This window comes from Amphibalanus amphitrite, unplaced genomic scaffold (genome assembly GCF_019059575.1).
Source record: "Amphibalanus amphitrite isolate SeventyFive unplaced genomic scaffold, NRLGWU_Aamphi_draft 000054F_arrow, whole genome shotgun sequence".
In the NCBI taxonomy this organism is placed as follows: domain Eukaryota; kingdom Metazoa; phylum Arthropoda; class Thecostraca; order Balanomorpha; family Balanidae; genus Amphibalanus; species Amphibalanus amphitrite.
Genome location: NW_024881550.1, coordinates 1,419,580 through 1,485,011, shown reverse-complemented (window position 1 = coordinate 1,485,011; position 65,432 = coordinate 1,419,580). Strand labels below are relative to the sequence as shown.

At 61.1% G+C, this 65,432-nt stretch overlaps 3 non-coding genes and 14 pseudogenes across 3 annotated transcripts; all 17 read left to right on the top strand.

Annotated features, from left to right (window-relative positions):
* The first annotated feature begins 9,221 nt into the window (after positions 1-9,221).
* LOC122378061 lies at positions 9,222-9,397 on the top strand (annotated as a pseudogene).
* A 1,517-nt stretch (positions 9,398-10,914) lies between these two features.
* Positions 10,915-11,058, top strand: LOC122378081 (annotated as a pseudogene).
* Positions 11,059-21,505: 10,447 nt separating this feature from the next.
* LOC122378090 lies at positions 21,506-21,689 on the top strand. Its single transcript, XR_006255979.1, has one exon. It is a non-coding gene; the product is annotated as a U2 spliceosomal RNA (small nuclear RNA).
* Positions 21,690-23,208: 1,519 nt separating this feature from the next.
* On the top strand, positions 23,209-23,401 carry LOC122378068. Its single transcript, XR_006255976.1, has one exon. It is a non-coding gene; the product is annotated as a U2 spliceosomal RNA (small nuclear RNA).
* Positions 23,402-24,914: 1,513 nt separating this feature from the next.
* On the top strand, positions 24,915-25,058 carry LOC122378083 (annotated as a pseudogene).
* Positions 25,059-26,227: 1,169 nt separating this feature from the next.
* LOC122378058 lies at positions 26,228-26,412 on the top strand. The gene has a single exon (XR_006255974.1). It is a non-coding gene; the product is annotated as a U2 spliceosomal RNA (small nuclear RNA).
* Positions 26,413-27,937: 1,525 nt separating this feature from the next.
* Positions 27,938-28,057, top strand: LOC122378095 (annotated as a pseudogene).
* Positions 28,058-28,077: 20 nt separating this feature from the next.
* On the top strand, positions 28,078-28,255 carry LOC122378075 (annotated as a pseudogene).
* Positions 28,256-29,764: 1,509 nt separating this feature from the next.
* LOC122378087 lies at positions 29,765-29,934 on the top strand (annotated as a pseudogene).
* Positions 29,935-40,188: 10,254 nt separating this feature from the next.
* On the top strand, positions 40,189-40,362 carry LOC122378062 (annotated as a pseudogene).
* Positions 40,363-41,872: 1,510 nt separating this feature from the next.
* Positions 41,873-41,992, top strand: LOC122378094 (annotated as a pseudogene).
* Positions 41,993-42,012: 20 nt separating this feature from the next.
* Positions 42,013-42,190, top strand: LOC122378074 (annotated as a pseudogene).
* A 1,508-nt stretch (positions 42,191-43,698) lies between these two features.
* LOC122378093 lies at positions 43,699-43,818 on the top strand (annotated as a pseudogene).
* Positions 43,819-43,838: 20 nt separating this feature from the next.
* Positions 43,839-44,016, top strand: LOC122378073 (annotated as a pseudogene).
* Positions 44,017-45,541: 1,525 nt separating this feature from the next.
* LOC122378100 lies at positions 45,542-45,661 on the top strand (annotated as a pseudogene).
* A 27-nt stretch (positions 45,662-45,688) lies between these two features.
* On the top strand, positions 45,689-45,859 carry LOC122378066 (annotated as a pseudogene).
* Positions 45,860-47,366: 1,507 nt separating this feature from the next.
* On the top strand, positions 47,367-47,510 carry LOC122378082 (annotated as a pseudogene).
* The last annotated feature ends 17,922 nt before the right edge of the window (positions 47,511-65,432 follow it).

The following is a 65,432-nucleotide window of genomic DNA, read 5'->3' as shown; positions in this document are numbered from 1 at the left end:
CCCCGGCCCCGGCTCGCCCCGCTCGAGTGTGTCGCCCGCTGGCCGACCGGCGCGGCTCCGGTGCCCCCGCCGATGACGTCACCGACGGTGGGAGGCTCCCCCGCGCCGTCTGACGTCCTGCAGTGACGTCACCGTGGTGTCCCACTCGCCGTCTGTTGACCATGGCCCCGTGACGCCCCCCGGCCCGCCCCGTGACGCCCCGCCCGGCCCCGTACGCCCCGCCCGGCCCTGGCGCCCCGGCCCTTCCCGTGAGGGTTACTGTGGTGCTGCCCCCCGGTCTGTGCCCCAGTCGCCCGTCCCGTCACCGGGAGTGATGTCGGACGTGTCCGATGTGACGTCAGTCATGCCTAGTGTGTCCTCCATTGATGGGTCGGCCACCCCGACCTCTGACTCGTCTGGGTCGTCCACCCCGCTCGGCACCCCGTGTGCCCTGACGCCCCGCGTCCGCCGGTCCCTGGCATCCCTGCGGACCAGCCCGGCCCGACCCGACCCTCCCGGTGACCCCGTGTCGCCCCCCGCCGACCGGGACCGTCCCAGCCCCCTCCAGCGGCTCGCCCGGCGATTCATGGCGGCGATCGGCCGTGGCGGCCGGCGGCCGGCGGCCCCGGCCCGGCGGGACCCCGCCCCGCCCCGTCCAGACTCACCCCTCCTGCCCCCGTTCCCGCCCTCCCTGGAGGCTTGTCGGCGGTCGGAGAGTGGGAGTGAGCTGGACATCACCCTGGAGACCCCACCGCGGGCCCCCTCCCCCTCTGACTGGACCCTGCTGGAGGACCTGGCCGTCTCCTCCGACTCCGAGGCGGCCGTGACGGAGGACAGCCTGCCGCTGTCGCTGCGGCTGGCCGGCACCGACTCCCCTCCCCTCCCGGTGGCCGCTGACGCTCCGTCCCCCGACAGAGCCCCGACGCCGCCGCTGGATCCGGCTCCGTCCTCCCCGCTCTCCCCAGCTGACTGCCCGCCGCCCGACAGAGCCGAGACGCCGCCGCCGGACGCTGCTCCGCGCTCTGTCCCTGCTCCGGCCTCTGCCTCGTCAGCTGACGGCTCGCCGCCGGCCGCCGCCGGCCGGCCTCCCCCCGCCCCCTCCCCGCCGACTGACTCGGGTAGCGGTGGGGGTGATGAGCGGAGGGGAAGGAGGCGCCGCCGGCGCCGCCGTGACCGGCGTGGACCGGTCCCGAGTGACCCGGCCCGTGACATGCCCGGCCACCCGGCCCCTGGCAGTGACCCGACCCCGAGCGGCGCCAGCGATGATGAGGACGGTCCGCTCCCGACCATGGTCTTTACAGGTCCGACGCCGTGCTGGCCCCGTCCAGTGTCCCTCCCCGCCGTGTGCGGACCCCTCCCGGCTTCCCTTCCCGGGGAGGACGGCCCCCGCCCGGGTTCCCGGCCCTGGGTGACCGTAGCGCCGCGCCGGCCACTACCGAGGCCCGCTGTGACCGCCCTGGCACTGAGCCAGCCCGCGACGGTCGTGCCCTCACTGATGACGTGTCACGCGACACTCCCGGTCCCCGTGCTGTGCATGCCCCGCCCTGCACAGGTGCCCGTGACGACGGCCCGCGCCGTGTCCCTGACGCGCCCGCTGCCGCTGTACGCACCTACAGTGAAGTAGTGCGGACCCCCGTCACCCACACCGTGCCGCCCGTGACCCGCCCTGTGCCACCCGTGACCCGTGTCACTCGTGTCCGTGACGGCGACCGTGATAACCGCTCTAACCGTGGCGGAGGTGGCCGTGCTCGCCGCGGTGCTGGTGGCCCGTCCCGTGACCGACCCGGCCCTTCCCGTGACCGACCCGACCCCGGCCCGTCCCGTGGCGCGCCCGGCCCGTCCCGTGGCCGTGCTGGTGGCCGTGCCGGTGGTGTGTCGGACCCGCCCCGTGACCCCGCCGGCCCCCGCCCCACCCGTGGCCGCGGTCCGCCCGGTGACCCCGCTCACCGTGACCGTCCCAGCGTCGCCCGTGACCCTGCCGTGACCCGGCCCGGCAGTGGCCGCTCCGGCGGTGAGCCTGCCGGCGCCGGCCGTGGTGCTCGCGGCAGAGGTGGCCGTGGTGGTCGCCCACCCGCTGACCCGCCCCGCGCCGTGCCCCGTGTCCCGCCTGACCCGCCCCGCGGCTCGCCCGGTGCTGCAGCCCGTGTCCCGCCCTGTGCTGACTCGCCCCGCGGCTCGCCCGGCACTGCTACTCGTGTGACGCCCGGTGACCCGCCGCGCGCCCCACCCGGTGACCCCGCCGGCGCTGTGGCTGGTGGACCGCCCCGTGCTCCGCCCCGTGACCCGCCCCGTGACCCGCCCGGTGACCTGCCCACTGACCCGCCCACTGACCGTGACCCCGCCCCTGGCCGACCTGCCAGCGGTGCCCGTAGTGGCGGCCGCGGTCGTGGTCGTGGCCGTGGTGCCTCCCGCGGTCGTGGCCGAGGTGGTGCCTCCCGTGGCCGGGGTGGTGCTGCTGGTGCCCCCGCTGGTGACCCCGCTGGTGACCCTGACGGTGGTGCCGGTGGCGGTGGCCGCGGTGGCGGTCGTGGCCGTGGCCGCGGCGGCCCTGGCCGTGGTCGGGGCCGTGGTGCCGGCCGTGGTGGTGGTGCTGGAGGTGCTGGTGACCCCGCCGGCGCCCCTGACCCCGCCGGCGCCCCTGACCCCACCCAGCAGGGCCCGGAGCCGACCGAGCTGCAGCAGCAGTTCCTCCCGGTCCTAACCGCCCTGCAGGAGACCCGCGCCCCGTGGGAGGAGGTGGAGCGCCAGCTCACCCGGCTGTGCGCCGAGGCGGCCCGGCGTAACGCCGACTACCATGAGCGGCGCCGGCGCCCCGCCCCCTGGCGCCCCCCTAACGAGCGGCCGCCAGCTGACCGTCCCCCCGCCGCCCCTCCCGCCGGCGAGCCCCGCCCCCAGCCAGCGGAGCAGGAGCCGGAGCCGGCCGAGGACCACCGGCGGCCCTGGCAGCCGCCGGCCTACGCGGCCGAGGAGGCCAGCCGGCTGCAGCGGCTGTACCGCTCCAACAGGGAGAAGGCGGTGCGGCAGGTGCTGCGGGAGGAGACGCCCCCGTGCCCCGTGCCCGGCGAGCAGCTGGCGGCCCACTTCGCCCCTCCTCCCTGCCCCCCTGTGGAGTGGGACCGGCGGCCGCAGGAGGTCCCTGACCTGACCCCCGCCGCCCCCTCCCCGGCCCTGACCGCCCCGTTTCGGGCTGATGAGGTGTGGGGCCGTCTCCGGCGGGCGGCCAACACCGCCCCCGGCCCTGACGGGATGCGCTATGCGGCCTGGCGCGCCCTCGACCCCGACGCCCTGCTACTGACCCGTGCTTTTGAGCTGTGTCGGCTGGCGCGCCGCGTCCCGCCCACCTGGCTGGTGTCAGAGACGGCCCTCCTCCACAAGGGGGGTGACCCGACCCGGCCCGACAGCTGGCGGCCCATCGCCCTCGGCGCCACGGTCGCCAAGCTGTACGCTGGTGTGTGGGCCGACCGTCTGTCCGGGTGGGTGGAGGCCGCTGACCTCCTCTCCACAGGCCAGAAAGGGTTCCGGCCGTACGATGGTGTGCTGGAGCACAACTTTGTGCTCCAGTGCGCCGTCAACAGCGCACGGGAGGACGGGACGGAGGCCCACGTGGCCTTTATCGACCTGGCCAACGCGTTTGGCTCGGTCCCCCACAGCCTCCTTTGGCAGGTCTTGCAGCGGATCGGCGTGCCGGAGGACGTCGTGGCCGTCCTGCAGGGCCTGTACGAGGGGAGCGCCACCCGGTACCGGGCCGGGGACGGCCTGACCGCACCGGTGGCGTGCCAGCGCGGCGTGCGGCAGGGGTGCCCCCTCAGCGGCCTCCTCTTTTCGCTCGCCCTGGAGCCGCTGCTGCGGGCCCTCGCCGCCGCGCAGGTGCGCTGCCTCGCCTACGCTGACGACCTGGCTCTGATTTTCAGCCGGCGCAGCGAGGTCCAGGACGGCCTGGCACTGCTGGAGCGCGTGTGCGCCTGGGCCGGGCTGACCCCCAACCCGGGGAAGTCGGCCCTGCTCTCCGTCGGCGCCCCCTCCCCGCCCGCCGCCCTGTGCGGTGCCCCCCTGCCCCTCATTGACCGGGACGGGGCCTACAGGTACCTGGGCCGGCCTGTGGGGCACACCCGCCTGACCCAGCCTCCCCTGCAGGTGGTGGCCGAGGCGCGCCGGGACGCCGCTCGCCTGCTGGGGTCGCCCCTGGCCCCGTGGCAGAAGTTGGACGCGGTGAGGACGTTCATCGCCCCACGGCTGACCCACTGCCTGCGGCTGGGGGTGATCCCCAAGGGCGCCCTGGCCGCTTTTGACCGTTCCCTCAGGTGGCGGGTCAAAGGTGTGCTGAACCTGCCGGTGAACGCCACCAACCGTTATCTGTATAGCCCGACCACTGCCGGTGGCGTGGGTCTGACCCACTTTTCACAGGAGGCGGACATCCTGCTGGCGGCGGCCACCCAGCGCCTCCTCCACTCCCGTGACCCGGCGGTGGCCGAGCTGGCGGCCGCCGAGCTGACCGGTGCCGCCCGGCGCCGTGTCCGCCGTGACCCGACCCCAGCCGACCTGGCGGAGTATTTGAACGGCGCTCCGATGCGGGACGACGGCGGCGGCGTGTCCTGCCGCTCGACCCGCACCCGTGTCGCCACCACCGCCCTCGCCCGCCGCGCCGCCGTCCGCTGGCGCGCCGCTGACCCCCCTGTCCTGCAGGTGGGGGAGGCGGACGTGGAGCCGCGGCGCGAGTCGCGCGCGCTCCGGGAGGCGGTCCGCCAGACCGAGCTGCGTGAACTGACCCAGATGCCGCAGCAGGGCAAGGTGCTGGCTTGCGTGGCCGACCAGCCGGTGAGCTCCCATTATATGTATAATGGGAGCTTCACCCGCTTCGCCGACTGGCGCTTCGTCCACAGGGCCCGTCTCTCGCTCGTGCCCCTCAACGCCTATTCCCGCCGAGCAGGAGCCGACCGCCGGTGCCGGAGGTGTGGGTACGCGGCGGAGACCTTGCCCCATGTGACAAACCACTGTCTGCAGGCGCACGCGGAGGCGTACCAGCTGCGGCACGACGCCATCCTGGCCCGGCTGGAGCGCGCCACGCCCGTGTTTGCAGGAGATGACGTGCGGGTGAACCGTCGCGTCCCCGGCATCGACTCTGCCCTCCGCCCTGACCTGGTGGTGACCCGGGGTGATCATGTGTCCCTGGTGGACGTCACCGTGGCGTTCGAGAACCGCCCCGAGGCCCTCCGCGCTGCCGCCGCAGACAAGGAGCGCAAGTACGCGCCCCTCGTCCAGGAGCTGCGGCGGCAGGGGAAGACGGCCTCCGTGCACGCCCTCGTGTTGGGGTCCCTGGGGACGTGGGTGCGGTCCAACGAGAGGACGCTGCGTCAGCTGCGCGTGTCCCGCGTGTACGCCCGTCTAATGCGTAAACTCATGGTGAGTGATACGCTGCGGTGGTCACGCGACATTTATATTGAACATATTACCGGGACACGCCAGTATTAGGCACGTGTCGCTGTCGGGCCGACCCCAGGGCCGAGTGAATGTAGTTTGTTGTGGTTTTGTTAATTGTTATGTCTCTAGTGTCGCATGTTTGTGGCCGTCAGTGTGTTTCGTGGTCACTTGGTGTTAATTGTTATTATTTGTCACTGTCTCACTTGTGTACTGGTGTGTATGTGTGTGCCTGTGCCCTGGGTGTTCACCTAACAGCAGCAGTCGGTGCTGGTCGGCGGCCGCCGCACGGTGGCCCCCTCACCGACCTGCCCGCGTGACCTGAACTACCCTGCGCTGACCCCGCTGACCTGGACCGGACCGTCCCTGATGACCGAGACCGAGCAGCCTGCCTGTGTCTTCGTTTGGCAACCGCCAACCCGGTCGTCGTGTCTTACCGAGTCTCAGCTGACCGGCCGCTGACCCCGTGGCCGCTGAGCTGACCGCTGACCGCCGCCCGTGGCCCTCTGACCGAGGTGTCCGCTCCCTGGTGTCCGCCGCCCGGTGTCCGCCCCCCCCCCGTGACCCCTGTGTCACTGTGTGTGTGTGGGTGTGAGGTGGGTGTACCGGTGTGTGCCGGTGACCCTTGGCCGTGACCGGTGGCCGTGGCCGCCCTGCCGGCGGCTGTAGGCTGCCCGTCTGGCGGCCGGCTGCCCCCCGGTGGCTGGAGCCGCCTCACCCGGTGGCTGTGGCTGCCCCCGGTGGCTGGGCCGCTCACCTGGTGGCTGTGGCTGCCCCCGGTGGCCGTGGCTGCCCCCGGTAGCTGTGGCTGCCCTCCGGTGGCCGTGGCTGCCCCCGGTGGCCGTGGCTGCCCCCGGTGGCTGGAGCCGCCTCACCTGGCGGCTGTGGCTGCCCCGTGGTGGCTGTGGCTGCCCCCGGTGGCCGTGGCTGCCCCTCGTCTGGTGGCCGCTGCCGTGGTCGCCTGCCGGTGACCTGGGGTCGCCTCCGGTGACCGCCGGGCCGCTCCTGGCGTCCGTCGGCCGCCCTGCGGCGCTCTCCGCCCGGTCACGCTGGACCGGTGACCGGGGCTCGGCGGCCGCCACCCGTGGCCGCCGTCTGCCGCTGGTGCCGCTGGTGCCGGCCCGTCGGCTGGTGCCGTCTGGTGCCGGCCCCGTCTACTGCTGGTGTCTGGCGCACTGTCAAGTGGCTGGTGGCTGCCCTCTTGGTGGCCGCCGTCAAGTGGCCGGTGATCGCTCTGCTGATGGCCGGTGGCCGCCCTCCCGGCGGCTGCCTTCAAGCGGCCGGTGCCCGTGGCCGGTGGCCACCCTCCCGGTGGCCGCTGTCAAGTGGCTGGTGGCCGCTCTGCTGATGGCCGGTGGCCGCCCTCCCGGCGGCTGCCTTCAAGCGGCCGAAGCCGGTGGCCGCCCTCTCGGTGGTCGCCATCAAGTGGCCGCTGCCTGTGGCCGGTGGCCGCCCTCCCGGCGGCTGCCTTCAAGCGGCCGAAGCCGGTGACCGCCCTCTCGGTGGCCACCTCCGTGACCGCCGCCCGGCTCGTGACCGCGGCTGTCCGTGCGCCGCGCTGCGCCCCGCCGCCCGGCGCCGACCGTTCTCCCCGAGACTGTCGGTCGGTCGGGGCTGTCGGTGCGCCGGGCCGCATCCCGTGCCGGCGCCCGCCGCTGCGGGCTGGAGACTGTTCCGGCCCGTCGGCCGGCGCTCGTTGGTGCCCGCGGCACCCGTCGCTCGGCGCTGGCTGGCGCCGTCTGGTGACCGCGTCGCGAACTAGTGCGCGTGGTGTCCTGACCGCCGCGTCGGTCTGGGCTCGTCGGTGCCCGCTGGTGCCCCGTCGGCTCGCTGCCGTCTCAGTGATGGACAGCACAGTGACGTCACCGCTCGGTGATGTGCGCGCCGCGGTGACGTGGGGTGGGGAGTGTTGGGGTGGGAGTGATGGGACGGGGTGGGACGGGAGTGTTGTGGCGGACAGTGGCCACTCACTGGCCGTGACCGCCCGTAGACGGTACGCCCCCGCCGTAGCCGCCGTAGACGGTCCGCCGTGGCCGCCCGGCCGGCCGGCACTCGCCTGTGCCTACTCTGGCTCGCTGGCGCCCGTACGCAGCTTGTGATTGGTGCGTGACTTCTCACCTCGCCGCCCTGAGCCTATGATCGGCGTCAGGCCTCCCTGGTGACCGGTGAGCGTAGTCACTGAGTACGGGTGACGTGAGAGCTGTGTGAGATGGCAGCTCTAGACAGTGTTAGTGTCTACAACAGTGACAGCCACTGCTGTGCCGCGGGGCGAGGAGTGTTGGATGGGATAGGGGCGATGGGGTGGGACGGGATTGTCGTGTGTATACATGATGTAAATGTGCTGCTATGTGCTCACTATTATGGCTGTCACCGCCCGACGCGGCGTGACCGTGGACCCCTAAGGTCCCCGGTTGGACCCCTCAGGTCCCCAGTCGGACCTTCCGGTCCCCAGTAGGACCCCTCCGGTCCCCAGTTGGACCCACCCGTCCACCCGCTGTACCGACCGTCTCACTGGACAGGGCGTGGTACCGTTGACGGGTCGGGACGACTCAGTGTGTGAATCAGTGTATGTGGGTATGTTGGATGGGGTGGGAAGGGACGGGTGGGGGTGGGGATACTGTGTATGTGTTTTAACCATGTGTCATTGCTCAATGCCATGTATTGCACACTGGATTCCAACATACTGCCCATGCTAATCGAAGCCTGTGTCGGCCCAATAATCTGTTAGTGGCTGTAGGCTGTTGGCTTAGGAGCGCGACATGCATGTTAACGCGATGTGTCTGATCGGCCATCCCGGTGCCTTTCGTGGCCATACTGAAGTTGGCCTGCACTGACCGACCCCCGCGGTCCTCCGGCGCCTAACGCCTTTGTCCGCTGCGCTAGGAGCGCCCTTTGTATGTATGTGTGTACTGTATAGTGCGTTTCGTTCGGTCGGCCTACCCTGTACCCTCCGTGACCTGCCGATGCTGGCTGGCCCCATGTATTTTATTCGTGGCCCAATAGTGCCCACTACCGTTGTCCGTGGCCCACGCTGCCACCGACCTGCCATTCTGTAAATATGTGTACCTACGGTGACCTCACTGATGGACCTGTTTGGTCCCCAGGCGCCTCCCGCCTCTTTATCATTCGCTGATGTGTGCGCTGATGTGCTACCCGTCTCGGTCGGCCCGCACTCCGAGCTCGTCTGGCACCCCTCTACCCTCCCTGCTCCGAGGCGGTGGTGTGGGGTCGGCGCCCCGGTGGGTCTCGGCCGGTGTGGGTCGGGGGGACCCCTGTACCCCCCTCGCTTGGTGCCGTATAGTAGAGTGGTGCCACGGGTTGCCATGGTGATGGCGTTGTGCAGCTCACCACACGATGGTGAGGCACGGCTGAGACTGCTTAGCTGGTAGAGCTAATGCTGGTGAGCGCTGACCTGGTGATGGTCTGAGTCGCTACAGCGACGGGCACGGTGGGCCCTGGTGGCCGCCCCGACCGACGAGTCGGTCCTGACTGGTGCCGGTGTGCACAGCAGGTGCCCTGCTTTGGTGATGGAGGCTGGTGCCTATATATGTAGACTACACGGCTAATCCTCCCGACCCGCCCTCCCCCCCCCCTGGCCCGCCCCGCCGCCCCGCCCGGGTCCCTCCCCCGCTGCCGCCTCCCTCCCCTCCCCCGCCTCCCTCGCCAGCCTTGCCCGGGGTGTGTGGCCGACCGCCATGGTGACCCTGCGGGGTCTATTGCTATCACCTTGTAATCCCATATGTGCATGGACTGTACACGGACGTGGCATGACTGTTGCCACCCGTATCGAATTGTCTGTACCTTCACCAAATGCCTGTTATCACCATGTACTTTTCTGAATAAAAAAAATCTGTTCTTATCAGCTTAATATCTGATACGTCCCCTACATGGGGACCAGAATATTAAACTGATTTTTGGACTTTGGCGGGGTTTTTGGAGCTTGCTCCAGCCCTGCCGCGGGTTGGCCTGGCATTGCACTACAGCCAGGATCGGCCCACTTTTGTTATCATGCGTTGTGATATGTGGTGAAAATAAAAGGATAAAGATACTTTTAAGATATATGACAATAAAAATTGACAAAACATGAAAATACGCCTCTTTTTGATCATGGTCATAGACAAACGCTCATACTAAATGGAATAAAAATGCGGGTATCGGCAAATTGTACCTGTGACCCCTCAATGTCCCTGAGGTCATCTCAGGTCATGAAGAAAAATGACCCAATCAATATCATTATGATTATAGACGTTTTTTTTTTCTCGAATTCCACTACTACGTGCCGCCCCCGACCCGAGCCACGATAACCGCTACAATAGGCGAATTAATTCACGCATTTATTTTGTTCCCAGACAATCGACATCTTTCAAGTACACGGTGCATCGGCGTCCTAAAATGTGACTGGAAAGGCCGCTCTATCTGGTGAAACTCAGTAAAGACGGTGCATCATCATCTAACTGAGGTACCTGTAAAGCTGACATCTTTATCACTATTCATTCGGTATCAGTGATGGACAGTGGGGGGCGTGTGGGAAGTTGTGGGTGACGACAGCTTTGCCTTACGTAAAGCATCATATGCTTTTAAAACTTTTCTCTTTTTATTAGTTTTGCTATAGCGTGAGGCGTGCAATCGTATATCGAAATGAAAAAAGTAACTGGAAAAATAGCAGTATCTATCGACATTCCTTACATCTGTGCTTTGGTAAGGTCCTGACAAATGCTTTATTTATTCATATTAGCCGTTTTCACGACGGCCATCTGGTACACATTTGATGCACAGGTGGTACAGATAAAGTGCAGAATTGGTCAAATCAGGTTCAGTGTGTCCTCTTAGCAGCTATCAGCTAGCACTTATATGCACTAATTTCTTATATGCCTGATTTGTCATATTTTCAGAGAGCATCATCGATTAAAACACTAATAAATTCATAAAATGAAGCTATTTGCTGTAAAAGAAAGTACGTGCAGATTTGATCACATCAGGTGCATTCGCCGGATAGACCGTCGTGAAAACGGCCATTAACTACTATCAAGATACATTTTTGTCGATACGTGCCTTATTCGTTACGTACATGATTAATCAGTACTTTTGCTGACGTACATGTGCAATACGTACTTTTGCGATGCATGCTTTTGTCTGCATGCAGCTAGGGGGGGGGGGGGGTAGAGCTAGGGGGGGGGGGGGTAGAGCGCTGCCATACGTCGTGGTGTTCGACTGTGCTGCCATCTGATGTCGCACCACTGATAACTGTCGGCGCGGCGCCGCCGTCTCCATTTGCGTGTGTACAAACGCACGGTCGAGAGCCACTAATTCGAAATTATTTCGAGTTTGGCGATCTTTTGTGCTTACAGATACTTACCATGGTGAGGATAAACTGAAACTGCGTATACTTTGAATGTAACATAATGGACCACTCTTATCACTCGCCGTGGCCACTAGCGCTCACGCTATAGCTCTGCATCGTTACTAGTACTAATAGTTATCCCTTAACTGCATAAGTATCTAAAAGTGTTGTGCTTAAGTATCGCTTCTCGGCCTTTTGGCTAAGATCAAAGTGTAGTATCTGTGGGTTGTTTAACCTATTTTAACTCGCGCGAGGCGCTTTTTGACTTTGATCTTGGCCAAAGGGTCGGGAATTGTATTCCCTTGTAATCCCTGTGACCTTGAGCAGTGCCGTGTTGCTGTGCCCGTCCACATGGTGTCGCCACCGTCGCCGCTTGCCGAGGAGGGGGCGCCGCTGCTGCTCTACACCAGGTGAGACCGCGCGGCGACTGCCTCCCCGCCTCCCCCCCCCCCCCCCTAGCTTCCGGGCAACGGCCTTCAGCCGTTGACCCGTTTTCAAAGGTTTCGCGCCAAAACCCAGACCGTTGGGATTTGGCGCCAAACCTTTGAATTTGAACTCCCTTCCCGCCCTTTCCCACCTAACGCCGGCCTGTTGATGAACATTTCTTGTTTTTGCTAAATCTGCTTTTGATCTCATTTGCTTCAATTCTACCCCTTTTCGGCCTGTTTTACGTCTAAATTACCCGTATTCCGTGCCCGTACCCATACCGTTTCTCCGTCCCGGCCTCGCCGCGTGGTTTCCCGTGCCCGAGCCGGCGCCCCCGACTCGCTGGCCTGTGCTGTGTGCTGTGTGTTGTGTTGTGTTGTTTGATAGTGTATTGTTGTGCCTTTTATCATGTCTGCGCCACCTTCCCGTGCTCCCACCGTGTCCCCTCCCCGGGCGGCGGACACCCAGCCCACGATCGATGGCGAGCGTCTCGTGTTGCCCTTCCCTCTGCCTGGCCTCTTGCTATGCCCCGTGGAGGGCTGTGGGACCCGCTACGCTAACTGCAGTGCCTCGACCATGCGTCAGAGCCTGAAGCGCCATGTGAAACGGTGTCACACGGAATTGACCGCTGCCCAGTGGGTGTGTGGGGGGTGCAGGGAGGAGCTGCCCTACCACTTCAACAGGCACGGCTGCTTTGCGCAGCCGGCCGCCGCGGGCCCGGTGGCCATGCCCCACCGGTGCTGGTGCGGCCGCAGTTTCACCACCCGCCGCGGCCTGACCAATCACGCCCGCCTGTGTCGCAGCTCGCCCGTCCACGTGGACACACCCAGTCTGTCCCTGTCCCGTGTGACCGCCGACGCTGACCGACCAGCCCCGGGTGATGACGCCGTCTCCCTGCCCCCGCTCACCCCTCCCGAGGCCCCCGTCCGCGGCTCGGCCTCTGACCCCGGCCCCGGCTCGCCCCGCTCGAGCCTGTCGAGCCCGCTGGCCGACCGGCGCGGCTCCGGTGGCCGGCCGGCCGCCGGTGACGTCACCGACGATGACGTAACCGATGGTGACGTCACCCTGACGCCTGACTGTGAGGTGACACCCCGTCCCGGCCCTGTGACGCCCCGGTCCGGCCCTGTGACGCCCCAGCCCGGCCCTGTGAGTGTCACGGTGGTGCTGCCCCCCGGGTCTGTGTCGCAGTCGCCCGTGCCGTCCCCGGGAGTGATGTCGGACGTGTCTGATGTGACGTCAGTCATGTCTAGTGTGTCCTCCACTGATGTGACCTCCTCCTTCTCGACGTCTGACTCGTCTGGGTCGTCGACCCCGCTCGGCACCCCGTGTGCCCTGACGCCCCGCGCCCGCCGGTCCCTGCGGACCAGCCCGGCCCGGCCCGACCGTCCCAGTGACCCCGTGTCGCCCCCTGCTGACCGAGACCGCCCCAGCCCTCTCCAGCGGCTCGCCCGGCGATTCATGGCGGCGATCGGCCGTGGTGGCCGGCGGCCGGCGGCCCCGGCCCGGCGGGACCCCTCCCCGCCCCGTCCAGACTCACCCCTCCTGCCCCCGTTCCCGCCCTCCCTGGAGGCTTGTCGGCGGTCGGAGAGTGGGAGTGAGCTGGACATCACCCTTGAGACCCCTCCGCGGGCCCCCTCCCCCTCTGACTGGACCCTGCTGGAGGACCTGGCCGTCTCCTCTGACTCCGAGGCGGCGGTGACGGAGGACAGCCTGCCTCTGTCGCTACGGCTGGCCGGCACCGACTCCCCTCCCCTCCCGGTGCCCGCTGACGCTCCGTCCCCCGACAGAGCCCCGACGCCGCCGCTGGACCCGGCTCCGTCCTCCCCGCTCTCCCCAGCTGACTGCCCGCCGCCCGACAGAGCCGAGACGCCGCCGCCGGACGCTGCTCCGCGCTCTGTCCCTGCTCCGGCCTCTGCCTCGTCAGCTGACGGCTCGCCGCCGTCCGCCGCCGGCCGGCCTCCCCCCGCCCCCTCCCCGCCGACTGACTCGGGTAGCGGTAGGGGTGATGAGCGGAGGAGAAAGAGGCGCCGCCGGCGCCGCCGTGACCGGCAGTCCGTCCCTGGTGGCCCGGCCCGTGACGTGCCCGGCCACCCGGCCCCTGACAGTGACCCGACCCCGAGCGGCGCCAGCGACGATGAGGACGGTCCGCTCCCGACCATGGTCTTTTACAGGTCCGACGCCGTGCTGGCCCCGTCCAGTGTCCCTCCCCGCCGTGTGCGGACCCCTCCCGGCTTCCCTTCCCGGGGAGGACGGCCCCCGCCCGGGTTACCGACCCTGGGTGACCGCAGCGCCGCGCCGGCCACTACCGAGGCCCGCTGTGACCGCCCTGGCCCTGAGCCAGCCCGCGACGGTCGTGCCCTCACTGATGACGTGTCCCGCGACACTCCCGGTCCCCTTGCTGTGCATGCCCCGCCCTGCACAGGTGCCCGTGACGACGGCCCGTGCCGTGTCCCTGACGCGCCCCCTGCCACTGTACGCACCTACAGTGAAGTAGTGCGGACCCCCGTCACCCACACCGTGCTGCCCGTGACCCGCCCTGTGCCACCCGTGACCCGTGTCACTCGTGTCCGTGACGGCGACCGTGATAACCGCTCTAACCGTGGTGGCGGTGGCCGTGCTCGCCGCGGTGCTGGTGGCCTGTCCCGTGACCGACCCGGCCCATCCCGTGACCGACCCGACCCCGGCCCGTCCCGTGGTGCGCCCGGCCCGTCCCGTGGCCGTGCTGGTGGCCGTGCTGGTGGTGTGTCGGGCCCGCCCCGTGACCCCGCCGGCCCCCGCCCCACCCGTGGCCGTGGTCCGCCCGGTGACCCCGCTCACCGTGACCGTCCCAGCGTCGCCCGTGACCCAGCCGTGACCCGGCCCGGCCGTGGCCGCTCCGGCGGTGAGCCTACCGGCGCCGGCCGTGGTGCTCGCGGCAGAGGTGGCCGTGGTGGTCGCCCACCCGCTGACCCGCCCCGCGCCGCGCCCCGTGTCCCGCCTGACCCGCCCCGCGGCTCGCCCGGCACTGCAGCCCGTGTCCCGCCCTGTGCTGACCCGCCCCGCGGCTCGCCCGGCACTGCTACTCGTGTGACGCCCGGTGACCCGCCGCGCGCCCCGCCCGGTGACCCCGCCGGCGCTGTGGCTGGTGGACCGCCCCGTGACCCGCCCCGTGACCCTCCCACTGACCTGCCCGCTAACCCGCCCACTGACCGTGACCCCGCCCCTGACCGACCTGCCGGCGGTGCCCGTGGTGGCGGCCGCGGTCGTGGTCGTGGCCGTGGTGCCTCCCGCGGTCGTGACCGAGGTGGTGCCCCCCGTGGCCGGGGTGGTGCTGCTGGTGCCCCCGCTGGTGACCCCGCTGGTGACCCTGACGGTGGTGCCGGTGGCGGTGGCCGTGGTGGTGGTCGTGGCCGTGGCCGCGGCGGCCCTGGCCGTGGTCGGGGCCGTGGTGCCGGCCGTGGTGGTGGTGCTGGAGGTGCTGGTGACCCCGCCGGCGCCCCTGACCCCGCCGTCGCCCCTGACCCCACCCAGCAGGGCCCGGAGCCGACCGAGCTCCAGCAGGAGTTTATCCCGGTCCTGACCGCCCTCCAGGAGACCCGCGCCCCGTGGGAGGAGGTGGAGCGCCAGCTGACCCGGCTGTGCGCCGAGGCGGCCCGGCGCAACGCCGACTACCACGAGCGGCGCCGGCGCCCCGCCCCCTGGCGCCCCCCTAACGAGCGGCCGCCCACTGACCGTCCCCCCGCCGCCCCTCCCGCCGGCGAGCCCCGCCCCCAGCCAGCGGAGCAGGAGCCGGAGCCGGCCGAGGACCACCGGCGGCCCTGGCAGCCGCCGGCCTACGCGGCCGAGGAGGCCAGCCGGCTGCAGCGCCTGTACCGCTCCAACAGGGAGAAGGCGGTGCGGCAGGTCCTGCAGGAGGACTCGCCCCCGTGCCCCGTGCCCGGAGAGCAGCTGGCGGCCCACTTCGCCCCTCCTCCCTGCCCCCCTGTGGAGTGGGACCGGCGGCCGCAGGAGGTCCCTGACCTGACCCCCGCCGCCCCCTCCCCGGCCCTGACCGCCCCGTTCCGGGCTGATGAGGTGTGGGGCCGTCTCCGGCGGGCGGCCAACACCGCCCCCGGCCCTGACGGGCTGCGGTACGCCGCCTGGCGCGCCCTGGACCCCGGCGCCCTGCTGCTGACCCGGGCGTTCGAGCTGTGCCGGCTGGCGCGCCGCGTCCCGCCCACCTGGCTTGTGTCGGAGACGGCCCTCCTCCACAAGGGGGGTGACCCGACCCGGCCCGACAGCTGGCGGCCGATCGCCCTCGGCGCCACGGTGGCGAAACTGTACGCCGGAGTGTGGGCGGACCGGCTCAGTGGGTGGGTGGAGGCGGCTGACATCCTCTCACCAGGTCAGAAGGGTTTCCGGCCCTTCGATGGCGTGCTGGAGCACAACTTTGTGCTCCAGTGCGCCGTCAACAGCGCACGGGAGGACGGGACGGAGGCCCACGTGGCCTTTATTGACCTGGCCAACGCGTTTGGCTCGGTCCCCCACAGCCTCCTTTGGCAGGTGCTGCAGCGGGTCGGAGTGCCGGAGGAGGTGGTGGCCGTCCTGCAGGGCCTGTACGAGGGCAGCGCCACCCGGTACCGGGCCGGGGACGGCCTGACCGCGCCGGTGGCGTGCCAGCGCGGCGTGCGGCAGGGGTGCCCCCTCAGCGGGCTCCTCTTCTCGCTCGCCCTGGAGCCGCTGCTGCGGGCCCTCGCCGCCGCGCAGGTGCGCTGCCTGGCCTACGCCGATGACCTGGCTCTGATTTTCAGCCGGCGCAGCGAGGTCCAGGACGGCCTGGCGCTGCTGGAGCGCGTGTGCGCCTGGGCGGGGCTGACCCCCAACCCGGGGAAGTCGGCCCTGCTCTCCGTCGGCGCCCCCTCCCCGCCCGCCACCCTGTGCGGCGCCCCCTTGCCCCTCATTGACAGGGACGGGGCCTACAGGTACCTCGGCCGACCCGTCGGGCACACCCGCCTGATCCAGCCGCCCCTGCAGGTGGTGGCCGAGGCGCGCCGGGACGCCGCCCGCCTCCTGGGGTCGCCCCTGGCCCCGTGGCAGAAGTTGGACGCCGTGAGGACCTTCATCGCGCCACGGCTGACCCACTGCCTGCGGCTGGGGGTGATCCCCAAGGGCGCCCTGGCGGCGTTTGACCGGTCCTTGCGGTGGCGTGTCAAAGGAGTTCTGAACTTGCCTGTCAACGCCACCAACAGGTACCTCTACAGCCCGACTAAGGCCGGTGGGGTCGGACTGACCCACTTTTCCCAGGAGGCGGACATCCTGCTGGCGGCGGCGACCCAGCGCCTCCTCCATTCCCAGGACCCGGCGGTGGCCGAGCTGGCGGCCGCCGAGCTGGCCGGTGCCGCCCGGCGCCGCGTCCGCCGTGACCCCACCCCGGCCGACCTGGCGGAATACCTAAACGGCGCTCCCATGCGGGACGACGGCGGCGGCGTGTCGTGCCGCTCGACCCGCACCCGTGTGGCCACCACCGCCCTCGCCCGCCGCGCTGCCGTCCGCTGGCGCGCCGCTGACCCCCCTGTCCTGCAGGTGGGGGAGGCGGACGTGGAGCCGCGGCGCGAGTCGCGCGCGCTCCGGGAGGCGGTCCGCCAGACCGAGCTCGCCGAGCTGACCCGCATGCCCCAGCAGGGGAAGGTCTTGGCCTGTGTGGCGGACCAGCCGGTGAGCTCCCACTATATGTATAGCGGGAGCTTCACCCGGTTCGCTGACTGGCGATTCGTCCACAGGGCCCGGCTGGGACTCGTCCCACTCAACGCCTACTCCCGCCGGGCAGGAGCCGACCGCCGGTGCCGGAGGTGCGGGTACGCGGCGGAGACCTTGCCCCATGTAACGAACCATTGCCTGCGGGCACACGCGGAGGCGTACCAGCTGCGGCACAACGCCATCCTGGCCCGGCTGGAGCGCGCCACGCCTGTGTTTGCAGGTGATGACGTGCGGGTCAACCGCCGCGTCCCCGGAATTGACTCCGCCCTCCGCCCTGACCTGGTGGTGACCCGGGGCGACCACGTGTCACTCGTTGATGTCACTGTTGCCTTCGAAAACCGCCCCGAGGCCCTCCGCGCTGCCGCCGCAGACAAGGAGCGCAAGTACGCGCCCCTCGTCCAGGAGCTGCGGCGGCAGGGCAAGACAGCCTCCGTGCACGCCCTCGTGCTGGGGTCCCTGGGGACGTGGGTGCGGGGGAACGAGAGGACGCTGCGTCAGCTGCGCGTGTCCCGCGTGTACGCCCGTCTCATGCGTAAACTCATGGTGAGCGATACGCTGCGGTGGTCACGCGACATTTATATAGAACATATTACCGGGACACGCCAGTATTAGGCACGTGTCGCTGTCGGGCCGACCCCGGGGCCGAGTGAATGTAGTTTGTTGTGTTTTTGTTAATTGTTATGTCTCCAGTGTCGCATGTTTGTGGCCGTCAGTGTGTTTGTAGTCACTTGGTGTTATTTGTTATTATTTGTCACTGTCTCACTTGTGTACTCGTGTGTATGTGTGTGCCTGTGCCCTGGGTGTTCACTGAACAGCACTAGCAGCAGTCGGTGCTAGTTGGCGGCCGCCTCACGGTGGCCCCCTCACCGACCTGCCCGCGTGACCTGGACTACCCTGCGCTGACCCCGCTGACCTGGACCGGACCGTCCCTGATGACCGAGACCGAGCAGCCTGCCTGTGTCTCCGTTGGTGACCGCCAACCCGGCCGTCGTTTCTGACCGAGTCCCAGCTGACCGGCCGCTGACCCCGTGGCCGCCATGAGCTGACCGCTGACCGCCGTCCGTGCAGCCCGCTGACCGCCGTCCGTGCAGCCCGCTGACCGCTGTCCGTGGCCCTCTGACCGAGGTGTCCGCTCCCTGGTGTCCGCCGCCCGGTGTCCGCCCCCCCCCCCCCCGTGACCCCTGTGTCACTGTGTGTGTGCGTGTGTGGTGGGTGTACCGGTGTGTGCCGGTGACCCTTGGCCGTGACCGGTGGCCGTGACCGCCCTGCCGGCGGCTGTAGCTGCCCGTCTGGCGGCCGGCCGCCCGCCGGTGGCTGGAGCCGCCTCACCCGGTGGCTGCGGCTGCTCCGGTGGCTGGAGCCGCCTCACCTGGTGGCTGTGGCTGGCCCCGGTGGCTGGAGCCGCCTCACCCGGTGGCTGTGGCTGCCCCCGGTGGCTGTTGCTGCCCCCGGTGGCTGTGGCTGCCCCCGGTGGCTGGAACCGCCTCACCTGGTGGCCGTGGCTGCCCCCGGTGGCTGTGGCTGCCCCCGGTGGCCGTGGCTGCCCCCGGTGGCTGTGGCTGCCCCCGGTAGCTGTGGCTGCCCCCGGTGGCCGTGGCCGCCCCTCGTCTGTTGGCCGCCTGCCGGTGACCGCCGGGCCGCTCCTGGCGTTCGTCGGCCGCCCTGCGGCGCTCTCCGCCCGGTCACGCTGGACCGATGACCGGGGCCGCTGCCTCGGCGGCCGCTGCCCGTGGTCGCCGTCTGCCGCTGGTGCCGCTGGTGCCGGTCCGTCGGCTGGTGCCGCTGGTGCCGGCCCTGTCGACCGCCGGTGTCTGGCGCACCGTCAAGTGGCTGGTGGCTGCCCTCTCGGTGGCCGCCGTCAAGTGGCCGGTGGCCGCCCTCCCGGCGGCCGCCTTCAAGTGGCCGCTGCCCGTGGCTGGTGGCCTCCCTCCCGGTGGCCGCTGTCAAGTGGCCGGTGGCCGCTCTGCTGATGGCCGGTGGCCGCCTTCAAGTGGCCGCTGCCCGTGGCCGGTGGCCACCCTCCCGGTGGCCGCTGTCAAGTGGCCGGTGGCCGCTTTACTGATGGCCGGTGGCCGCCCTCCCGGCGGCCGCCTTCAAGTGGCCGATGGCCGGTGGCCGCCCTCCCGGTGGCCGCCATCAAGTGGCCGCTGCCTGTGGCCGGTGGCCGCCCTCCCGGCGGCCGCCTTCAAGTGGCCGAAGCCGGTGGCCGCCCTCTCGGTGGCCACCTCCGTGACCGCCGCCCGGCTCGTGACCGCGGCTGTCCGTGCGCCGCGCTGCGCCCCGCCGCCCGGCGCCGACCGTTCTCCCCGAGACTGTCGGTCGGTCGGGGCTGTCGGTGCGCCGGGCCGCACCCCGTGCCGGCGCCCGCCGCTGCGGACTGGAGACTGTTCCGGCCCGTCGGCCGGCGCTCGTTGGTGCCGCGGTGCCCGTCGCTCGGCGCTGGCTGGCGCCGCCTGGTGACCGCGTCGCGAACTAGTGAGTGTGGTGTGACGTGGGGTGGGGAGTGTTGGGGTGGGAGTGATAGGACGGGGTGGGACGGGACTGTTAGGTCGAACAGTGGCCTCCGCTGGCCGTGGCCGCCGTAGACGATCCACCGTGATCGCCCGTGGACGATCTGCCGCAGCGGCCGTAGGCCGTCTCTGTGACCGCCCGTCGGCTGTCCACCGTGACCGCCTGGCCGACTGGCACCCACCTGTGCCGGTCCTGGCGTTCTAGCGCCCGTGCGCGCCCCCGTGACACTAGCTGTGCCGCCTTGGCCCGGTGACCAGTGCCCGGCCGCCCAGTGAGAGGTGACCGTTGGTCACTGAGTGTGACAGACCAAAGACTGTGTGAGCCCACAGCTCGACCAGTGACTGTATCGGCATGCAGTGACCGCCACTGCAGTGCCGTGGGGCGGGGAGTATGGGGATGGGACAGGGCGGGGGAGGGGACGGGAGTGTTATGTGTATTTAATGTGTAATATGTAGTATGTGTCCTCTTGATGTCCGTCACCACCTGACGCGGCGTGACCGACTCCTGGCACCTCTATAGTGGCCGCACGAACCCCTCAGGTTCTCAGTCGGGCTCCGTCCGCCCACCGCTGTACCGACCGACTTCCTGGCCAACATGTGGGCGGGTCGGACCGACTCAATGTGTGTAGTAATGTATGTGGGTGTGTGGGGCGGGGTGGGAAGGGACGGGTGGCGGTGGGGAGACTGTGTGTACCTCCAATGTGTGTAACCGAGTGTCCTGCCCCATGTGTCATTGCACGCAGTATATACTGTGCCAGTGCCGATTGGAGCCTGTGTTGACTCAGTGACCTATCCGGTCTCTTAGCGCCTACCGTCCCTGATCGGCTCTATCGGCGCCAAATGTGTATGTAATGTGTTTGATCTGCGCTCTTAGAGCCATTTCTTGGCCATGATGTAGTTGAACCACAACGACTGGCCTGTGTGGTCCTCGAGCGCCTGCAGCCCCTTGCTTGACAAGGAGGCCCATTGTATGTATCTGTATGTGTAATGTCTCGTTTAGTTAGCTCACTTTTGTTGCCTGACGATGGTTAGCCCGTGTTGTGTAAGGCCCTATTTGTGGCGTTTTCACGTCCGTGGTCCTCGTTGCCACCGACCCGATGTTGTAAATGTATGTGTTTGCCGTGCTGGTGCCTCTCGTGGCCCGCTGCAGTATTGTTGGCCGTATGGTGTTTGCAACGTAGCCTGATGCCGATTAAGGCTCACTTGCTGTCCGTGGCCCTACTGCCGCGGACCCTTCATGTACCTTCCGTGACCTCACGACTATCGGTCTGCCTGGTCCGATGGCGTCCGACGCCTTTGTATGATATGCTACTGCCCAACTGATGTGCTGCGTATCTCGGTCGGCCCGCACTCTGGGCTCGTCTGGCCCCCCTCTACCCCCCCCCCCCTTCCCCGGCACCCTCTGTCCCCTGTGGCCCCGGGGTCGTGGCCGGCCGCTGTCGGTCGACCCTCCCCGGTGCCGCACGGGGTCACGGTGCCCTCCCTGCCCCGAGGCGGTGGTGTGGGGTCGGCGCCCTCCGGTGGGTCTCGGCCGGTGTGGGTCGGGAGAGGGACCCCTGACCCTCCCCCTCCCCTGCTGTGGGTGCGGTGGCACGCGGCTTGTGGTGCTGGAGTGTGGTCTGGGCGGCTTGGTTGGCGGTGGCCTCCAGCGCCCTCCCACGTCCCCGCTTGGTGCGCTGGTGAGCGCTACGCTTTTGGTGCTGGTGATGGTGACCAATGCGTTGGAGCAGTCGGCTGGCCGGGGTGGCAGCGCTGCGGGGTGGCCCGGACCGCTGGTCGGGCCAGGTCAGGACGGCCTGCAGTAGACCCGGGGCACACAGGCTGCCCGGGAGCTGCCGAGTAGCAGCTGTGATGGTCCTAGTTATGGAGCTTACCCGCCACCCCCCCTCCCTCCCTGGCCCGCCCCGCCGGCCCGCCGTGGTGCCTCCCCCACTGCCGCCTCCCTCCCCTCCCCCGCCTCCCTCGCCAGCTTGCCCGGGGTGTGTGGACGACCGCCTTGGTGACCCGCTGGGTCTATTGCTATCACCTTGTAATCCCATATGTGCATGGACTGTACACGGACGTGGCATGACTGTTGCCACCCGTATCGAATTGTCTGTACCTTCACCAAATGCCTGTTATCACCATGTACTTTTTTGAATAAAAAAAATCTGTTCTTATCAGCTTAATATCTGATACGTCCCCTACATGGGGACCAGAATATTAAACTGATTTTTGGACTTTGGCGGGGTTTTTGGAGCTTGCTCCAGCCCTGCCGCGGGTTGGCCTGGCATTGCACTACAGCCAGGATCGGCCCACTTTTGTTATCATGCGTTGTGATATGTGGTGAAAATAAAAGGATAAAGATACTTTTAAGATATATGACAATAAAAATTGACAAAACATGAAAATACGCCTCTTTTTGATCATGGTCATAGACAAACGCTCATACTAAATGGAATAAAAATGCGGGTATCGGCAAATTGTACCTGTGACCCCTCAATGTCCCTGAGGTCATCTCAGGTCATGAAGAAAAATGACCCAATCAATATCATTATGATTATAGACGTTTTTTTTTCTCGAATTCCACTACTACGTGCCGCCCCCGACCCGAGCCACGATAACCGCTACAATAGGCGAATTAATTCACGCATTTATTTTGTTCCCAGACAATCGACATCTTTCAAGTACACGGTGCATCGGCGTCCTAAAATGTGACTGGAAAGGCCGCTCTATCTGGTGAAACTCAGTAAAGACGGTGCATCATCATCTAACTGAGGTACCTGTAAAGCTGACATCTTTATCACTATTCATTCGGTATCATGTGATGGACAGTGGGGATGCGTGTGGGAAGTTGTGGGTGACGACAGCTTTGCCTTACGTAAAGCATCATATGCTTTTAAAACTTTTCTCTTTGCATTAGTTTTGCTATAGCGTGAGGCGTGCAATCGTAGGTATCGAAATGAAAAAAGTAACTGGCAAAATAGCAGTATCTATCGACATTCCTAAGATCTGTGCTTTGGTAAGGTCCTGACAAATGCTTTATTTATTCATATTAGCCGTTTTCACGACGGCCATCTGGTACACATTTGATGCACAGGTGGTACAGATAAAGTGCAGAATTGGTCAAATCAGGTTCGGTGTGTCCTCTTAGCAGCTATCAGCTAGCACTACTAGCTTATATGCACTAATTTCTTATATGCCTGCTTTGTCATATTTTCAGAGAGCATCATCGATTAAAACACTGTAATAAATTCATAAAATGAAGCTATTTGCTGTAAAAGAAAGTACGTGCAGATTTGATCACATCAGGTGCATTCGCCGGATAGACCGTCGTGAAAATGCCCATTAACTACTATTAAGATACATTTTTGTCGATACGTGCCTTATTCGTTACGTACATGATTAATCAGTACTTTTGCTGACGTACATGTGCAATACGTACTTTTGCGATGCATGCTTTTGTCTGCATGCAGCTAGGGGGGGGGGGGGGGGGGGGGGGGGTAGAGCGCTGCCATACGTCGTGGTGTTCGACTGTGCTGCCATCTGATGTCGCACGACTGATAACTGTCGGCGCGGCGCCGCCGTCTCCATTTGCGTGTGTACAAACGCACGGTCGAGAGCCACTAATTCGAAATTATTTCGAGTTTGGCGATCTTTTGTGCTTACAGATACTTACCATGGTGAGGATAAACTGAAACTGCGTATACTTTGAATGTAACATAATGGACCACTCTTATCACTCGCCGTGGCCACTAGCGCTCACGCTATAGCTCTGCATCGTTACTAGTACTAATAGTTATCCCTTAACTGCATAAGTATCTTAAAGTGTTGTGCTTAAGTATCGCTTCTCGGCCTTTTGGCTAAGATCAAAGTGTAGTATCTGTTCTTATCAGCTTAATATCTGATACGTCCCCTACATGGGGACCAGAATATTAAACTGATTTTTGGACTTTGGCGGGGTTTTTGGAGCTTGCTCCAGCCCTGCCGCGGGTTGGCCTGGCATTGCACTACAGCCAGGATCGGCCCACTTTTGTTATCATGCGTTGTGATATGTAGTGAAATAAAAGGATAAAGATACTTTTAAGATATCTGACAATAAAAATTGACAAAACATGAAAAAACGCCTCTTTTTGATCACGGTCATAGACAAACGCTCATACTAAATGGAAGAAAAATGCGGGTATCGGCAAATTGTACCTGTGACCCCTCAATGTCCCTGAGGTCATCTCAGGTCATGAATAAAAATGACCCAATCAATATCATTATGATTATAGACGTTTTTTTTTTCTCGAATTCCGCTACTACGTGCCGCCCCCGACCCGAGCCACGATAACCGCTACAATAGGCGAATTAATTCACGCATTTATTTTGTTCCCAGACAATCGACATCTTTCAAGTACACGGTGCATCGGCGTCCTAAAATGTGACTGGCAAGGCCGCTCTATCTGGTGAAACTCAGTAAAGACGGTGCATCATCATCTAACTGAGGTACCTGTAAAGCTGACATCTTTATCACTATTCATTCGGTATCTGTGATGGACAGTGGGGATGCGTGTGGGAAGTTGTGGGTGACGACAGCTTTGCCTTACGTAAAGCATCATATGTTTTTAAAACTTTTCTCTTTGCATTAGTTTTGCTACAGTGTGAGGCGTGCAATCGTAGGTATATCGAAATGAAAAAAGTAACTGGCAAAATAGCAGTATCTATCGACATTCCCAAGATCTGTGCTTTGGTAAGGTCCTGACAAATGCTTTATTTATTCATATTAGCCGTTTTCACGACGGCCATCTGGTACACATTTGATGCACAGGTGGTACAGATAAAGTGCAGAATTGGTCAAATCAGGTTCGGTGTGTCCTCTTAGCAGCTATCAGCTAGCACTACTAGCTTATATGCACTAATTTCTTATATGCCTGCTTTGTCATATTTTCAGAGAGCATCATCGATTAAAACACTGTAATAAATTCATAAAATGAAGCTATTTGCTGTAAAAGAAAGTACGTGCAGATTTGATCACATCAGGTGCATTCGCCGGATAGACCGTCGTGAAAATGCCCATTAACTACTATTAAGATACATTTTTGTCGATACGTGCCTTATTCGTTACGTACATGATTAATCAGTACTTTTGCTGACGTACATGTGCAATACGTACTTTTGCGATGCATGCTTTTGTCTGCATGCAGCTAGGGGGGGGGGGGGGGGGGTAGAGCGCTGCCATACGTCGTGGTGTTCGACTGTGCTGCCATCTGATGTCGCACGACTGATAACTGTCGGCGCGGCGCCGCCGTCTCCATTTGCGTGTGTACAAACGCACGGTCGAGAGCCACTAATTCGAAATTATTTCGAGTTTGGCGATCTTTTGTGCTTACAGATACTTACCATGGTGAGGATAAACTGAAACTGCGTATACTTTGAATGTAACATAATGGACCACTCTTATCACTCGCCGTGGCCACTAGCGCTCACGCTATAGCTCTGCATCGTTACTAGTACTAATAGTTATCCCTTAACTGCATAAGTATCTTAAAGTGTTGTGCTTAAGTATCGCTTCTCGGCCTTTTGGCTAAGATCAAAGTGTAGTATCTGTGGGTTGTTTAACCTATTTTAACTCGCGCGAGGCGCTTTTTGACTTTGATCTTGGCCAAAGGGTCGGGAATTGTATTCCCCTGTATTCCCTGTGACCTTGAGCAGTGCCGTGTTGCTGTGCCCGTCCGCATGGTGTCGCCACCGTCGCCGCCTGCCGAGGAGGGGGCGCCGCTGCTGCTCTACACCAGGTGAGACCGCGCGGCGACTGCCTCCCCCCCCCCGCCCCCCTAATTCGTGGCCTCCTGCCGTCCGTGGATCCTGCTGCCACCGACAAACGTAGTAGATATGTGTTCGTCCAGACCGGATGCCCTTTGTGGCCGACTATTGCTGATGGCCGTGTTCTGTTCGTAGCCTGCTGCCGATCGAGGCTCCCCTGTCGTCCGTGGCCCCGCTGCCACCGACCCGTCATTGACGCTCAGTGACCTTACGCTGACTAACCTGTTTGGTCTGATGACGCCCAGCGTCCCTGTACGATTCGCTGATGCGTGCACCGAAGTGCTGTGTTTCTCGGTCGGCCCGCACTCCGGGCTCGTCTGGCCCCCCTCTACCCCCCCCCCCCTTCCCCGGCACCCTCTGTCCCCTGTGGCCCCGGGGTCGTGGCCGGCCGCTGTCGGTCGACCCTCCCCGGTGCCGCACGGGGTCACGGTGCCCTCCCTGCCCCGAGGCGGTGGTGCGGGGTCGGCGCCCTCCGGTGGGTCTCGGCCGGTGTGGGCCGGGAGCGGGACCCCTGAAACCCCTCCCCTGCTCTCCCCTGGCCATGGTGGCTGAGCCTGGTGGTGGCTGGTGAGCCGTGCCGTAGCATGGCTGCACCGACACAGTAGTGGCTAAGTGCCCCTAGCTGTTGGTTTAGAGGTAGCACTGGTGAGCGCTGCTCTAGTGGTGATGGTGACGGGTCGCTACGGCGACGGGCATGGCGGGCCCTCGTGGCCGCCCCGACCGAGTGTCGGTCCTGACTGGTGCCGGTGTGCACAGCAGGTGCCCTGCTTTGGTGATGGTGGCTGACGCCGTTAGTGATTCCCGGCTCCCCCCCCCCACCCCTCCGTGGCCCGCCCCGCCGGCCCGCCGTGGTGCCTCCCCCACTGCCGCCTCCCTCCTCCCCCTCCCCCGTTCCTCCCGCCAGCCCTGCCCGGGGTGTGTGGCCGACCGCCATGGTGACCCTCTGGGGTCTGTTGCTATTCTCTACTGTCTACTGAAACATGGTGTTGTTGACGGACCGGCATGACTGTTGCCGCCGTATGTGATGTTCTGTTTTTGTACTGTCGTTCTTGTAATCACCATGTACTTTTTTGAATAAAAAAAAATCTGTTCTTATCAGCTTAATATCTGATACGTCCCCTACATGGGGACCAGAATATTAAACTGATTTTTGGACTTTGGCGGGGTTTTTGGAGCTTGCTCCAGCCCTGCCGCGGGTTGGCCTGGCATTGCACTACAGCCAGGATCGGCCCACTTTTGTTATCATGCGTTGTGATATGTAGTGAAATAAAAGGATAAAGATACTTTTAAGATATCTGACAATAAAAATTGACAAAACATGAAAAAACGCCTCTTTTTGATCACGGTCATAGACAAACGCTCATACTAAATGGAAGAAAAATGCGGGTATCGGCAAATTGTACCTGTGACCCCTCAATGTCCCTGAGGTCATCTCAGGTCATGAATAAAAATGACCCAATCAATATCATTATGATTATAGACGTTTTTTTTTCTCGAATTCCGCTACTACGTGCCGCCCCCGACCCGAGCCACGATAACCGCTACAATAGGCGAATTAATTCACGCATTTATTTTGTTCCCAGACAATCGACATCTTTCAAGTACACGGTGCATCGGCGTCCTAAAATGTGACTGGCAAGGCCGCTCTATCTGGTGAAACTCAGTAAAGACGGTGCATCATCATCTAACTGAGGTACCTGTAAAGCTGACATCTTTATCACTATTCATTCGGTATCTGTGATGGACAGTGGGGATGCGTGTGGGAAGTTGTGGGTGACGACAGCTTTGCCTTACGTAAAGCATCATATGTTTTTAAAACTTTTCTCTTTGCATTAGTTTTGCTACAGTGTGAGGCGTGCAATCGTAGGTATATCGAAATGAAAAAAGTAACTGGCAAAATAGCAGTATCTATCGACATTCCCAAGATCTGTGCTTTGGTAAGGTCCTGACAAATGCTTTATTTATTCATATTAGCCGTTTTCACGACGGCCATCTGGTACACATTTGATGCACAGGTGGTACAGATAAAGTGCAGAATTGGTCAAATCAGGTTCGGTGTGTCCTCTTAGCAGCTATCAGCTAGCACTACTAGCTTATATGCACTAATTTCTTATATGCCTGCTTTGTCATATTTTCAGAGAGCATCATCGATTAAAACACTGTAATAAATTCATAAAATGAAGCTATTTGCTGTAAAAGAAAGTACGTGCAGATTTGATCACATCAGGTGCATTCGCCGGATAGACCGTCGTGAAAATGCCCATTAACTACTATTAAGATACATTTTTGTCGATACGTGCCTTATTCGTTACGTACATGATTAATCAGTACTTTTGCTGACGTACATGTGCAATACGTACTTTTGCGATGCATGCTTTTGTCTGCATGCAGCTAGGGGGGGGGGTAGAGCTAGGGGGGGGGGGGGTAGAGCGCTGCCATACGTCGTGGTGTTCGACTGTGCTGCCATCTGATGTCGCACGACTGATAACTGTCGGCGCGGCGCCGCCGTCTCCATTTGCGTGTGTACAAACGCACGGTCGAGAGCCACTAATTCGAAATTATTTCGAGTTTGGCGATCTTTTGTGCTTACAGATACTTACCATGGTGAGGATAAACTGAAACTGCGTATACTTTGAATGTAACATAATGGACCACTCTTATCACTCGCCGTGGCCACTAGCGCTCACGCTATAGCTCTGCATCGTTACTAGTACTAATAGTTATCCCTTAACTGCATAAGTATCTTAAAGTGTTGTGCTTAAGTATCGCTTCTCGGCCTTTTGGCTAAGATCAAAGTGTAGTATCTGTGGGGCATTCCCCCGGTATTTGCACATGATCGCGGCTCATTGGTCGGGATAGACATGCTTTTGGTTGGCTACCTTTCTTTTACAAAGCACGCCGCTAAAACATGCTCTATACGCTAAAAAATCTGTTCTTATCAGCTTAATATCTGATACGTCCCCTACATGGGGACCAGAATATTAAACTGATTTTTGGACTTTGGCGGGGTTTTTGGAGCTTGCTCCAGCCCTGCCGCGGGTTGGCCTGGCATTGCACTACAGCCAGGATCGGCCCACTTTTGTTATCATGCGTTGTGATATGTAGTGAAATAAAAGGATAAAGATACTTTTAAGATATCTGACAATAAAAATTGACAAAACATGAAAAAACGCCTCTTTTTGATCACGGTCATAGACAAACGCTCATACTAAATGGAAGAAAAATGCGGGTATCGGCAAATTGTACCTGTGACCCCTCAATGTCCCTGAGGTCATCTCAGGTCATGAATAAAAATGACCCAATCAATATCATTATGATTATAGACGTTTTTTTTTCTCGAATTCCGCTACTACGTGCCGCCCCCGACCCGAGCCACGATAACCGCTACAATAGGCGAATTAATTCACGCATTTATTTTGTTCCCAGACAATCGACATCTTTCAAGTACACGGTGCATCGGCGTCCTAAAATGTGACTGGCAAGGCCGCTCTATCTGGTGAAACTCAGTAAAGACGGTGCATCATCATCTAACTGAGGTACCTGTAAAGCTGACATCTTTATCACTATTCATTCGGTATCTGTGATGGACAGTGGGGATGCGTGTGGGAAGTTGTGGGTGACGACAGCTTTGCCTTACGTAAAGCATCATATGTTTTTAAAACTTTTCTCTTTGCATTAGTTTTGCTACAGTGTGAGGCGTGCAATCGTAGGTATATCGAAATGAAAAAAGTAACTGGCAAAATAGCAGTATCTATCGACATTCCCAAGATCTGTGCTTTGGTAAGGTCCTGACAAATGCTTTATTTATTCATATTAGCCGTTTTCACGACGGCCATCTGGTACACATTTGATGCACAGGTGGTACAGATAAAGTGCAGAATTGGTCAAATCAGGTTCGGTGTGTCCTCTTAGCAGCTATCAGCTAGCACTACTAGCTTATATGCACTAATTTCTTATATGCCTGCTTTGTCATATTTTCAGAGAGCATCATCGATTAAAACACTGTAATAAATTCATAAAATGAAGCTATTTGCTGTAAAAGAAAGTACGTGCAGATTTGATCACATCAGGTGCATTCGCCGGATAGACCGTCGTGAAAATGCCCATTAACTACTATTAAGATACATTTTTGTCGATACGTGCCTTATTCGTTACGTACATGATTAATCAGTACTTTTGCTGACGTACATGTGCAATACGTACTTTTGCGATGCATGCTTTTGTCTGCATGCAGCTAGGGGGGGGGGGGGGGTAGAGCGCTGCCATACGTCGTGGTGTTCGACTGTGCTGCCATCTGATGTCGCACGACTGATAACTGTCGGCGCGGCGCCGCCGTCTCCATTTGCGTGTGTACAAACGCACGGTCGAGAGCCACTAATTCGAAATTATTTCGAGTTTGGCGATCTTTTGTGCTTACAGATACTTACCATGGTGAGGATAAACTGAAACTGCGTATACTTTGAATGTAACATAATGGACCACTCTTATCACTCGCCGTGGCCACTAGCGCTCACGCTATAGCTCTGCATCGTTACTAGTACTAATAGTTATCCCTTAACTGCATAAGTATCTTAAAGTGTTGTGCTTAAGTATCGCTTCTCGGCCTTTTGGCTAAGATCAAAGTGTAGTATCTGTGGGTTTGTTGACCTATTTTGAAGTCGCGCGAGGCGCTTTTCACTTTGATTTTAGCCAAAAGGTCGGGAATTGTATTCCCTGTCGGATCTGTGGTGTGCAGTGTTTCTGTGCCAGTCCGCGTGGTGTCGCCACCGTCGCCGCCTGCCGAGGAGGGGGCGCTGCTGCTGCTCTACACCAGGTGAGACCGCGCGGCGACTGCCTCTCCCCCCCCCCCCGGCTTCCGGGCAACGGCCTTCAGCCGTTGACCGGTTTTCAAAGGTTTCGCGCCAAAACCCAGACCGTTGGGATTTGGCGCCAAACCTTTGAATTTGAACTCCCTTCCCGCCCTTTTCTCTTCTAACGCCGGCCTGCTGATCAACGTTTCTTGTTTTTGCTAATTCTTTATTCGATATCGTATGCCTTAATTATACCCATTTTCGGCTTGTTTCGCACCTAAATTGTCCTTGTTCCGCCCGCGTTACTCTGTCTTTCGGTCCCGGCCTCGCCGCGTGGTTTCCCGGTGCCCGAGCCGGCGCCCCCCGACTCACTGGCTTGTGTTGTGCTGTGTTGTGGTGTGAGTTGGTGTAGTGTATTGTATTGCCTCGCTGTGCTATTGCGTCTCTCATACCATGTCTGTGTCACCGCACCATGACCCCCCCGTGTCCCTTCCCCGGGCGGCGGACACCCAGCCCACTCTCGTGGATGGCCGACTGGTGCTCCCGTTCCCTCTCCCCGGCCTGCTCATGTGCCCAGTGGAGAACTGTGGGACGCGGTACGCCAACACCGGTCCGTCAGTGCTTCGGCAAAGCTTGAAGCGTCATATCGCTCGCTGCCACGTGGACCTGACCTCTGCCCAGTGGGTCTGTGGGGGCTGTCACGAGGAGCTGCCCTACCACCTGTCCCGGCACGGCTGTTTCGCGCAGCCGGCCGCCGCCGGCCCGGTGGCCATGCCCCACCGCTGCTGGTGTGGCCGGAGTTTTACGACCCGGCGCGGCCTGACTAACCATGCCCGCCTGTGCCGCCGCTCCCCCGTCCACGTGGACACGCCGTCCCTCCCGCCGACCGCTGACACTGACCGACCAGCCCCGGGTGATGACGCCGTCTCCCTGCCCCCGCTCACCCCTCCCGAGGCCCCCGTCCGCGGCTCGGCCTCTGACCCCGGCCCCGGCTCGCCCCGCTCGAGTGTGTCGAGCCCGCTGGCCGACCGGCGCGGCTCCGGTGGCCGGCCGGCCGCCGATGACGTCACCGACGGTGATGGAGGCTCCCCCGCGCCGTCTGACGTCTCTGACAGTGACGTCACCGTGGTGTCCCACTCGCCGTCTGTTGACCATGGCCCCGTGACGCCCCGGCCCGGCCCCGTGACGCCCCGGCCCGGCCCCGTGACGCCCCGGCCCGGCCCTGTGACGCCCCGGCCCTTCCCCGTGAGGGTTACTGTGGTGCTGCCCCCCGGGTCTGTGCCCCAGTCGCCCGTCCCGTCACCGGGAGTGATGTCGGACGTGTCCGATGTGACGTCAGTCATGCCTAGTGTGTCCTCCATTGATGGGTCGGCCACCCCGACCTCTGACTCGTCTGGGTCGTCCACCCCGCTCGGCACCCCGTGTGCCCTGACGCCCCGCGTCCGCCGGTCCCTGGCATCCCTGCGGACCAGCCCGGCCCGACCCGACCCTCCCGGTGACCCCGTGTCGCCCCCCGCCGACCGGGACCGTCCCAGCCCCCTCCAGCGGCTCGCCCGGCGATTCATGGCGGCGATCGGCCGTGGCGGCCGGCGGCCGGCGGCCCCGGCCCGGCGGGACCCCGCCCCGCCCCGTCCAGACTCACCCCTCCTGCCCCCGTTCCCGCCCTCCCTGGAGGCTTGTCGGCGGTCGGAGAGTGGGAGTGAGCTGGACATCACCCTGGAGACCCCACCGCGGGCCCCCTCCCCCTCTGACTGGACCCTGCTGGAGGACCTGGCCGTCTCCTCCGACTCCGAGGCGGCCGTGACGGAGGACAGCCTGCCGCTGTCGCTGCGGCTGGCCGGCACCGACTCCCCTCCCCTCCCGGTGGCCGCTGACGCTCCGTCCCCCGACAGAGCCCCGACGCCGCCGCTGGATCCGGCTCCGTCCTCCCCGCTCTCCCCAGCTGACTGCCCGCCGCCCGACAGAGCCGAGACGCCGCCGCCGGACGCTGCTCCGCGCTCTGTCCCTGCTCCGGCCTCTGCCTCGTCAGCTGACGGCTCGCCGCCGGCCGCCGCCGGCCGGCCTCCCCCCGCCCCCTCCCCGCCGACTGACTCGGGTAGCGGAGCGGTGGGGTGATGAGCGGAGGGGAAGGAGGCGCCGCCGGCGCCGCCGTGACCGGCGTGGACCGGTCCCGAGTGACCCGGCCCGTGACATGCCCGGCCACCCGGCCCCTGGCAGTGACCCGACCCCGAGCGGCGCCAGCGATGATGAGGACGGTCCGCTCCCGACCATGGTCTTTTACAGGTCCGACGCCGTGCTGGCCCCGTCCAGTGTCCCTCCCCGCCGTGTGCGGACCCCTCCCGGCTTCCCTTCCCGGGGAGGACGGCCCCCGCCCGGGTTCCCGGCCCTGGGTGACCGTAGCGCCGCGCCGGCCACTACCGAGGCCCGCTGTGACCGCCCTGGCACTGAGCCAGCCCGCGACGGTCGTGCCCTCACTGATGACGTGTCACGCGACACTCCCGGTCCCCGTGCTGTGCATGCCCCGCCCTGCACAGGTGCCCGTGACGACGGCCCGCGCCGTGTCCCTGACGCGCCCGCTGCCGCTGTACGCACCTACAGTGAAGTAGTGCGGACCCCCGTCACCCACACCGTGCCGCCCGTGACCCGCCCTGTGCCACCCGTGACCCGTGTCACTCGTGTCCGTGACGGCGACCGTGATAACCGCTCTAACCGTGGCGGAGGTGGCCGTGCTCGCCGCGGTGCTGGTGGCCCGTCCCGTGACCGACCCGGCCCTTCCCGTGACCGACCCGACCCCGGCCCGTCCCGTGGCGCGCCCGGCCCGTCCCGTGGCCGTGCTGGTGGCCGTGCCGGTGGTGTGTCGGACCCGCCCCGTGACCCCGCCGGCCCCCGCCCCACCCGTGGCCGCGGTCCGCCCGGTGACCCCGCTCACCGTGACCGTCCCAGCGTCGCCCGTGACCCTGCCGTGACCCGGCCCGGCAGTGGCCGCTCCGGCGGTGAGCCTGCCGGCGCCGGCCGTGGTGCTCGCGGCAGAGGTGGCCGTGGTGGTCGCCCACCCGCTGACCCGCCCCGCGCCGTGCCCCGTGTCCCGCCTGACCCGCCCCGCGGCTCGCCCGGTGCTGCAGCCCGTGTCCCGCCCTGTGCTGACTCGCCCCGCGGCTCGCCCGGCACTGCTACTCGTGTGACGCCCGGTGACCCGCCGCGCGCCCCACCCGGTGACCCCGCCGGCGCTGTGGCTGGTGGACCGCCCCGTGCTCCGCCCCGTGACCCGCCCCGTGACCCGCCCGGTGACCTGCCCACTGACCCGCCCACTGACCGTGACCCCGCCCCTGGCCGACCTGCCAGCGGTGCCCGTAGTGGCGGCCGCGGTCGTGGTCGTGGCCGTGGTGCCTCCCGCGGTCGTGGCCGAGGTGGTGCCTCCCGTGGCCGGGGTGGTGCTGCTGGTGCCCCCGCTGGTGACCCCGCTGGTGACCCTGACGGTGGTGCCGGTGGCGGTGGCCGCGGTGGCGGTCGTGGCCGTGGCCGCGGCGGCCCTGGCCGTGGTCGGGGCCGTGGTGCCGGCCGTGGTGGTGGTGCTGGAGGTGCTGGTGACCCCGCCGGCGCCCCTGACCCCGCCGGCGCCCCTGACCCCACCCAGCAGGGCCCGGAGCCGACCGAGCTGCAGCAGCAGTTCCTCCCGGTCCTAACCGCCCTGCAGGAGACCCGCGCCCCGTGGGAGGAGGTGGAGCGCCAGCTCACCCGGCTGTGCGCCGAGGCGGCCCGGCGTAACGCCGACTACCATGAGCGGCGCCGGCGCCCCGCCCCCTGGCGCCCCCCTAACGAGCGGCCGCCAGCTGACCGTCCCCCCGCCGCCCCTCCCGCCGGCGAGCCCCGCCCCCAGCCAGCGGAGCAGGAGCCGGAGCCGGCCGAGGACCACCGGCGTCCCTGGCAGCCGCCGGCCTACGCGGCCGAGGAGGCCAGCCGGCTGCAGCGGCTGTACCGCTCCAACAGGGAGAAGGCGGTGCGGCAGGTGCTGCGGGAGGAGACGCCCCCGTGCCCCGTGCCCGGCGAGCAGCTGGCGGCCCACTTCGCCCCTCCTCCCTGCCCCCCTGTGGAGTGGGACCGGCGGCCGCAGGAGGTCCCTGACCTGACCCCCGCCGCCCCCTCCCCGGCCCTGACCGCCCCGTTTCGGGCTGATGAGGTGTGGGGCCGTCTCCGGCGGGCGGCCAACACCGCCCCCGGCCCTGACGGGATGCGCTATGCGGCCTGGCGCGCCCTCGACCCCGACGCCCTGCTACTGACCCGTGCTTTTGAGCTGTGTCGGCTGGCGCGCCGCGTCCCGCCCACCTGGCTGGTGTCAGAGACGGCCCTCCTCCACAAGGGGGGTGACCCGACCCGGCCCGACAGCTGGCGGCCCATCGCCCTCGGCGCCACGGTCGCCAAGCTGTACGCTGGTGTGTGGGCCGACCGTCTGTCCGGGTGGGTGGAGGCCGCTGACCTCCTCTCCACAGGCCAGAAAGGGTTCCGGCCGTACGATGGTGTGCTGGAGCACAACTTTGTGCTCCAGTGCGCCGTCAACAGCGCACGGGAGGACGGGACGGAGGCCCACGTGGCCTTTATCGACCTGGCCAACGCGTTTGGCTCGGTCCCCCACAGCCTCCTTTGGCAGGTCTTGCAGCGGATCGGCGTGCCGGAGGACGTCGTGGCCGTCCTGCAGGGCCTGTACGAGGGGAGCGCCACCCGGTACCGGGCCGGGGACGGCCTGACCGCACCGGTGGCGTGCCAGCGCGGCGTGCGGCAGGGGTGCCCCCTCAGCGGCCTCCTCTTTTCGCTCGCCCTGGAGCCGCTGCTGCGGGCCCTCGCCGCCGCGCAGGTGCGCTGCCTCGCCTACGCTGACGACCTGGCTCTGATTTTCAGCCGGCGCAGCGAGGTCCAGGACGGCCTGGCACTGCTGGAGCGCGTGTGCGCCTGGGCCGGGCTGACCCCCAACCCGGGGAAGTCGGCCCTGCTCTCCGTCGGCGCCCCCTCCCCGCCCGCCGCCCTGTGCGGTGCCCCCCTGCCCCTCATTGACCGGGACGGGGCCTACAGGTACCTGGGCCGGCCTGTGGGGCACACCCGCCTGACCCAGCCTCCCCTGCAGGTGGTGGCCGAGGCGCGCCGGGACGCCGCTCGCCTGCTGGGGTCGCCCCTGGCCCCGTGGCAGAAGTTGGACGCGGTGAGGACGTTCATCGCCCCACGGCTGACCCACTGCCTGCGGCTGGGGGTGATCCCCAAGGGCGCCCTGGCCGCTTTTGACCGTTCCCTCAGGTGGCGGGTCAAAGGTGTGCTGAACCTGCCGGTGAACGCCACCAACCGTTATCTGTATAGCCCGACCACTGCCGGTGGCGTGGGTCTGACCCACTTTTCACAGGAGGCGGACATCCTGCTGGCGGCGGCCACCCAGCGCCTCCTCCACTCCCGTGACCCGGCGGTGGCCGAGCTGGCGGCCGCCGAGCTGACCGGTGCCGCCCGGCGCCGTGTCCGCCGTGACCCGACCCCAGCCGACCTGGCGGAGTATTTGAACGGCGCTCCGATGCGGGACGACGGCGGCGGCGTGTCCTGCCGCTCGACCCGCACCCGTGTCGCCACCACCGCCCTCGCCCGCCGCGCCGCCGTCCGCTGGCGCGCCGCTGACCCCCCTGTCCTGCAGGTGGGGGAGGCGGACGTGGAGCCGCGGCGCGAGTCGCGCGCGCTCCGGGAGGCGGTCCGCCAGACCGAGCTGCGTGAACTGACCCAGATGCCGCAGCAGGGCAAGGTGCTGGCTTGCGTGGCCGACCAGCCGGTGAGCTCCCATTATATGTATAATGGGAGCTTCACCCGCTTCGCCGACTGGCGCTTCGTCCACAGGGCCCGTCTCTCGCTCGTGCCCCTCAACGCCTATTCCCGCCGAGCAGGAGCCGACCGCCGGTGCCGGAGGTGTGGGTACGCGGCGGAGACCTTGCCCCATGTGACAAACCACTGTCTGCAGGCGCACGCGGAGGCGTACCAGCTGCGGCACGACGCCATCCTGGCCCGGCTGGAGCGCGCCACGCCCGTGTTTGCAGGAGATGACGTGCGGGTGAACCGTCGCGTCCCCGGCATCGACTCTGCCCTCCGCCCTGACCTGGTGGTGACCCGGGGTGATCATGTGTCCCTGGTGGACGTCACCGTGGCGTTCGAGAACCGCCCCGAGGCCCTCCGCGCTGCCGCCGCAGACAAGGAGCGCAAGTACGCGCCCCTCGTCCAGGAGCTGCGGCGGCAGGGGAAGACGGCCTCCGTGCACGCCCTCGTGTTGGGGTCCCTGGGGACGTGGGTGCGGTCCAACGAGAGGACGCTGCGTCAGCTGCGCGTGTCCCGCGTGTACGCCCGTCTAATGCGTAAACTCATGGTGAGTGATACGCTGCGGTGGTCACGCGACATTTATATTGAACATATTACCGGGACACGCCAGTATTAGGCACGTGTCGCTGTCGGGCCGACCCCAGGGCCGAGTGAATGTAGTTTGTTGTGGTTTTGTTAATTGTTATGTCTCTAGTGTCGCATGTTTGTGGCCGTCAGTGTGTTTCGTGGTCACTTGGTGTTAATTGTTATTATTTGTCACTGTCTCACTTGTGTACTGGTGTGTATGTGTGTGCCTGTGCCCTGGGTGTTCACCTAACAGCAGCAGTCGGTGCTGGTCGGCGGCCGCCGCACGGTGGCCCCCTCACCGACCTGCCCGCGTGACCTGAACTACCCTGCGCTGACCCCGCTGACCTGGACCGGACCGTCCCTGATGACCGAGACCGAGCAGCCTGCCTGTGTCTTCGTTTGGCAACCGCCAACCCGGTCGTCGTGTCTTACCGAGTCTCAGCTGACCGGCCGCTGACCCCGTGGCCGCTGAGCTGACCGCTGACCGCCGCCCGTGGCCCTCTGACCGAGGTGTCCGCTCCCTGGTGTCCGCCGCCCGGTGTCCGCCCCCCCCCGTGACCCCTGTGTCACTGTGTGTGTGTGGGTGTGAGGTGGGTGTACCGGTGTGTGCCGGTGACCCTTGGCCGTGACCGGTGGCCGTGGCCGCCCTGCCGGCGGCTGTAGGCTGCCCGTCTGGCGGCCGGCTGCCCCCCGGTGGCTGGAGCCGCCTCACCCGGTGGCTGTGGCTGCCCCCGGTGGCTGGGCCGCTCACCTGGTGGCTGTGGCTGCCCCCGGTGGCCGTGGCTGCCCCCGGTAGCTGTGGCTGCCCTCCGGTGGCCGTGGCTGCCCCCGGTGGCCGTGGCTGCCCCCGGTGGCTGGAGCCGCCTCACCTGGCGGCTGTGGCTGCCCCGTGGTGGCTGTGGCTGCCCCCGGTGGCCGTGGCTGCCCCTCGTCTGGTGGCCGCTGCCGTGGTCGCCTGCCGGTGACCTGGGGTCGCCTCCGGTGACCGCCGGGCCGCTCCTGGCGTCCGTCGGCCGCCCTGCGGCGCTCTCCGCCCGGTCACGCTGGACCGGTGACCGGGGCTCGGCGGCCGCCACCCGTGGCCGCCGTCTGCCGCTGGTGCCGCTGGTGCCGGCCCGTCGGCTGGTGCCGTCTGGTGCCGGCCCCGTCTACTGCTGGTGTCTGGCGCACTGTCAAGTGGCTGGTGGCTGCCCTCTTGGTGGCCGCCGTCAAGTGGCCGGTGATCGCTCTGCTGATGGCCGGTGGCCGCCCTCCCGGCGGCTGCCTTCAAGCGGCCGGTGCCCGTGGCCGGTGGCCACCCTCCCGGTGGCCGCTGTCAAGTGGCTGGTGGCCGCTCTGCTGATGGCCGGTGGCCGCCCTCCCGGCGGCTGCCTTCAAGCGGCCGAAGCCGGTGGCCGCCCTCTCGGTGGTCGCCATCAAGTGGCCGCTGCCTGTGGCCGGTGGCCGCCCTCCCGGCGGCTGCCTTCAAGCGGCCGAAGCCGGTGACCGCCCTCTCGGTGGCCACCTCCGTGACCGCCGCCCGGCTCGTGACCGCGGCTGTCCGTGCGCCGCGCTGCGCCCCGCCGCCCGGCGCCGACCGTTCTCCCCGAGACTGTCGGTCGGTCGGGGCTGTCGGTGCGCCGGGCCGCATCCCGTGCCGGCGCCCGCCGCTGCGGGCTGGAGACTGTTCCGGCCCGTCGGCCGGCGCTCGTTGGTGCCCGCGGCACCCGTCGCTCGGCGCTGGCTGGCGCCGTCTGGTGACCGCGTCGCGAACTAGTGCGCGTGGTGTCCTGACCGCCGCGTCGGTCTGGGCTCGTCGGTGCCCGCTGGTGCCCCGTCGGCTCGCTGCCGTCTCAGTGATGGACAGCACAGTGACGTCACCGCTCGGTGATGTGCGCGCCGCGGTGACGTGGGGTGGGGAGTGTTGGGGTGGGAGTGATGGGACGGGGTGGGACGGGAGTGTTGTGGCGGACAGTGGCCACTCACTGGCCGTGACCGCCCGTAGACGGTACGCCCCCGCCGTAGCCGCCGTAGACGGTCCGCCGTGGCCGCCCGGCCGGCCGGCACTCGCCTGTGCCTACTCTGGCTCGCTGGCGCCCGTACGCAGCTTGTGATTGGTGCGTGACTTCTCACCTCGCCGCCCTGAGCCTATGATCGGCGTCAGGCCTCCCTGGTGACCGGTGAGCGTAGTCACTGAGTACGGGTGACGTGAGAGCTGTGTGAGATGGCAGCTCTAGACAGTGTTAGTGTCTACAACAGTGACAGCCACTGCTGTGCCGCGGGGCGAGGAGTGTTGGATGGGATAGGGGCGATGGGGTGGGACGGGATTGTCGTGTGTATACATGATGTAAATGTGCTGCTATGTGCTCACTATTATGGCTGTCACCGCCCGACGCGGCGTGACCGTGGACCCCTAAGGTCCCCGGTTGGACCCCTCAGGTCCCCAGTCGGACCTTCCGGTCCCCAGTAGGACCCCTCCGGTCCCCAGTTGGACCCACCCGTCCACCCGCTGTACCGACCGTCTCACTGGACAGGGCGTGGTACCGTTGACGGGTCGGGACGACTCAGTGTGTGAATCAGTGTATGTGGGTATGTTGGATGGGGTGGGAAGGGACGGGTGGGGGTGGGGATACTGTGTATGTGTTTTAACCATGTGTCATTGCTCAATGCCATGTATTGCACACTGGATTCCAACATACTGCCCATGCTAATCGAAGCCTGTGTCGGCCCAATAATCTGTTAGTGGCTGTAGGCTGTTGGCTTAGGAGCGCGACATGCATGTTAACGCGATGTGTCTGATCGGCCATCCCGGTGCCTTTCGTGGCCATACTGAAGTTGGCCTGCACTGACCGACCCCCGCGGTCCTCCGGCGCCTAACGCCTTTGTCCGCTGCGCTAGGAGCGCCCTTTGTATGTATGTGTGTACTGTATAGTGCGTTTCGTTCGGTCGGCCTACCCTGTACCCTCCGTGACCTGCCGATGCTGGCTGGCCCCATGTATTTTATTCGTGGCCCAATAGTGCCCACTACCGTTGTCCGTGGCCCACGCTGCCACCGACCTGCCATTCTGTAAATATGTGTACCTACGGTGACCTCACTGATGGACCTGTTTGGTCCCCAGGCGCCTCCCGCCTCTTTATCATTCGCTGATGTGTGCGCTGATGTGCTACCCGTCTCGGTCGGCCCGCACTCCGTGCTCGTCTGGCACCCCTCTACCCTCCCTGCTCCGAGGCGGTGGTGTGGGGTCGGCGCCCTCCGGTGGGTCTCGGCCGGTGTGGGTCGGGGGGACCCCTGTACCCCCCTCGCTTGGTGCCGTATAGTAGAGTGGTGCCACGGGTTGCCATGGTGATGGCGTGGTGCAGCTCACCACACGATGGTGAGGCACGGCTGAGGCTGCTTAGCTGGTAGAGCTAATGCTGGTGAGCGCTGACCTGGTGATGGTCTGAGTCGCTACGGCGACGGGCACGGTGGGCCCTGGTGGCCGCCCCGACCGACGAGTCGGACCTGACTGGTGCCGGAGTGCACAGCAGGTGCCCTGCTTTGGTGATGGAGGCTGGTGCCTATATATGTAGACTACACGGCTAACCCTCCCGACCCGCCCTCCCCCCCCCCCTGGCCCGCCCCGCCGCCCCGCCCGGGTCCCTCCCCCGCTGCCGCCTCCCTCCCCTCCCCCGCCTTCCTCGCCAGCTTGCCCGGGGTGTGTGGCCGACCGCCTTGGTGACCCTCCGGGGTCTGTTGCTATCACCTCGTAATCCCATATGTGCATGGACTGTACACGGACGTGGCATGACTGTTGCCACCCGTATCGAATTGTCTGTACCTTCACCAAATGCCTGTTATCACCATGTACTTTTCTGAATAAAAAATCTGTTCTTATCAGCTTAATATCTGATACGTCCCCTACATGGGGACCAGAATATTAAACTGATTTTTGGACTTTGGCGGGGTTTTTGGAGCTTGCTCCAGCCCTGCCGCGGGTTGGCCTGGCATTGCACTACAGCCAGGATCGGCCCACTTTTGTTATCATGCGTTGTGATATGTAGTGAAATAAAAGGATAAAGATACTTTTAAGATATCTGACAATAAAAATTGACAAAACATGAAAAAACGCCTCTTTTTGATCACGGTCATAGACAAACGCTCATACTAAATGGAAGAAAAATGCGGGTATCGGCAAATTGTACCTGTGACCCCTCAATGTCCCTGAGGTCATCTCAGGTCATGAATAAAAATGACCCAATCAATATCATTATGATTATAGACGTTTTTTTTTTCTCGAATTCCGCTACTACGTGCCGCCCCCGACCCGAGCCACGATAACCGCTACAATAGGCGAATTAATTCACGCATTTATTTTGTTCCCAGACAATCGACATCTTTCAAGTACACGGTGCATCGGCGTCCTAAAATGTGACTGGCAAGGCCGCTCTATCTGGTGAAACTCAGTAAAGACGGTGCATCATCATCTAACTGAGGTACCTGTAAAGCTGACATCTTTATCACTATTCATTCGGTATCTGTGATGGACAGTGGGGATGCGTGTGGGAAGTTGTGGGTGACGACAGCTTTGCCTTACGTAAAGCATCATATGTTTTTAAAACTTTTCTCTTTGCATTAGTTTTGCTACAGTGTGAGGCGTGCAATCGTAGGTATATCGAAATGAAAAAAGTAACTGGCAAAATAGCAGTATCTATCGACATTCCCAAGATCTGTGCTTTGGTAAGGTCCTGACAAATGCTTTATTTATTCATATTAGCCGTTTTCACGACGGCCATCTGGTACACATTTGATGCACAGGTGGTACAGATAAAGTGCAGAATTGGTCAAATCAGGTTCGGTGTGTCCTCTTAGCAGCTATCAGCTAGCACTACTAGCTTATATGCACTAATTTCTTATATGCCTGCTTTGTCATATTTTCAGAGAGCATCATCGATTAAAACACTGTAATAAATTCATAAAATGAAGCTATTTGCTGTAAAAGAAAGTACGTGCAGATTTGATCACATCAGGTGCATTCGCCGGATAGACCGTCGTGAAAATGCCCATTAACTACTATTAAGATACATTTTTGTCGATACGTGCCTTATTCGTTACGTACATGATTAATCAGTACTTTTGCTGACGTACATGTGCAATACGTACTTTTGCGATGCATGCTTTTGTCTGCATGCAGCTAGGGGGGGGGGGGGGGTAGAGCGCTGCCATACGTCGTGGTGTTCGACTGTGCTGCCATCTGATGTCGCACGACTGATAACTGTCGGCGCGGCGCCGCCGTCTCCATTTGCGTGTGTACAAACGCACGGTCGAGAGCCACTAATTCGAAATTATTTCGAGTTTGGCGATCTTTTGTGCTTACAGATACTTACCATGGTGAGGATAAACTGAAACTGCGTATACTTTGAATGTAACATAATGGACCACTCTTATCACTCGCCGTGGCCACTAGCGCTCACGCTATAGCTCTGCATCGTTACTAGTACTAATAGTTATCCCTTAACTGCATAAGTATCTTAAAGTGTTGTGCTTAAGTATCGCTTCTCGGCCTTTTGGCTAAGATCAAAGTGTAGTATCTGTGGGGCATTCCCCCGGTATTTGCACATGATCGCGGCTCATTGGTCGGGATAGACATGCTTTTGGTTGGCTACCTTTCTTTTACAAAGCACGCCGCTAAAACATGCTCTATACGCTAAAAAATCTGTTCTTATCAGCTTAATATCTGATACGTCCCCTACATGGGGACCAGAATATTAAACTGATTTTTGGACTTTGGCGGGGTTTTTGGAGCTTGCTCCAGCCCTGCCGCGGGTTGGCCTGGCATTGCACTACAGCCAGGATCGGCCCACTTTTGTTATCATGCGTTGTGATATGTAGTGAAATAAAAGGATAAAGATACTTTTAAGATATCTGACAATAAAAATTGACAAAACATGAAAAAACGCCTCTTTTTGATCACGGTCATAGACAAACGCTCATACTAAATGGAAGAAAAATGCGGGTATCGGCAAATTGTACCTGTGACCCCTCAATGTCCCTGAGGTCATCTCAGGTCATGAATAAAAATGACCCAATCAATATCATTATGATTATAGACGTTTTTTTTTCTCGAATTCCGCTACTACGTGCCGCCCCCGACCCGAGCCACGATAACCGCTACAATAGGCGAATTAATTCACGCATTTATTTTGTTCCCAGACAATCGACATCTTTCAAGTACACGGTGCATCGGCGTCCTAAAATGTGACTGGCAAGGCCGCTCTATCTGGTGAAACTCAGTAAAGACGGTGCATCATCATCTAACTGAGGTACCTGTAAAGCTGACATCTTTATCACTATTCATTCGGTATCTGTGATGGACAGTGGGGATGCGTGTGGGAAGTTGTGGGTGACGACAGCTTTGCCTTACGTAAAGCATCATATGTTTTTAAAACTTTTCTCTTTGCATTAGTTTTGCTACAGTGTGAGGCGTGCAATCGTAGGTATATCGAAATGAAAAAAGTAACTGGCAAAATAGCAGTATCTATCGACATTCCCAAGATCTGTGCTTTGGTAAGGTCCTGACAAATGCTTTATTTATTCATATTAGCCGTTTTCACGACGGCCATCTGGTACACATTTGATGCACAGGTGGTACAGATAAAGTGCAGAATTGGTCAAATCAGGTTCGGTGTGTCCTCTTAGCAGCTATCAGCTAGCACTACTAGCTTATATGCACTAATTTCTTATATGCCTGCTTTGTCATATTTTCAGAGAGCATCATCGATTAAAACACTGTAATAAATTCATAAAATGAAGCTATTTGCTGTAAAAGAAAGTACGTGCAGATTTGATCACATCAGGTGCATTCGCCGGATAGACCGTCGTGAAAATGCCCATTAACTACTATTAAGATACATTTTTGTCGATACGTGCCTTATTCGTTACGTACATGATTAATCAGTACTTTTGCTGACGTACATGTGCAATACGTACTTTTGCGATGCATGCTTTTGTCTGCATGCAGCTAGGGGGGGGGGGGGGTAGAGCGCTGCCATACGTCGTGGTGTTCGACTGTGCTGCCATCTGATGTCGCACGACTGATAACTGTCGGCGCGGCGCCGCCGTCTCCATTTGCGTGTGTACAAACGCACGGTCGAGAGCCACTAATTCGAAATTATTTCGAGTTTGGCGATCTTTTGTGCTTACAGATACTTACCATGGTGAGGATAAACTGAAACTGCGTATACTTTGAATGTAACATAATGGACCACTCTTATCACTCGCCGTGGCCACTAGCGCTCACGCTATAGCTCTGCATCGTTACTAGTACTAATAGTTATCCCTTAACTGCATAAGTATCTTAAAGTGTTGTGCTTAAGTATCGCTTCTCGGCCTTTTGGCTAAGATCAAAGTGTAGTATCTGTGGGGCATTCCCCCGGTATTTGCACATGATCGCGGCTCATTGGTCGGGATAGACATGCTTTTGGTTGGCTACCTTTCTTTTACAAAGCACGCCGCTAAAACATGCTCTATACGCTAAAAAATCTGTTCTTATCAGCTTAATATCTGATACGTCCCCTACATGGGGACCAGAATATTAAACTGATTTTTGGACTTTGGCGGGGTTTTTGGAGCTTGCTCCAGCCCTGCCGCGGGTTGGCCTGGCATTGCACTACAGCCAGGATCGGCCCACTTTTGTTATCATGCGTTGTGATATGTAGTGAAATAAAAGGATAAAGATACTTTTAAGATATCTGACAATAAAAATTGACAAAACATGAAAAAACGCCTCTTTTTGATCACGGTCATAGACAAACGCTCATACTAAATGGAAGAAAAATGCGGGTATCGGCAAATTGTACCTGTGACCCCTCAATGTCCCTGAGGTCATCTCAGGTCATGAATAAAAATGACCCAATCAATATCATTATGATTATAGACGTTTTTTTTTCTCGAATTCCGCTACTACGTGCCGCCCCCGACCCGAGCCACGATAACCGCTACAATAGGCGAATTAATTCACGCATTTATTTTGTTCCCAGACAATCGACATCTTTCAAGTACACGGTGCATCGGCGTCCTAAAATGTGACTGGCAAGGCCGCTCTATCTGGTGAAACTCAGTAAAGACGGTGCATCATCATCTAACTGAGGTACCTGTAAAGCTGACATCTTTATCACTATTCATTCGGTATCTGTGATGGACAGTGGGGATGCGTGTGGGAAGTTGTGGGTGACGACAGCTTTGCCTTACGTAAAGCATCATATGTTTTTAAAACTTTTCTCTTTGCATTAGTTTTGCTACAGTGTGAGGCGTGCAATCGTAGGTATATCGAAATGAAAAAAGTAACTGGCAAAATAGCAGTATCTATCGACATTCCCAAGATCTGTGCTTTGGTAAGGTCCTGACAAATGCTTTATTTATTCATATTAGCCGTTTTCACGACGGCCATCTGGTACACATTTGATGCACAGGTGGTACAGATAAAGTGCAGAATTGGTCAAATCAGGTTCGGTGTGTCCTCTTAGCAGCTATCAGCTAGCACTACTAGCTTATATGCACTAATTTCTTATATGCCTGCTTTGTCATATTTTCAGAGAGCATCATCGATTAAAACACTGTAATAAATTCATAAAATGAAGCTATTTGCTGTAAAAGAAAGTACGTGCAGATTTGATCACATCAGGTGCATTCGCCGGATAGACCGTCGTGAAAATGCCCATTAACTACTATTAAGATACATTTTTGTCGATACGTGCCTTATTCGTTACGTACATGATTAATCAGTACTTTTGCTGACGTACATGTGCAATACGTACTTTTGCGATGCATGCTTTTGTCTGCATGCAGCTAGGGGGGGGGTAGAGCTAGGGGGGGGGGGGGGTAGAGCGCTGCCATACGTCGTGGTGTTCGACTGTGCTGCCATCTGATGTCGCACCACTGATAACTGTCGGCGCGGCGCCGCCGTCTCCATTTGCGTGTGTACAAACGCACGGTCGAGAGCCACTAATTCGAAATTATTTCGAGTTTGGCGATCTTTTGTGCTTACAGATACTTACCATGGTGAGGATAAACTGAAACTGCGTATACTTTGAATGTAACATAATGGACCACTCTTATCACTCGCCGTGGCCACTAGCGCTCACGCTATAGCTCTGCATCGTTACTAGTACTAATAGTTATCCCTTAACTGCATAAGTATCTTAAAGTGTTGTGCTTAAGTATCGCTTCTCGGCCTTTTGGCTAAGATCAAAGTGTAGTATCTGTGGGGCATTCCCCCGGTATTTGCACATGATCGCGGCTCACTGGTCGGGATAGACATGCTTTTGGTTGGCTACCTTTCTTTTACAAAGCACGCCGCTAAAACATGATCTATTACGCTAAAAATCTGTTCTTATCAGCTTAATATCTGATACGTCCCCTACATGGGGACCAGAATATTAAACTGATTTTTGGACTTTGGCGGGGTTTTTGGAGCTTGCTCCAGCCCTGCCGCGGGTTGGCCTGGCATTGCACTACAGCCAGGATCGGCCCACTTTTGTTATCATGCGTTGTGATATGTAGTGAAATAAAAGGATAAAGATACTTTTAAGATATCTGACAATAAAAATTGACAAAACATGAAAAAACGCCTCTTTTTGATCACGGTCATAGACAAACGCTCATACTAAATGGAAGAAAAATGCGGGTATCGGCAAATTGTACCTGTGACCCCTCAATGTCCCTGAGGTCATCTCAGGTCATGAATAAAAATGACCCAATCAATATCATTATGATTATAGACGTTTTTTTTTTCTCGAATTCCGCTACTACGTGCCGCCCCCGACCCGAGCCACGATAACCGCTACAATAGGCGAATTAATTCACGCATTTATTTTGTTCCCAGACAATCGACATCTTTCAAGTACACGGTGCATCGGCGTCCTAAAATGTGACTGGCAAGGCCGCTCTATCTGGTGAAACTCAGTAAAGACGGTGCATCATCATCTAACTGAGGTACCTGTAAAGCTGACATCTTTATCACTATTCATTCGGTATCTGTGATGGACAGTGGGGATGCGTGTGGGAAGTTGTGGGTGACGACAGCTTTGCCTTACGTAAAGCATCATATGTTTTTAAAACTTTTCTCTTTGCATTAGTTTTGCTACAGTGTGAGGCGTGCAATCGTAGGTATATCGAAATGAAAAAAGTAACTGGCAAAATAGCAGTATCTATCGACATTCCCAAGATCTGTGCTTTGGTAAGGTCCTGACAAATGCTTTATTTATTCATATTAGCCGTTTTCACGACGGCCATCTGGTACACATTTGATGCACAGGTGGTACAGATAAAGTGCAGAATTGGTCAAATCAGGTTCGGTGTGTCCTCTTAGCAGCTATCAGCTAGCACTACTAGCTTATATGCACTAATTTCTTATATGCCTGCTTTGTCATATTTTCAGAGAGCATCATCGATTAAAACACTGTAATAAATTCATAAAATGAAGCTATTTGCTGTAAAAGAAAGTACGTGCAGATTTGATCACATCAGGTGCATTCGCCGGATAGACCGTCGTGAAAATGCCCATTAACTACTATTAAGATACATTTTTGTCGATACGTGCCTTATTCGTTACGTACATGATTAATCAGTACTTTTGCTGACGTACATGTGCAATACGTACTTTTGCGATGCATGCTTTTGTCTGCATGCAGCTAGGGGGGGGGGGGTAGAGCGCTGCCATACGTCGTGGTGTTCGACTGTGCTGCCATCTGATGTCGCACGACTGATAACTGTCGGCGCGGCGCCGCCGTCTCCATTTGCGTGTGTACAAACGCACGGTCGAGAGCCACTAATTCGAAATTATTTCGAGTTTGGCGATCTTTTGTGCTTACAGATACTTACCATGGTGAGGATAAACTGAAACTGCGTATACTTTGAATGTAACATAATGGACCACTCTTATCACTCGCCGTGGCCACTAGCGCTCACGCTATAGCTCTGCATCGTTACTAGTACTAATAGTTATCCCTTAACTGCATAAGTATCTTAAAGTGTTGTGCTTAAGTATCGCTTCTCGGCCTTTTGGCTAAGATCAAAGTGTAGTATCTGTGGGTTGTTTAACCTATTTTAACTCGCGCGAGGCGCTTTTTGACTTTGATCTTGGCCAAAGGGTCGGGAATTGTATTCCCCTGTATTCCCTGTGACCTTGAGCAGTGCCGTGTTGCTGTGCCCGTCCGCATGGTGTCGCCACCGTCGCCGCCTGCCGAGGAGGGGGCGCCGCTGCTGCTCTACACCAGGTGAGACCGCGCGGCGACTGCCTCCCCCCCCCCGCCCCCCTAGCTTCCGGGCAACGGCCTTCAGCCGTTGACCCGCTTTCAAAGGTTTCGCGCCAAAACCCAGACCGTTGGGATTTGGCGCCAAACCTTTGAATTTGAACTCCCTTCCCGCCCTTTCCCACCTAACGCCGGCCTGTTGATGAACGTTTCTTGTTTTTGCTAAATCTCTTTTGATCCCATTTGCGTCAATTCTACCCCTTTTCGGCCTGTTAAACGTCTAAATAACCCGTATTCCGTGCACCGTACCCATACCGTCTCTCCGCTCCGGCCTCGCCGCGTGGTTTCCCGGTGCCCGAGCCGGCGCCCCCGACTCACTGGCTTGTGTTTGCTGTGTTGTGGTGTGAGTTGGTGTAGTGTATTGTATTGCCTCGCTGTGCTATTGTGTCTCATACCATGTCTGCGCCACCGTCCCGTGCTCCCACCGTGTCCCCTCCCCGGGCGGCGGACACCCAGCCCCGGATTGATGGTGACCGGCTGGTACTGCCCTTTCCCCTCCCCGGGCTGCTCCTGTGCCCGGTGGAGGGATGTGGGTTTAGGTATGCCAATTGTGTCCCTTCCACCATGAGGCACAGCCTCAAACGTCACATCAAGCGCTGCCACGTTGACCTTTCCGTGGCCCAGTGGGTGTGCGGCGGCTGTGGTGCCCGGCTGCCGTACCACTTTTCGCGGCACGGCTGCTTCGCCCAGCCGGCCGCTGCGGGCCCGGTGGCCATGCCCCACCGCTGTTGGTGCGGCCGGAGCTTCACCACCCGCCGCGGCCTCACTAACCATGCCCGCCTGTGCCGCCGCTCCCCCGTCCACGTGGACACGCCGTCCCTCCCGCTGACCGCTGGGACTGACCGACCGGTGGCAGGTGACGACGGCCTCTCCCTGCCCCCGCTCACCCCTCCCGAGGCCCCCGTCCGCGGCTCGGCCTCTGACCCCGGCCCCGGCTCGCCCCGCTCGAGTGTGTCGAGCCCGCTGGCTGACCGGCGCGGCTCCGGTGGCCGGCCGGCCGCCGATGACGTCACCGACGGTGATGGAGGCTCCCCCGCGCCGTCTGACGTCTCTGACAGTGACGTCACCGTGGTGTCCCACTCGCCGTCTGTTGACCATGGCCCCGTGACGCCCCGTCCCGGCCCCGTGACGCCCCGTGCTGACCCCAGTGACCCGTGTGGTGACACCCCCGTTCCCACCGTAACGGTCGTACTGTCGCCCCGGTCCACTGAGTCCCAGTCACCCGTCCCGTCGCCGGGTGTCATGTCTGACGACACGTCCGTCACGACATACGTGTCGTCCTCTGGTGTGACGTCCACCGCGTCCTCTGACTCTTCCGAGGCGTCCACCCCGCTCGGCACCCCGTGTGCCCCGACGCCCCGCGCCCGCCGGTCCCTGGCATCCCTGCGGACCAGCCCTGCCCGGCCCGACCCTCCCGGTGACCCCGTGTCGCCCCCCGCCGACCGGGACCGTCCCAGCCCCCTCCAGCGACTCGCCCGGCGATTCATGGCGGCGATCGGCCGTGGCGGCCGGCGGCCGGCGGCCCCGGCCCGGCGGGACCCCTCCCCGCCCCCTCCCGACCCGCTCCTCCCCGCCATGCCGCCCTCCCTGGAGGCTTGTCGGCGGTCGGAGAGTGGGAGTGAGCTGGATATCACCCTGGAGACCCCGCCGCGGGCCCCCTCCCCCTCTGACTGGACGCTGCTGGAGGACCTGGCCGTCTCCTCTGACTCCGAGGCGGCAGTGACGGAGGACAGCCTGCCGCTGTCGCTGCGGCTGGCCGGCACCGACTCCCCTCCCCTCCCGGTGGCCGCTGACGCTCCGTCCCCCGACAGAGCCCCGACGCCGCCGCTGGATCCGGCTCCGTCCTCCCCACTCTCCCCAGCTGACTCCCCGCCGCCCGACAGAGCCGAGACACCGCCGCCGGACGCTGCTCCGCGCTCTGTCCCTGCTCCGGCCTCTGCCTCGTCAGCTGACGGCTCGCCGCTGACCGCCGCCGGCCGGCCTCCCCCCGCCCCCTCCCCTCCGACTGACTCGGGTAGCGGTGGGGGTGATGAGCGGAGGGGAAGGAAGCGACGCCGGCGCCGCCGTGACCGGCCGACCGTCCCTGGTGGCCCGGCCCGCCCGTCACCCGGTCATGACCCTACCCCTGACAGTGACCTGTCCCTGAGCAGGGCCGGCAGAGATGCGTCCCCTGATGACCCTGCCCGCCCGCTGCCCACCATGGTGTTTTACCGTTCTAGGCCCAATCTTATAAACGCCGTGAAATGGATATGGCAGCACTCTAAGGCTGGATATATAGTACGCAATCTTATAAAGCTCTGTGAAATCGAAAACACGGCACGCTCTTTACGGTTTTGGTAACCGCCAGTTTTGGATGTGCCGTAGAATGATTTCAGCCGTGAGCAGCTGTGCACATCTCAAAACACAAACAATAATCAGCTGATTGCGGCATCGTCGGCACCTATTTCACGCCAGAATTTGTGGCGTACTTTGACGAGCTTCTCAGACAGTTTAATTCAATTAAGATAAATTCGATGTTTTTATGATATAAGTATGCAATATTTTACGTTATGATATTTTTAAGATTAAAACATCCTCCACATATTAACTCAGGTTCATTATAATGATGCTTATTATACAGACAACGATCAATTTCAAAATACGTATTTTCAGGAACTAAATGCACACTAAAACACATAAAAACGAGTGTTCATCGTTATATGGATTTATTTTTCAAATTAAAAGGGGATTTTTAAGAGGATTTTAGCACCAGTAACCATCATAGATTTTAGGCAGCCACTGCATTATAGAATCGGTATGGGTCTTTAGCCTATTCTCACGTCTCACGTATGACACAAATAACGGGCACTTCATGGCTTCTGATTAGATATTTAAATTAATGATGATATACCTTAGTTTGTCAAAAAATTGTTAATTCCTACTCACTGCTCGAATCTCCTCACTTTCTGTCTGGCACAGTTACGGATCAATGTGTTGTTTCTTCTCTTCCTGCATCTCGATCTGACTTCTGAGCCGAGTATTTTTCTTGATATGCTTTGATATGTAGACTGGGTTCTTCAATCTTTTGAGAATTGCTTTTTAGCCTTAGGTTAGGTAACAGGTACCTATGCTCGAATAAGAAGGAAAATAATAAGCAGTAACTTGACCTAATTCAGTTCATGTACGTAGTCTTCGAATTTTAGTAGTTTATCTTCAAGAAGGAAAATGTCAAGAGCTTATGACAAGAAGGAAAATAAGCTATATCTTGAATTGATCCAGTTAATGTACGTATCCTGATGTTCAAATTGTAGGAGGTTCATTGTCAACGGCATTACTTAAATTACTGAAACAGTAGCCGAGCTATAATTAAATGACTATTTAAATAATTCTTTAACAAATTTATTGCAATGCCTTAACAGCAAATAAATGCAAATGATAAGTAGAAGAAACACTTTATTCACTCGAATTTCTGAGCGCGAGAATGCCCTCGCTGAAATTTATTTGGTCGGCAATCCACTTTTCAGGAGAATTCTTCAAGCATGTTTGTGTTTTCCATAGTTTGCTATCACGTTTTCCATAAATAACTTATTCATTACACATATGTGTGTCTCTAAAAGAAATAAATGCCCCATAAAAATTAAAACACATAACTTTTGCTGTTCGCAAACAGTACCCATAATTTCCAATAGCGACGGCGACAAGACATTGACCAATCACGTTGCGTGTTTCCTGCTGGCGTTGATTTGTACTGTGGGCAAAATGGCGTGAATAGAGTTACCATACTATACTCTTTATAAGATTGCGTGAATAGGGTGCCGTAAATAGAGTGGGGTGGAATGATAGTACGCCATTTGGTAGCACAACCTTTATAAGATTGGGCCCTGGTGCCGCGACCTCCCTGCGTGACCCGGTGGACAGTGACCCCCGCCGTGGTCGGGCTGCTGTGCCGGTCCCTCCCGGTGACCCTCCCCGCCGCGTGCGGACCCCTCCCGGGTTCCCGTCCCGGGGAGGACGGCCACCGCCCGGGTTCCCGGCCCGTGACGTGCCCCGTGACGGTCCCGTGTCACCCGGTGCCCGTGCCGCTGTCGGTGACAGTGGCCCCACACGGACATACAGTGAGGTGGTGCGGACCCCAGTGCCTCACGCTGTGCCGCCCGTGACCCGCCCCGAGCCGCCCGCACCCCGTGCTGTGCCGCTCGCACCCCGTGCCGTGCCGGGTCCCTCCCGTGACCCCGGTGGTGACCGGCGTGCTAACCGTGGTCGTGGAGGCCGTGACGGGGGTCGTGGCCGCCAACCCGCCGCTAACCCGGCCCGTGACGCGGGCGGCCCGTCCCGTGCTGCCGCCGCCGGTGGCCGCTCCGGCGCTGTCCTCACCCGCCGTGCACCCGTGTCACCCCGTGACCGTGACCCTCCCCATGACGGTGCTGCGCCCCGCCCCACCCGTGGCCGCGGCCCGCCCGGTGACCCCGCTCACCGTGACCGTCCCGGCGGCGCCCGTGACCCTGCCGTGACCCGGCCCGGCCGTGGCCGCTCCGGCGGTGAGACTGCCGGCGCCGGCCGTGGTGCTCGTGGCAGAGGTGGCCGTGGTGGTCGCCCGCCCGCTGACCCGCCCCGCGCCGTGCCCCGTGTCCCGCCTGACCCGCCCCGCGGCTCGCCCGGCGCTGCGGCCCCTATGCCACCCCGTGCTGACCCACCCCGCGGCTCGCCCGGCTCTGCTGCTCGTGTGCCGCCCGGTGACCCGCCGCGCGCCCCACCCGGTGACCCCGCCAACGCTGTGACTGGTGGACCGCCCCGTGCTCCGCCCCGTGACCCTCCCCGTGCCCCGCCCGGTGACCTGCCCGCTGACCCGCCCACTGACCGTGACCCCGCCCCTGACCGACCTGCCGGCGGCGCCCGTGGTGGCGGCCGCGGTCGTGGTCGTGGCCGTGGTACCTCCCGCGGTCGTGGCCGAGGTGGTGCCTCCCGTGGTCGGGGTGGTGCTGCTGGTGCCCCCGCTGGTGAACCCGCTGGTGACCCTGACGGTGGTGCCGGTGGCGGTGGCCGTGGTGGTGGTCGTGGCCGTGGCCGCGGCGGCCCTGGCCGTGGTCGGGGCCGTGGTGCGGGCCGTGGTGGTGGTGCTGGAGGTGCTGGTGACCCCGCCGGCGCCCCTGACCCCGCCGGCGCCCCTGACCCCACCCAGCAGGGCCCGGAGCAGACCGAGCTCCAGCAGGAGTTCCTGCCCCTACTGACCGCCCTGCAGGAGACCCGCGCCCCGTGGGAGGATGTGGAGCGCCAGCTGACTCGGCTGTGCGCCGAGGCGGCCCGGCGTAACGCCGACTACCATGAGCGGCGCCGGCGCCCCGCCCCCTGGCGCCCCCCTAACGAGCGGCCGCCCGCTGACCGACCCGCCGCCGCCCCTCCCGCCGGCGAGCCCCGCCCCCCGCCAGCGGAGCAGGAGCCGGAGCCGGCCGAGGATCACCGGCGGCCCTGGCAGCCGCCGGCCTACGCGGCCGAGGAGGCCAGCCGGCTCCAAAAACTTTACCGCTCCAACAGGGAGAAGGCGGTGCGGCAGGTGCTGCGGGAGGAGACGCCGCCGTGCCCCGTGCCCGGGGAGCAGCTGGCGGCTCATTTCGCCCCTCCTCCCTGCCCCCCTGTGGAGTGGGACCGGCGGCCGCAGGAGGTCCCTGACCTGACCCCCGCCGCCCCCTCCCCGGCCCTGACCGCCCCGTTCCGAGCCGACGAGGTGTGGGGCCGTCTCCGGCGGGCGGCCAACACCGCCCCCGGCCCTGACGGGCTGCGCTACGCCGCCTGGCGCGCCCTCGACCCCGGCGCGCTGCTGCTAACCCGGGCGTTCGAGTTGTGCCGGCTGGCGCGCCGCGTCCCGCCCACCTGGCTGGAGTCGGAGACGGTCCTGCTGCACAAGGGGGGTGACCCGACCCGGCCCGACAGCTGGCGGCCCATCGCCCTCGGCGCCACGGTCGCCAAACTGTACGCTGGTGTGTGGGCGGACCGGCTCAGTGGGTGGGTGGAGGCGGCTGACCTTTTGTCCCCAGGCCAGAAGGGGTTCCGGCCGTACGATGGCGTGCTGGAGCACAACTTTGTGCTCCAGTGCGCCGTCAACAGCGCACGGGAGGACGGGACGGAGGCCCACGTCGCCTTCATCGACCTTGCTAACGCCTTCGGCTCCGTCCCTCACAGCCTCCTTTGGCAGGTCCTGGACCGGATCGGCGTGCCCGAGGAGGTGTTGACGGTCCTGCAGGGGCTCTATGACGGCAGCGCCACCCGGTACCGGGCCGGGGACGGCCTGACCGCGCCGGTGGCGTGCCAGCGCGGCGTGCGGCAGGGGTGCCCCCTCAGCGGCCTCCTCTTCTCCCTCGCCCTGGAGCCGCTGCTGCGGGCCCTCGCCGCCGCGCAGGTGCGCTGCCTCGCCTACGCCGATGACCTTGCTCTGATTTTCAGCCGGCGCAGCGAGGTCCAGGACGGCCTGGCGCTGCTGGAGCGCGTGTGCGCCTGGGCGGGGCTGACCCCCAACCCGGGGAAGTCGGCCCTGCTCTCCGTCGGCGCCCCCTCCCCGCCCGCCACCCTGTGTGGCGCCCCCCTGCCCCTCATTGACAGGGACGGGGCCTACAGGTACCTCGGCCGACCCGTCGGGCACACCCGCCTGACCCAGCCGCCCCTGCAGGTGGTGGCTGAGGCGCGCCGGGACGCCGCCCGCCTGCTGGGGTCGCCCCTCGCGCCCTGGCAGAAGCTGGACGCGGTGAGGGCGTTCATCGCCCCACGGCTGACCCACTGCCTGCGGCTGGGGGTGATCCCCAAGGGCGCCCTGGCCGCTTTTGACCGTTCCCTCAGGTGGCGTGTCAAAGGAGTTCTGAACTTGCCTGTCAACGCCACCAACAGGTACCTATACAGCCCGACTAAGGCCGGTGGGGTCGGACTGACCCACTTTTCCCAGGAGGCGGACATCCTGCTGGCGGCGGCCACCCAGCGCCTCCTCCATTCCCGTGACCCGGCGGTGGCCGAGCTGGCGGCCGCCGAGCTGGCCGGTGCCGCCCGGCGCCGCGTCCGCCGTGACCCCACCCCGGCCGACCTGGCGGAATACCTAAACGGCGCTCCCATGCGGGACGACGGCGGCGGCGTGTCCTGCCGCTCGACCCGCACCCGTGTCGCCACCACCGCCCTCGCCCGCCGCGCCGCCGTCCGCTGGCGCGCCGCTGACCCCCCTGTCCTGCAGGTGGGGGAGGCGGACGTGGAGCCGCGGCGCGAGTCGCGCGCGCTCCGGGAGGCGGTCCGCCAGACCGAGCTCGCCGAGCTGACCCGCATGCCCCAGCAGGGGAAGGTGCTGGCCTGTGTGGCGGACCAGCCGGTGAGCTCCCATTACATGTACAATGGGAGTTTCACCCGGTTCGCCGACTGGCGGTTCGTCCACAGGGCCCGGCTGGGACTCGTCCCGCTTAACGCGTACTCCCGCCGGGCAGGAGCCGACCGCCGCTGCCGGCGCTGTGGGTACGTCCTAGAGACACTGCCCCACGTCACTAACCATTGTCTACAGGCACACGCGGAGGCGTACCAGCTGCGGCACGACGCCATCCTGGCCCGGCTGGAGCGCGCCACGCCTGTGTTTGCAGGAGATGACGTGCGGGTGAACCGCCGCGTCCCCGGCATTGACTCCGCCCTCCGCCCTGACCTGGTGGTGACCCGGGGCGATCATGTGTCCCTGGTGGACGTCACCGTGGCGTTCGAGAACCGCCCCGAGGCCCTCCGCGCTGCCGCCGCAGACAAGGAGCGCAAGTACGCGCCCCTCGTCCAGGAGCTGCGGCGGCAGGGGAAGACGGCCTCTGTGCACGCCCTCGTGTTGGGGTCCCTGGGGACGTGGGTGCGGTCCAACGAGAGGACGCTGCGTCAGCTGCGCGTGTCCCGCGTGTACGCCCGTCTAATGCGTAAACTCATGGTGAGTGATACGCTGCGGTGGTCACGCGACATTTATATTGAGCATATTACCGGGACACGCCAGTACTAGGCACGTGTCGCTGTCGGGCCGACCCCAGGGCCGAGTGAATGTAGTTTGTTGTGGTTTTGTTAATTGTTATGTCTCTAGTGTCGCATGTTTGTGGCCGTCAGTGTGTTTCGTGGTCACTTGGTGTTAATTGTTATTATTTGTCACTGTCTCACTTGTGTACTGGTGTGTATGTGTGTGCCTGTGCCCTGGGTGTTCACCTAACAGCAGCAGTCGGTGCTGGTCGGCGGCCGCCGCACGGTGGCCCCCTCACCGACCTGCCCGCGTGACCTGGACTACCCTGCGCTGACCCCGCTGACCTGGACCGGACCGTCCCTGATGACCGAGACCGAGCAGCCTGCCTGTGTCTTCGTTTGGCAACCGCCAACCCGGTCGTCGTGTCTTACCGAGTCTCAGCTGACCGGCCGCTGACCCCGTGGCCGCTGAGCTGACCGCTGACCGCCGCCCGTGGCCCTCTGACCGAGGTGTCCGCTCCCTGGTGTCCGCCGCCCGGTGTCCGCCCCCCCCCCCCGTGACCCCTGTGTCACTGTGTGTGTGTGGGTGTGAGGTGGGTGTACCGGTGTGTGCCGGTGACCCTTGGCCGTGACCGGTGGCCGTGGCCGCCCTGCCGGCGGCTGTAGGCTGCCCGTCTGGCGGCCGGCCGCCCGCCGGTGGCTGGAGCCGCCTCACCCGGTGGCTGTGGCTGCCCCCGGTGGCTGGGCCGCTCACCTGGTGGCTGTGGCTGCCCCCGGTGGCCGTGGCTGCCCCCGGTGGCCGTGGTGGCTGCCCCCGGTGGCGTGAGCCGCCTCACCTGGTGGCTGTGGCTGCCCCCGGTGGCTGGGCCGCCTCACCTGGTGGCTGGAGCCGCCTCACCCGGTGGCTGTGGCTGCCCCCGGTGGCTGGAGCCGCCTCACCTGGTGGCTGTGGCTGCCCCCGGTGGCTGTGGCTGCCCCCGGTGGCCGTGGCTGCCCCCGGTAGCTGTGGCTGCCCTCCGGTGGCCGTGGCTGCCCCCGGTGGCCGTGGCTGCCCCCGGTGGCTGGAGCCGCCTCACCTGGCGGCTGTGGCTGCCCCGTGGTGGCTGTGGCTGCCCCCGGTGGCCGTGGCTGCCCCTCGTCTGGTGGCCGCTGCCGTGGTCGCCTGCCGGTGACCTGGGGTCGCCTCCGGTGACCGCCGGGCCGCTCCTGGCGTCCGTCGTCCGCCCTGCGGCGCTCTCCGCCCGGTCACGCTGGACCGATGACCGGGGCTCGGCGGCCGCTGCCCGTGGCCGCAGCCTGCCGCTGGTGCCGCTGGTGCCGGCCCGTCGGCTGGTGCCGCTGGTGCCGGCCCGTCGGCTGGTGGTGTCTGGCGCACTGTTAAGTGGCTGGTGGCTGCCCTCTCGGTGGCCGCCGTCAAGTGGCCGGTGATCGACTTGCTGATGGCCGGTGGCCGCCCTCCCGGCGGCTGCCTTCAAGCGGCCGGTGCCCGTGGCCGGTGGCCACCCTCCCGGTGGCCGCTCTGCTGATGGCCGGTGGCCGCCCTCCCGGCGGCCGCCCTCAAGTGGCCGAAGCCGGTGGCCGCCCTCCCGGCGGCCACCTTCAAGTGGCCGAAGCCGGTGGCCGCCCTCCCGGCGGCCGCCTTCAAGTGGCCGAAGCCGGTGGCCGCCCTCTCGGTGGCAACCTCCGTGACCGCCGCCCGGCTCGTGACCGTGGCTGTCCGTGCGCCGCGCTGCGCCCCGCCGTCCGGCGCCGACCGTTCTCCCCGAGACTGTCGGTCGGTCGGGGCTGTCGGTGCGCCGGGCCGCACCCCGTGCCGGCGCCCGCCGCTGCGGGCTGGAGACTGTTCCGGCCCGTCGGCCGGCGCTCGTTGGTGCCGCGGCACCCGTCGCTCGGCGCCGGCTGGCGCCGTCTAGCGACCGCGTCGCGAACTAGTGCGCGTGGTGTCCTGACCGCCGCGTCGGTCTGGGCTCGTCGGCGCCCGCTGGTGCTCGTCGGCTCGCTGCCGTCTCAGTGACGGACAACACAGTGACGTCACCGCTCGGTGATGTGCGCGCCGCAGTGACGTGGGGTGGGGAGTGTTGGGGTGGGAGTGATGGGACGGGGTGGGACGGGAGTGTTGTGGCGGACAGTGGCCACTCACTGGCCGTGACCGCCCGTAGACGGTACGCCCCCGCCGTAGCCGCCGTAGACGGTCCGCCGTGACCGCCCGGCCGGCCGGCACTCGCCGGTGCCTACTCTGGCTCGCTGGCGCCCGTACGCAGCTTGTGATTGGTGCGTGACTTCTCACCTCGCCGCCCTGAGCCTATGATCGGCGTCAGGCCTCCCTGGTGACCGGTGAGCGTAGTCACTGAGTACGGGTGACGTGAGAGCTGTGTGAGATGGCAGCTCTAGACAGTGTTAGTGTCTACAACAGTGACAGCCACTGCTGTGCCGCGGGGCGAGGAGTGTTGGATGGGATAGGGGCGATGGGGTGGGACGGGATTGTCGTGTGTATACATGATGTAAATGTGCTGCTATGTGCTCACTATTATGGCTGTCACCGCCCGACGCGGCGTGACCGTGGACCCCTAAGGTCCCCGGTTGGACCCCTCAGGTCCCCAGTCGGACCTTCCGGTCCCCAGTAGGACCCCTCCGGTCCCCAGTTGGACCCACCCGTCCACCCGCTGTACCGACCGTCTCACTGGACAGGGCGTGGTACCGTTGACGGGTCGGGACGACTCAGTGTGTGAATCAGTGTATGTGGGTATGTTGGATGGGGTGGGAAGGGACGGGTGGCGGTGGGGATACTGTGTATGTGTTTTAACCATGTGTCATTGCTCAATGCCATGTATTGCACACTGGATTCCAACATACTGCCCATGCTAATCGAAGCCTGTGTCGGCCCAATAATCTGTTAGTGGCTGTAGGCTGTTGGCTTAGGAGCGCGACATGCATGTTAACGCGATGTGTCTGATCGGCCATCCCGGTGCCTTTCGTGGCCATACTGAAGTTGGCCTGCACTGACCGACCCCTGCGGTCCTCCGGCGCCTAACGCCTTTGTCCGCTGCGCTAGGAGCGCCCTTTGTATGTATGTGAGTACTGTATAGTGCGTTCCGTTCGGTCGGCCTACCCTGTACCCTCCGTGACCTGCCGATGCTGGCTGGCCCTATGTATGTTATTCGTGGCCCAATAGTGCCCACTACCGTTGTCCGTGGCCCACGCTGCCACCGACCTGCCATTCTGTAAATATGTGTACCTACGGTGACCTCACTGATGGACCTGTTGGTCCCCAGGCGCCTCCCGCCTCTTTATCATTCGCTGATGTGTGCGCTGATGTGCTACCCGTCTCGGTCGGCCCGCACTCCGGGCTCGTCTGGCACCCCTCTACCCTCCCTGCTCCGAGGCGGTGGTGTGGGGTCGGCGCCCCGGTGGGTCTCGGCCGGTGTGGGTCGGGGGGACCCCTGTACCCCCCTCGCTTGGTGCCGTATAGTAGAGTGGTGCCACGGGTTGCCATGGTGATGGCGTGGTGCAGCTCACCACACGATGGTGAGGCACGGCTGAGGCTGCTTAGCTGGTAGAGCTAATGCTGGTGAGCGCTGACCTGGTGATGGTCTGAGTCGCTACGGCGACGGGCACGGTGGGCCCTGGTGGCCGCCCCGACCGACGCGTCGGACCTGACTAGTGCCGGTGTGCACAGCAGGTGCCCTGCTTTGGTGATGGAGGCTGGTGCCTATATGTAGACTACACGGCTAACCCTCCCGACCCGCCCTCCCCCCCCCCCTGGCCCGCCCCGCCACCCCGCCGTGGTGCCTCCCCCACTGCCGCCTCCCTCCTCCCCCGTTCCTCCCGCCAGCCTTGCCCGGGGTGTGTGGCCGACCGCCATTGTGACCCGCTGGGTCTATTGCTATTGTAACAGCTGGAAGCTGTAACATTTTTTTTCCATACATCAAAAAGGACATCTCTCACACTCTATACGTAAGGACGATCGCACTGTCTGCCGCGGCGCTGAGCCAGCGTGGGGAGGGGTCGACCAAACGATTACCCGACCGTCGGCCGGTCACCATTAAGCGAAGATCAAAGGCTCGCCGAAGGGTGGAGTTCCAACACACCCATCCGGGCCGGCGCAGCTGCCACCGACAAACGCGGCGCAGTCGGAACCACCTGCTCCCGGTACTGGCTAGTGCGAAAAACGCCGCGTCCGGCACAGGCAGGGACCGACATCCGGCGAAAATCGAGTGTGAAAACGTCATCCGGCAGGAGACAGCTGAGACGGATGAGCCGCGCAAGTGAGGATGACGTCGCTTTCCGGCGGAATGGAGGGAGGAGGGTGACAGTCTCGACTCCGGATGCGAGACGGGATGTCGCCAATTTTCTGCCCCGGTCGGGGAGGCCCGGCGACGCCCGGAACCTCCGGCCCGGAAATCACAGGCGAACAAAAACTCAGCGGAGAAGGAGAAGGGGATTCAGACAGACCCGAGACCGACCACCGGAGGCCGACCACCAGAGACAGAACGCCTCGGGACTCGGCGCGGGACACCGCCCCGCCCGGCTTCGGCCGGAGCGGCCTCTCTGCTGATCGGATCATCACTGCACCGGACCTCAGCTGGAGTGGACAGCAATCATCAAACACTGTCAAGTGAGTCATCTCATCTGTCCGCCTCATCAAGACTGCCTCCCCGTCATGGACAATTCACCTCCCATTTACCCCTCGGATGTCTCTGATCTGGATTACAAATGCCACTCCCTGGGGTCTAACCTGAGCCACCATTAGAGGGTAATGGATTTAACATCGTGGGAGTGTTATTCGGCAGGGAAGGGAGGGCAGATGGTCGCTACATTCCGCTCCCGACCGAGCAGCGCGGCAGTGGTGCGTCTGTTTGTAAAGGCGGGAAGGGGCTAATGGGCCTGACTGGTCCGGCCTTGTCTATGGGATAGACAGAGGGGCTAGAGGGACAGCCGGGGCGGGTCAGTAATGGTCAGTGTAGGCTAATGGCTCACCATTACATTGGTATTGGGGGAGCGCTATCCGTCGGCCATCGCGCGCGCGGTCCGGCCGCAGTGAGGTGTGGGGTTCAATGTATGGGAGGGGAGGGGAACAGATCAGGTGGTGTCATTTTTGGGGCGCTGGTCACCACTGACGCGTCAAACTACGTCAGATGACGTCATGACAGTTCAATTGGCGATGTTTTGTAATTAATCTTTTTTTTCTGCAGTTAGGGCGTTAGGATTAGAGTTAAGGCTCAGTTGACATTGGCGAGCTGACAACCGATCGTGGTACACCGGTTGAAAATGACCAGTATTGTATCGTCCGTTTGTAAATATAGCGTGAAAATTTAACAATCTGTCTGGGAAAGAAGGGAGGGTTACTTCAGATATGTTGCTGATTCGGACTCACAGAGACCGCTAACGTAATTATCTTTAAGTTGTCAACGTCGACCACACGACCGTACGCCGGCATCACATCACAGGCTCACCGGGACTACACCGCGGCGATCTGATCACGAATCAACGGAAACGCAATGATCACGCCCTCACGACGCGACCACCACAAATTCGTTTTTTTTTTTTTTTTTTTTTTGCTAGTAGGTCAGCATAAGCTGTTTCATAATCTAACTAGTTTGGGCCCGGTAGACCAGCGTTTCAATCCATTATCAATCTAGTGTTACAGTTACAATTGGATAAGGAGAGTAAAACATCGTAAACGTTAAACATTATTCTGCTCCTTCGGCAGCCCAGCGCCAGAACAAGAACATGGGGAAACTGAATCGCCTTCCGGTTCGTTATTAAATCAGCCTTGAGCCGTTTCGTGACTCGAGTTTATATAGCCGAAGCCAAGCTGAATCGCCATTTCAATCGTTATAAATTGATCGCTGTTCGGAATATGTCCATCAATTTCCTTTCTCTCCTAGCATTATCGGTATTTAACAGATGTCGATGCTCGCTCCCTTCGAGGTATATCAAAGATTAACGTACAAATGCCACGGTTGTTAAGTTGATGCATCATTTGAGACAATTTAACCCTCGCCGGCCGAGGGGGGGGGCGGGTGCCGCCCCCCCATAGGGTTTTTTCGCGATAGCTCCGAACACGCTGGCGATAGAGAGCTGAAACTTGGCATACCTGACCTTTGATCCAAGCCGCATCTTTTGACACCAACCGCATTTTTGGGTCAGGTCAGGTCACTGACCTATGACGTCATAAGTGAACCTCTGCACGGTCTTCAGATGTCGCAACTTCGCAACGCCCTCACTGCCAGAGGAGATGTCACAGGGAAATGAAACTTGCAGGATCTAGTATCCATTATGAGTCCCACAACTTGTATATCTCGGATTTTTCCTAAAGGTCATATGAGGTCAGGTCATTTTCGTGACCTCACCATTATAAGTCAATGGGGAAAAATTCAAACTGCTATTCTGGCGCCGGGAACGATCTCCAACTATCTCAAGCACACAGAATCGTGATTTTATGCACTCCTTGCAAGGTTAGATGCGTCACTTTTGCAATGTTGACCTTGCGTGACGTCATTTATGACGTCATCAAGGTCATATTAGTTTTTCGTCAATAACTCTTGATCAAATTGAGCTAGCGAGTCGGGAAAGCCACCAATGGACTCAGGAAGACCTGCCGAATCGAATGATATGCGACATGACCCCTTTCGACCAACTTCGTGACCTGGGGGTGCTGACCTGACCTTGACCTGAGGTCAACACCCCAAGTTGACCTGACCCGGACAAAAAGCATATCATTCGACGCGCCTGAGCGAGACGAACACGATGCTGCCAAAATCGGCGCTCTGCGGCCGTTTTTTGCGAAGTTATTCACCAAAAACTGAACCGTACCTTGGGGCACTTGACCTGACCTCAGAGGTCACCGGTTGACCTAGGACCTTAAAATCGGGTACCAATCTCTGCGTCTCGTAACGGCGCACACGCTCGTTTTTTTTCCGCGACGCGCTAGCTCCACCAGGGGCGAAACGGCGAGGGGGGGGTCGTACCCGCCCCCCCCCCCCCTCGGCCGGCGCGTATGTAGAAAACCAATAGGTCCGGCGAGGGTTAATCATAAACGTCAAGCGAGTTACCGTTCAATATGACGTGAAAATGTCACCCTGGTTGTACACAACTAGAGTTGGTTACGGAGGGAAGCGAGAAATTATCACAGCCCATTAATCACCATTCAGGTATGATAAGGACCGTTTTGTTCAGATCGGATTACTGAACAGTCTGCAGACCCCAATTAATTGACAGGAACCATGTAACGTGCACGGTCACACCACGCATTTTGCCGCCGGGCAGCATTTGCCTACACTTCCAACCCACTCGAGTTAGTTAACACCGGGATCGTGAACGTGACCACGCCCACCCGTTCCTTGAAGTAATTTGTGATTAATTTTGGGAGTATGTTGGGCCCCGTGAGTTTTACTAAAAACTGAGCGATTGTAGTCCGCGCGATATGAAAAATGTATGACCCTTGACCTTAACATGACCTTAAACAATTAACAGGTCAATTGACGCACCAACGGTAGCACCACTAGCGCCACCTACAAGGTCTAATGCCTCCGGTGCAAACTCCGACAGCGCTCAGATGCAGCTGACAGTACTAGCAGTGCCGCCTAGCGTGAAATAGACCAAGCTGGTTCCCTAAACTGCCGCAAGAGGTCCCTCGTGTCGGCACGCAATTGCGTGTGACTGACTGAAATGAGTGGGTGAGTGAGAGAGCGAATGTGAATGATCATAGTGAGAGAGAGAGAGAGAGAGAGAGAGAGAGAGAGAGAGAGAGAGAGAGAGAGAGAGAGAGAGAGAGAGTGAGCGAGAGAGAGGAGAGTGAGCGAGAGAGAGAGAGAGAGAGAGAGAGAGAGAGAGAGAGAGAGAGAGATGAGAGAGAGAGAGAGAGGAGAGAGAGAGAGAGAGAGAGCGAGAAGGTGAGTGAGCGAGAGAGTGAGTAAGCGAGAGAGTGAGTGAGCGAAGAGAGAGAGAGAGAGAGAGAGAGGGAGAGAGAGAGAGAGAGAGAGAGAGAGAGGGAGGAGGATGTCGAAGCAAAACATTTTAATTCAGTCTTTACAAAGATCGACCCCATAAATGAAAGCTTTTGGTACGAATTAGATGCGTGGCACTCTACTGCCACCTAGCCCGTATAACCTACCACTACATCCACTAGGCGGCGCCAAAAGCGTCGGTGAGTCAGAATGGTCGCCGGTCAGGTGTGGAACAAGGTCATGTCACCGCTAAGCCCATAACTACAAGCATTTAAGGATGCTTATTACCTAACCCTCCACGTTGGCTTAATTTACAAATCTTGTATATGTAGATTCGATGAAATATCTTTTGTTTAAAGGACTCAGACCAACAACGAACCAAAGGTCTGAGTTTCATCTTCGTTTCAACATCTAACAAATGAAGGAATCAAACAAGATAGCTTTTGATCACAGGGCACATTCTCAAATGATCTAAATAATATTTAGTGATCATTGCATTGGAATACGTTCAATTTGTCGAAACCTCTCAAGTAAGGCGTGATAACTCATTTAACTAGCAGGCAAAGTGACCGTCATGTTAATTTAACCCAGATAAGGCCAACGGCAAGGACAGTTGAATCTCACGAGTAGTGAGTACGGCCCGGTCCCTCGCCGCTGGATCGGAAAGAGCGCTGGTCACCGGCCCTCAGCTGCACCGCGAACAATGCACCAATATGGACCTGCTGAGAAAAACAAATTATCTGTTAAGACAGCTGGACGAACCTTTTTTTTAACGATTGACCCACGATGACCTCAGTAGAAAAGACGGACAAATTTGCGGGTGGTCAAAAAAGGGGAGAAATAGACGGCAGTCACATATGATCAAATTTTAGTAAATCTTGGTGGACAACTATACGGTCTAATTCTGGGAGAAACTGGTTACCTTTGTCAGTCGAAACCAAACTCTACATCGCGAGTCAGGTTAATATCAGATTAGCAGACAATTATAGGCTAAAACAGGGATGGGGAGACTAATTGTGTTATGATTGAGCGCGCATCACTAAAACTTAGAAATTGAAAGACAGAAAGTCACCATGATTGAGTCGGATGGCGTTAGATTCAATTGAGCAGCACCAGGGACTTGTGAGGAAATTACACCCACCCCAGTCACATTTCTAGTGTCATTCCCTAACAAACATGTACAACAAAAATGGCAAAGGTCATTGCCACCCCAAGCCTAGGACATTCATCTCATGTCATGCATGGTGTGAAAGCTACTGACAACTGTACTTACAAAGTTTTAGAGGGATACGCTGAAATTAATGAATTCAGATGATAAATCAGTAGGTAACATGCAATAATTCAAGTCATATTATTCCCAGTAACATCCGTTAGTAGATCTCTTTCTATTGACATGATCTATTGAACATGGAATTTCAATGTCAATGACCATTGACCTCTCAAGTCACAACTGATCTTACATTGGGTCTCGGATGCCAACACAACAGTTTCGGACCAGTGTGGTTTCACTTAAAGGGGATATCCTGGAATTGAAATTTATAAGGCATCAATGAACATGACAAACTTTGTCAGGTGGTGGAACAGATACAACGGAGGGCTGTCTATCGGATTGTCCTCTATCCTGGACAGCTACCTTGACTGAGATTATAATAGCAGGTTTGCCAGCAAAAGTACCCACTAGGTAAATAACTCAAATTACCATTAACACTGGAGAAATGGCAATGAGCGTACTATTGATTACACCAGTCTTTGCCGAGCCACCAATTTAGTTTAAAATTTAGTTTTGGAGGGAGGCGGACAAAGCGCTGAGGACAAGCATCATTCTCCAATGGTCAGTTCCCCATTAGCTTATTGCAATTTACTGCTCCTGTCTCTGATTTGATATAGCCATTTCCCATTGCTGATGTCCCCCATTTGAATAATT